Raw genomic sequence first — 72089 nt, 5'->3', positions numbered from 1 at the left:
AGTTGAAAAATTTCTGCGACCAATATTTCATTTTTTTTAAATCAGTTTTGATTAAAAAAATCATAGCTCGCTCAAAGATTTTTTGCACAATCTGGAAATTTCTGAAAAATTGGCATTTAATGTCCTCTAAAATATATCAAAAACTAAAAAAAAATAAAATAGAGTTTTTTTGTAAATCAAGTTTTAGTGACAAAAAGTTAAATAAAAAATCACCAATTTTTTTTTTACCGTGTTTCATTTTTTTAGTGTAGTCCGTATCCATACCTACAACTTTGCCGAAGACACCAAATCGATCAAAAAATTCCTTCAAAAGATACAGTATTTTGAATTTTCATACATCATTTTTGTATGGCCATCTGCCAAATTTGTATGGAAAATTATATGGACAAACTAATGATGCAAAATGGCTTCCTTGGGCATGCCGAATGCACCAAAAAAGTTTATTAAAATTTAAATTTAAAATTGAAGAAAAAATACCGATTTCTTAGAGAATTGCTCAGTAGTTAGAAATCATTTCAAAATTACAATAGTAAAATAATCATATCATTGTTTGGCTAACCATTATGTACATTGTTCCGAAGGTTGGTTGATGTTGGTTGCTGGGGTCCCGAGTTATAATTACAAATGTTTACGGTAGTCTAGCTTATACGTGCGTCAAACGCGTTCTGACCTGAAATTCCTTTGGCCAGTTGCCAACATCAATTTTCAGGGAGTGACAAGATAGCACGACAAGATTGAAACCACTTTCGTATGAAAAGTGACAACAATTTTCGGAGCTTTTTTGGATTTCATTGAATATCGCAGGATTCAAATTGAATTTCGGGGATCTGTGAAGTGCAAAAGATGAGGCATTGTGAGTTGCACAAAATGGCGTTTTCAACTCAATTTGGCCCAAAATGCACGTACGACAAGTTAGCACGACGGCGACGACTTGTTCTACTAATTGTAAATTGCCGAATCTGTTGTTTTGAATGCGATCCATTTTGGAGAAAAAAAATTATAATAAAGATAGCTAAATCGTCGATTTTGTTTTTTTGTGTCAAAGGATTATATTTTGTATCTTGAATTGCTGCATTCTTTTTGAATAACATGCGCTTATTTTAAACAAATTTGAAGGTACGTGACATTGCCGTAAATTTACAATGTTTTTTAATTGGCAAGCCGTAAAATATATTTTGAATAGAAGAGTGCTATCGACTGGTGGATCAATTCTCAAATTTAGTTTTCGGCTTATCAGTCCCAGTAGCAAGTAAAACGAAAATTTTGTTTTTTTATGCCCGACGTTTCGATATATATATAATATCATTTTCAAGGGTTCTACAAACAAGACATAATACATGATTAAATTAAAACATACATGAATTACACAAAGCGAACAAAAAATAGTAATACAGCAAAATCAGTCACATCCTGAGGGACAACTAGCATCAATCGGCTGTAACTAATACAAATTTAGATTAAATATATATTTTTAATTGCCGTGGAAAATCACTATCTCTAATTATTACCCAAATTTCAGTTGAACGTACCAAATCAGTTATGGGTTATCGTATTCTTAGCAATTTTATATGCACAGCTCCCAAGTTTATATGGGGAGTAGGGTGCCCAGAAAAAATAACCCTCTGCTCTACAAGCGAAAAACGAGGTTTTTTGAGTTATTTTAGGCTGGTACAAATTTTATTTAAAGTTTTTGTCAACCCCCCCCCCCCCTCACTTTCAAAAGTTGGCCCGAAAATTAAGGGGGCAAAATATTATTTTTTCAAAAAACTTCAACCCCTCTGCCCCACTCGATCCCGGTCAAAGCCGAGGGACAAAAACTTTGAAAAATATTTGCATCGGCCTTAAGCATCTGTGTAAATTTGGAGCGAAATTGGTTTAGATTAACCCATTGATACCCGAGCCTGAAGTTCTTATTAAAAATCTCTAAAAATTCTTGTGAAAACGGCAAATCAAATCGACTTTACAATATAGCCGGGAGTGTTATTTGCCGGTTCTGAGGCCTGTTGTTGGTTGCGATAATCCTGTCTTAAGTTGCCGGATGCAGTTTCCATCGCTGATTTGCGCGGATGGTTTCGTTTTTGAACTTTATGCCGGTTCCGGGTTTATGGATGACCAGCGGACTTTGCTAGTTCCAACAGGTAGGCGTCTTGGCTATTCGTCATAGCTCAGTGGCGGCCCCAGCACTTGCTTATGCGAGTAACCCTACTTTGAAGGTAAGGCCTGAGGGTGGTCGACCACTAAACTACGGGTTGTAGTCCTTTTACTGATTCATGCTACTTAGTCCGACAAATCAGTGGCAAGGTGGATGCTCTGTGACTGGCCTCTTGGTTCCAACGACGGCAAAGCGATAGCTTTTTTTTATAATCTGCGCTCTACAAATTTAACCGAAAACATGTTTCATGTTTTTGAAGTACTGGGGTTTTGAGAACCGTTTACTAATAAGGCCATTTTATCACACCAGTTTGAGCTTGGACCAACTCTCATCGAGTTCGTTGATTAAAAAGGATGTGGCTGTGTTTAAAACTGTAATTTAAATATAAGCACACGAAATCATAAGCACTGCGTGCTTAACATAAGCACGCGCACTGCTCAGCAATTTGTCATGTGCAGAGCCAAATCAAAGTACACTTAGAAAATTCGTGTGTGTCTATTCATCAACCCTGGTGAAAAGTAATAGAATTGCTCTGCTTGTTTTTTAGCTGTACAAATTTCTTGTTCTATGTGTCAAATCAGAATGGAAAAAGGTCACAAATGAACAAAATACCGTGTGACCATACAAAATCATTCAATATATTAGTAAATGTTGTCAAATTACCATCAATAACAAAGCATCGTGTCTTACATTTAAATTCAACATAAATCCTCATTTTGCCTCGCTACGGTTGAGAGATGTGACACAGGTTCAAAGTGGTTAGTTTGCAACCTGACTTCATTCAAACAGGGTGGGCAAACCTTCTTTGTCACGCACAAACCACGATCCGTCACGCTTCCAATTTTTTGCGGTGTTTTGCATAGGGTTGTTCCGAGAGTAAAATAATGTTTGCAATAATTGCTTGCAATAAATATTCCTCAGAAAAGTTTTTATTTCAAACAGTTGCAAACATGCTTTCAACTTTCTCTACAGAGTAAATGAGATTTAAAGGGAGACCACCCCGTGACTCATGCGTCCGAAAAAAAAACGTCAGGTCGATTATGAAAGACCCTATCTCATTGACGCCCTCTTGGGATTCCTTTACTCCTTTCGGGGTTTGTCTCCACTTAACGTCAAGTTTGACAAAGTGGCGAAATGGGTATGGGTAATACAATGGCATCTTAGTAGGCAACCCGTCTGTAAAATCCATCAAAATCACAATTATTATTTTGAATAATTTTAAGTAAACTGTGAAATTTTTGACGTGTTTTGAATATTGAATAACAATTCTTATCACATTATAACACACGGTATTTCAATGTCAAACAAAATGCCAAACCTTGTCACGTTACGTCCGTTTGGGGTTTGATTAATTGCAGGCCGACTTAAATATACCCAAATCTTTTAGGTAACAAGACAAATTGGACAAACGAGCTTTTTTGACAAAATACCAAAAACTAAATCCATCAAAGAGCTTCTATGTACAGAAAAAAAGTGTGTCACTGGAATATTGCCTAATTTGATTAGAGGCTGTCACTTTGGGTTGAGGATGCTGCTAGATGATGTTGAATGTGATGGTTGGTAGGTGGTAAAGCGAAGTGATTAACTGGGTTTGGTGGACGTGATGCCCTCCGGCTGTGACGATGAGGTGTTTAGGGTGCACTGTTTGGGCTCTCAGCACGTGTTCGATACTTTTCTTTTGTTGATATCTTGTTTCCTCTCTTCTTTATCGTTGACTTTCAAATATTTAAAACATTTAAAGCCGGCAGTGAAATTATGTGGATCGGGTTAGGAATACCTTGATACAGTTTAGAATAATTTATGTTCTTCGAATTCCATACAATCATTACTAGAACTCTTCTAATAATTCTTTCTATTTGCATTGATCAATCGAGTTAAATGTTTTCTTTTTCTTTTTGACATAATATCGCTTCAGAACAACAACAAAATTCAAACTAGTATGAAAATTAAGACGTCAATGAATGAAATTAAAACCACCTTTACGATGCACCTCATTACTCGGAAGTGGCTCTTGCTACCGCATAATGAGGCCTCTTAAACTGCTCAATTTGCAACTTTATGGACGGTCAACAAACGTTAAAAAGTGACACACTTCCAGTTAATTACCGGCTTCACTCTGGTGCTGTACTGCCCAATGATTGTAGATTGTCAGCAAGGTAGAAAGGGGTGCTGCTGGGAATCTCATTAGGAGAGTTATATTTCAAAACCTTGACTTGAGAATGTTAAAAGTTGAGCATTAGAAAAGCACGAGGTTAACGAGAGATCTTGACCAACAGGTTCATATTGTGGATTAAGTTTGGAAGTAGATTAATCTTTGCCGACAGCTGCAAGGTATTGATTAGCCTGAAACAAACACGTTGAACTTTCAACCCCAAAAAAATCATGCTGGGCTTAACTAATTGATACCTTCAAGTTTCAGATCACCTTGGAAACTTTTTTTGTCTTTCTTTCGTCTAAATTTGGATAGGAGAAGGCTTTAAAGGCAACTATCGACCGAAAATTGACGTTGGGTTACGTAAAAAAAACCTAGTTAGACACGCACCAAACCCGCACAAAGCAGCTGGCGTAAAACGCTGTGAAATTTAAGGTGATAACTTGTCAAGTGGGCAGTAATCGGCGAACGTACACGCACCGGTTAAACGCATATTACACGCATGATTGGGTGCGCGCGCGAATAAAGATGTGCGTCGGATGAAAGTGATTTGTGAGAGGGTTGGGCTTTGCAAGGCCTGTAATTTGCATGCTGCAAGATTGTTTGGTGAATTAGCAACATCAGCTGCTTAAAAAAATTAAGGGGCACCATAATTGTATGCTCAATAATTTCAAAACAATATCATTTAAAAACAAGGTTAAATAAGTCAATTTACTAATTTTGACATATTTATGCAGTTTGGTTCTAAATCATCTAAATATTCATAAAATCCAGCATCGTTGTCTCAACTTGAGGCATTTACTTATTCGATATTAGAACAAATCTCCATCAAAACCAGAAATGAAATTCATTTGTACTGATTTAAGGCTTAAACTTTTAGGGTGTCTTCCTCATGACCAAAAAGCCATTTTTCATCATTTGTTTGCACATGTAGATCTCAATATAATTATGTCTGGTATTAATCAGACATTGGTGACAGTTTTTATGTCAAAAAGTGCAATATTACATCAAGAACTTAAATAAGAACTTATCAGTTTCTGATGAATTAGCATCAGTTTCTAATGAATTTTCATCAGGTATACCTTTGTAAACATTTTTTAGGTGAAATTACTCAAAAAAAGAGGTAATATTCAACTAACCAAATTTTCAACTTCCCAACAATCCACTAATTTCTACGCACGAATGCTTATTTCTGATTTTTTTCAGAACTATGAGAAAATTTCGGACCATTAGTTTTTTAGCAATCGGCGGTTGAAAATTTAGTGCTGTTTATTTGATTTTTTTTTACACAGTAAAAGAAGAAAAAAAGTTTAAGTATTACATATTTTATTATCTAATATTACCATAATTTCAGAGGAAAAATTTTATTATTTCGACTTTTTAAAAATCCTTCTTAAATCCATTTATTCAACCAAAAAAACGAAGTTGACTTTACAGCTGTCGGCCACCATTGCATTGCTAGTACCAACCACTAGTGTCTTCCTTTTAACTACAAGGACTTCGCCACCCTGGGCTCCTAAGTGTTTGAGTACGGCACGGAGCGACGGTGCCGGATACCCATACTTACATTTAGAATTTTGATAGTGCCCGCCGCGGGATTCGAACCAGCAACCTCTGGATTGTGGGTCCAGTGCGTGGTCCAATTGATCCACACGGGCGGGACACCATATCATGTAATATTTTCAATGCATTCACTAAGAATATATTTTTTGAAAATGTAGTAGGTTTCAAAAAATAATTATGTATGTACTTAAAATTGTTCACAAAATACCGTTTTTTTCGAAAATTTTCAAATTTTCACAATTTGCACTATTGGTATCAAACAAAGTGAAATTGTGTTTGCTTATTCACTTTATAAGAGTTTTTTTTAAATACTAAAATCTTCACAAATTATCGTATTTTTCGAAAATACTAAAATTTCCAAAATATGCATTTTGGGTATAAAACGAATTGAAATTTTGTTTGCTTTTTCACTTTATAAGAGTCTTTTTTTAATTTTTCAAAATGCCGTATTTTTTAAAAGTACTTAAATTATCAAAATATGCAATATAGGTATCAAACGAGTTGATATTTCGTTTGCTATTTCAATTTATCAGAGTTTCTTTGTTTGGATTTTTTTTTCTCACAAATCACTGTATTTTAAGAAAATACTCAAATTTTCAAAACTATTACATGGGTATCAACCGAAGTAAAGTTTTGCATGCTTCATACATACATTCAAATTGTGCATACTTCATTTACAATTATGCGTCGTTTGATACTCATATTGAAATTTAAAATAATTGAGCACTTTCGAAAAAAAACAATATGTTGAAGCGAGTTAGGTGATAAGTTTGTAATCCCTTTGAACCCTTATTCCCCTTGCCCTAGCTGTACCTTCTCGCATCAGAGATCAGTTCTGATCTCCCGTTATGATTTGCAGAATCCCACTCTGCGAGTGTCGCAGCTCTGCTGGACATCTGGAGAAAGAGTTCTTTGCCGGTCAGCCGCAGTAGTTTTAGTTTAGGACTTCACAGTCGAGAATAAACCGTCACCAAGTGACCCTCGCGTTTTAATAAACGTTGTGTTTTAAGTCCGCGTGAATAAACCGTGTTTTAATGTTTTAAAGTGCGAGTTTTTATGTAGTGTCCGAAAATCGTTAAAATACCAACGCGCGAACACAATATTTTGTTAAAATTTTAGTATTTTCCAAAAAAAAACTCTATTCATGAGATAAAGCAAACAAATTTTTGCTTCATTTGATACCCATGAAAATTTAGTAGTATTTCAGAAAAAAAAATCGTTAATTCGTGAATTTTAAGTGTTTAACAAAAAAAAATTAAAAAGCATCTTTGTTTAGTAATCATATTCCAAATTATCAAAATTTGAGTATTTTCCAAAAAATAGGGTATTTTGTGAACAATTTTAAGTACATATTTTACTATGAAACTTACTAATTTTTCAAAATAAATTAGAAAGCATTGAAAATTCAACAAGATATAGTTGAATTAAGTCGTTTTTAGAAAGAATTTTAAAATGAGTTATAGTCCATTATTGGCGATAAGATTATCGCCGATAGAATTATCGAAATAACGATAATGATGATGATAGAAAACAAAAAGGAAACAAAAAATCAAAATCTGTCATAGTGGATTTACTGCAAACAATGTCACATTTCATAACAGATTTTCCAGCAAGTTCGTATATCATTTTTTTTTCATCTGTTTGTTGTTTGTTGTTTGTTGTTTGTTGTTTGTTGTTTGTAGTTTGTTGTTTGTTGTTTGTTGTTTGTTGTTTGTTGTTTGTTGTTTGTTGTTTGTTGTTTGTTGTTTGTTGTTTGTTGTTTGTTGTTTGTTGTTTGTTGTTTGTTGTTTGTTGTTTGTTGTTTGTTGTTTGTTGTTTGTTGTTTGTTGTTTGTTGTTTGTTGTTTGTTGTTTGTTGTTTGTTGTTTGTTGTTTGTTGTTTGTTGTTTGTTGTTTGTTGTTTGTTGTTTGTTGTTTGTTGTTTGTTGTTTGTTGTTTGTTGTTTGTTGTTTGTTGTTTGTTGTTTGTTGTTTGTTGTTTGTTGTTTGTTGTTTGTTGTTTGTTGTTTGTTGTTTGTTGTTTGTTGTTTGTTGTTTGTTGTTTGTTGTTTGTTGTTTGTTGTTTGTTGTTTGTTGTTTGTTGTTTGTTGTTTGTTGTTTGTTGTTTGTTGTTTGTTGTTTGTTGTTTGTTGTTTGTTGTTTGTTGTTTGTTGTTTGTTGTTTGTTGTTTGTTGTTTGTTGTTTGTTGTTTGTTGTTTGTTGTTTGTTGTTTGTTGTTTGTTGTTTGTTGTTTGTTGTTTGTTGTTTGTTGTTTGTTGTTTGTTGTTTGTTGTTTGTTGTTTGTTGTTTGTTGTTTGTTGTTTGTTGTTTGTTGTTTGTTGTTTGTAGTTTGTTGTTTGTTGTTTGTTGTTTGTTGTTTGTTGTTTGTTGTTTGTTGTTTGTTGTTTGTTGTTTGTTGTTTGTTGTTTGTTGTTTGTTGTTTGTTGTTTGTTGTTTGTTGTTTGTTGTTTGTTGTTTGTTGTTTGTTGTTTGTTGTTTGTTGTTTGTTGTTTGTTGTTTGTTGTTTGTTGTTTGTTGTTTGTTGTTTGTTGTTTGTTGTTTGTTGTTTGTTGTTTGTTGTTTGTTGTTTGTTGTTTGTTGTTTGTTGTTTGTTGTTTGTTGTTTGTTGTTTGTTGTTTGTTGTTTGTTGTTTGTTGTTTGTTGTTTGTTGTTTGTTGTTTGTTGTTTGTTGTTTGTTGTTTGTTGTTTGTTGTTTGTTGTTTGTTGTTTGTTGTTTGTTGTTTGTTGTTTGTTGTTTGTTGTTTGTTGTTTGTTGTTTGTTGTTTGTTGTTTGTTGTTTGTTGTTTGTTGTTTGTTGTTTGTTGTTTGTTGTTTGTTGTTTGTTGTTTGTTGTTTGTTGTTTGTTGTTTGTTGTTTGTTGTTTGTTGTTTGTTGTTTGTTGTTTGTTGTTTGTTGTTTGTTGTTTGTTGTTTGTTGTTTGTTGTTTGTTGTTTGTTGTTTGTTGTTTGTTGTTTGTTGTTTGTTGTTTGTTGTTTGTTGTTTGTTGTTTGTTGTTTGTTGTTTGTTGTTTGTTGTTTGTTGTTTGTTGTTTGTTGTTTGTTGTTTGTTGTTTGTTGTTTGTTGTTTGTTGTTTGTTGTTTGTTGTTTGTTGTTTGTTGTTTGTTGTTTGTTGTTTGTTGTTTGTTGTTTGTTGTTTGTTGTTTGTTGTTTGTTGTTTGTTGTTTGTTGTTTGTTGTTTGTTGTTTGTTGTTTGTTGTTTGTTGTTTGTTGTTTGTTGTTTGTTGTAAAGAATTGCAATTTCACAATTACTCTTCAATTCCTTAAACAAGTGTTTCAGGAAAATATGATAGCATGCCATTATTGGGTTTTAATAAGAATACAAATGCCTTTTCCTTTATTTATTCCCCTTTAGGACTCCCTCAGCGATGTCGTGCACCGCCCCAAGCGAAGATTCAAACCGGAGGAGCTGGCGGCCGCCAACCAGGTGCTAGATTCCCTGTACCTAGGCCAACGCCGGATAGGAGTTCCGGATCCACCGCTAGCACCCTCAACGGAACCACCTCCTCCTCCACCCACCAAAAAGAAGCCAACGCTGCAGCAGAAGAAGATCCAGAAGAAAAGGGGCAAACAGGCTCGACAGGCGAACGACGACGACGACCCGGATCCGGACGAGAACGCAGTCGACGGTGGAGACGGCGAGGATCGTCTTGTCGGTGAGAATGGCAAGGTGACGCTGCAGATTCCGGGCAAGTTGTTCGGGAACGCCACGAATTTGTTCTTGGCTGCGGCCAAGCTTGTTGGAGATTTTATCACGGTGGGTTCCTGTTGAGCTATCGGGACGGAATGGTCGACCATTGATTTGTTTTTTTTTCTTTTCTTTGCAGAACTCCGCCATCCGGTCAGCTCGGTTCCTGCAGCTGTTCCAGCCCGTGTTTGGACGAACGCTGTTCATCCAGATCCCGACGACCACGACTGAATCGAACGATATTTAAACGAGGACGGGATTGTCGACAGTGTTGCCAGTAGTGAAAAACATCGGTTATAATATTTTATTAAATTATATATATTTACATTCTTTTGAATAGTTCTGTACAATTCCTTTGTGGAGGAACGTGTTTTCAATAAGTTATCTTGACACAAAAGTTAGAAACTGACAAAGATTAAAGGTTAACATACTTTAAAGAACATGCACTTTTCTAGGATGGTTTATGTCTTTACAATGTAAAATGAACCAATTGGATTGTTTCTCTACTAAACGAAATTACATTGTGTAGAACTGAGTTCGCGACAGGAACATCAACAAATTCATTTATTCGACATCGCCAAGACACAAACCATCGAAGGCAAGCGCCTTAAGCATTCTTCAAATGTGACAAAATGGCGTTGAGTTTCCAACTCTTACAAAAGGTGTCCTGTATCTCCTAAGTTAATACTATATGTTCGAGGTAATAAAGCGACTTTTCGAGTTCGGAATTTTAGTTTTATCCAAAGTTAGGCTCTCGAATAAAACTAAAATTTCAACTCAGTACACCTGTATCTGCTGCTTCTTATTCGTTGTCCATGGGTTGGCTGCTTCCAAGGGGTTTTCATTTTTCAAATATTCTCCAAATCTTTCGGAATCTGAATCTCTAGGCTGGATCCGAAGAGGGGTTGAAAAAAGCGCATCGTCTTGGCAAGCCGGGCAGCGGATCGCTGTTCAGAAGAAATCAAAATACATTTTAAGAATTTTCCTAAGGTCCAAATAAGTAATGCTTTGTATGATTATTACAAATATTTAAAAAGATTTTCGAAGATCAGAGAACCATTCCATATTGAATATTTTATTATTTTTTTGTCTTTATTCAATCTTTTCTTCTTCGAGAATCTTACAAAATATTGGTTCTATTATTGTAAGAATTAGTTTAGCTTCTATTCTTTGATTTATGCTTTTAATGCTGTTTCTCTTATATCAATAAATCTTAAAAGAGAAAGAAATGATAAAGCTGACGAGGGGGCTGTTTTGTGTCCTAAATGAAATAAGAAAAAAACGACATTAGTATCTTTCACACCAGGGCTGCGGAGTCGGGTTATATTTCAAGCGACTCCGACTCCGGCTTTCTGAGTTAAGCCGACTCCGACTCCGACTCCAGCTCCGGCTCCAGCTTTCCAAAATTTGTTGACTCCGGCTCCGACTCCGACATCTGATCTGTATTTGAAATATTTAAAAAACGCCGTTTGAAAACTTGGAATATTTTATTTTACTACTTTAAATTTACATTCATTTTTTTAACACGCCCAAGGCTCCAAAAAAGTTGACTCGTATATGCAAAGTTGCATATGCGAGGTATAAGAGCGCTGGTTTAACTATATTTCAAATTTAGTTGCAACTTATTTTCAATATTAATTGTCAGCTTGAAATCAAGGGTTTCCAGCAAGGCCTAAGACTGGCAAGTAATTAATAATTACTTTGATGTTAAGCTGGTAATTAGGTAATCCCTTAATTACTTAGTAATTCATGGTTATTAGAGTAATTTAAAGTTATTATTTGGTAATTAAAGTAATTTTGAGTAATTTAAGTAATCTTTTTTATATTGTTCTTCTTCAACGAATCTTTTTGATTTTTTTGATATAATCTATTAGAACAGTATTTCTTTTTCATTTCAAATAAGAGCGTCACACATAAATTATGGTTCTGTATGTAGAAGTCCTTATTCACCATAGTTCTCTCCTAAAATCTATTTTCAACATGTTGTTTAGCGAAGCTGATTAACAACAAAAGGTAACGCCATGATATATTACCCAGTGGAAAATGTTTCATAAATCCAAAATCTATTTATTTTTATTATAAAATTGTAAAAATCCAGAGTTTTATTCTTTAAAGGACCTAAAAGCTATTGTCTTTCATATGTTTACTGGGCTCAATAAAAAAAAGTCGAGAAATATGATTTTTTTGGCAAGAACTACATTAGAGTTGGTTATTTTTTTCTATGTATCTTCTATGTTTTTTCTTCTAATAGACAGCCAAAATTATTTGAAGTTTATATGGATCAAATATTTAAAACCAAAATTTACTTCATTATCATTGATGAAAGCAAAGTTTTCAAGTGAAAGCCATTTAAAAATCAATTAAAATAAAAATAAGTTTTTTTTAAATATATTTTTCAGCTAATTACAGCAGTTGACAGTCCTGTAATATCTCTTTTTTAAGAGCTGAACTATTTTCTTGAAACATTTCCAAATAATTCTGAGACAAATGTTTCATTGTTTAAAATCAAACTTAGTGAAATTAGAATTTTTTTTGGTAACGGATTTTTTTTTAATATACTTGAGCAAAAAAAAAAAACAAACGAAATAATGTCAAACCAATGATCGAAAAACATTTTAAAACATAACGTTATTTTGAAGAATTTCACAGTTTTCATAACGAGCCGATGCAAAGTTTATGTTTGGCTCAAAAATCTGGGGGCCTTTTTTCAAACAACTTTAAACAACAATATTTCAATGGCATTCGACTTGCCAAGTTTCAGCACCCTCTAATGGGAGAAAATTTTCAATGTGTAAACATGAAACTATTGTGAAATATTCTGCTATTTTCAATAAAAAAAATACAAAAAAAAACACAATATCCAGATTGGCACAAAAAAAGCATAATTTAAGACTTTGAACAAAACAATACTATTTGTACTTTGCTTGATATTGAGTGTTTTTATTTTATTTCATTAAATTTATTTTTGAAAGAGCTATCGAATGAGCTATTAATAAATATTCAAGATTAGAACCGTAGAAACAAATACTTAAATCTATTTAATATTAAATTATATATTTTTTCATCATAGTGAAAAGTAATAAAGTAATAAATGTAAATAATTTATTTGAACCAGTAATTTGAGTAATTTATTGGCAGACTGGCAAGTAATAAACGCTTCTGGAAACCCTTGCTTGAAATGTTTTCAGCACGACACTTTGATTTATTTTTATTTACATACATGTACATGTTGCGTTCCAAGAAAAAGATTGATTTAATAGTTGATAATGTTTTAAAAACATAATTATTTTTGTTAAATACTGATAGTGAGCTTTCCAATCACAATAAAAATGCAACGAAAACATCATGGTAGCTGATAAATGTCTTGAACCAAATAATAAATTAAACCAAAAATTGTCAACGCAGTGCACGCAATTCAATAAATAAATTTAAAATATCAAAAAGGGGAATTAACCTGAATTATAACAAATATTGAAAATAAATAAGCTCGTAAATTATATTAAATTTTTTGACAACTCCGACTCCAGCTCCGACTTCGGGTCTATCAGAAATTTACGACTCCGGCTCCGACTCCGACTCCAGCTCATACAATTCATCCGAATCCGACTCCGACTCCGACTCCAGGTCCCCAAAAAGACCCGACTCCACTGACTCCGACTCCGACTCCACAGCCCTGGTTAAATAACTTGCATAAATTGCATGAACATCATTTATAAAAGGGTAATTCTCTACCAACTCACACAGCAGTTGCCCCGACCCCTCTTCGATTTGCGTGGTAACTTTTGTCCCTGATCACGAATCCGAGGTCCGTTTTTTGATATCTCGTGATGGAGGGGCGGTACGACCCCTTTTATTTTTGAGCATGGAAAAAAATAGGTGTTTTTGAATAATTTGCAGTCTGAAACGGCGACGAGATAGAAATTTGGTGTCAAAGGGACTTTTATGTAAAATTAGACGCCCAATTTGATGGCGTACTCAGAATTCCGAAAAAAACGTATTTTTCATCGAAAAAAACATAAAAAATGTTATAAAATTTCTCCCATTTTACGCTACTGGACTGTAAAATTTTTTTGGAACATGTCATTTTATAGGAAATTTAATGTACTTTTCGAATCTATATTGACCCAGAAGGGTCATTTTTTTCATTTAGAACAAAATTTTTCATTTTAAAATTTCGTGTTTTTTTCTAACTTTGCAGGGTTATTTTTTAGAGTGTAACAATGTGCTACAAAGTTGTAGAGCAGACAATTACAAAAATTTTAATATGTAGACATAAGGGGTTTGCTTATAAACATCACGAGTTAATGCGATTTTACCAAAAAAAGTTTTGAAAATGTTGGTCGTCGTTGATCATGGCCGTTCATGGTCACCCGCGACAGACATGGATGACAAAACAAAGAGAAACGAAAAAAGGATTAGAGACAAAAGTTATCTCTTAGGACAAAGTTTCACGCAAATCGAAGCGGGGTCGGGGCAACTTTTCCCGATTTCGTGTGAGTTGGTAGAGAATTACCCATAATTAATTTATGAGCTTTAAACTCAATTAAATATTTGTTACAAAGGCATCTAATTAACTCGTACTACGCGAGTGTTGCCGCTGAAATTGCCGATGTGCTTACGAATTCGAAGATCTTAAAGTAGGGTTAGGAGATTGTGAGCAATGGTATATATCTAGGTGTGAGCGACAGCGAATAAGTAAAGTTAACGCACAAGATTAGTACTCCGAAAGGAGAAATATATATCTAAATCTTCAACAGTGGATTTGCTGCAGAAAATGTTACATTTTATAACAGTTTTTGCAGCAAGATCATTTTTGCCCATGTTTATCATGTCTGGCGCTCTGTCCCTTAAAATCCATCAAGCGTCCATAGGGACGTGGCGTTACATCGTGCTGCCATCTGTTTTTTTTAAGCGCAAGAGTGGAAAAGTGCTGAGTCATATTCTTAAAATAGACGGCTTCCTCTCTCGCCCAGCAAAATGAAGTCGATAAAGTAGTCGGTTTCGTGGAGAAAAGGTGGGAAACGTGGTCTAAAAATAGCGACGCCATCCCCCTATGGTGCCGAGCTTGCGTGTCAGATCATCAACCAAGTTCAATTTTTGGTGGTTCAAGCCTCGTTCTATTAAGTTTTTTTCTGCAATTCTGCAATCAGCCGTCGGTAATGTCAATAATTGTAGGTAACGGGCAAAAACGGCATAGCCCTATACCAAAAAAAAAAAATATATGAGGACAGATTTCATGCAGATTCTGATATACTTTCATGCCGCCATGCATCACAATCATGCGACCGCCGTTTGGGTGTAAGACATCACTATTGCGGACATCAATTTCAACAATTTCGTTATTTCGTGAACACAGTTTCTCATTCACACGAGCCTAACAAACTGACCCTTCACGGGATCAAAACTCGTTAACGACACACTTTCTGCAAACATTTGAAAATTCCACAGCCTCTTCACAGTTTTCTGCTCATCAGGAGACCGGTCCACAAATATCCTGAACAGTAAACAGGACATCAACGCATTGTTTAAGATTGGACCCATAACAGAGTGAACTGAGTGCATTTTAAACAGGCATTTTTAACCGTTTTTGCTAAGAGTACATCTTCGTTTGCTTCGTAATACCAAACAATCTAATTTTAATACTGTTCAATGTTAGTATTGGAATGCAACAACACAAGTCAAGTTTAGGGTATTTTTCTGGCTTTTTTGTTTGTGCCAGGCCCTGTAGCAAAGGTTATATCGTAGCACCTTTTCAAACTTAACGCCTTTAAATAGGCAACTTCTAAATCCACCATAACTTCGCCTTTTTCCCAAAATTCAAACTATCTCACCACACTTATCACAAATAAATCAATTCTCTTTCTCAAAACACTAAAAATCGACCCCAGAAACACGTTTCACGTCCAAGGTCACCATCTCAGAACCATTCTCTTCCCCGTTCCACGCAGAACTACTAACCATAATAAACTCTCCAAACACATCGCGCAGCCGGAGCGTCAAGTTCGCCGAAGCCGCAAACAGCGCGTCCGGAATGTCCAGCGACACTTTGCCCCTGTCCATGGGTTCTTCTTCTTCCGCTTCCGGTTCCTCTTCCGGGGTCGTAACTTCCGGCGAACCATTGCTGCTGACTTGCTCGACCGTGGCGCCAATCGCAAACTCCGTTGAAGTCGTCGATGTTGTGGCTGCTTGTGTTGTTGACGAACTTAGCGACTCCGGTTCAAGCTCACCAGCCGGCCTCGCATCAACAATGTTGTTGGAACAGGCGAACGCCAGGATCAACGTCACAGAGAGGAGGATTCCCGCCGTAACGGGACCGATTCCGCAGGTCATCACGCTCGCGATTCAAAAGTTACGTAACGTTACGCGGGCAGATCCGGTTATCCTTCGTTCAGCTCTGCAGCATGACTCAGGGATTAGAACAACTGCAGAACTTGGGTGCAGTCAGCAAAACTTCAGCAGAACAGTGACAACAACGGCAGGTGAAGTAGTGCAGTGGAGCGCATTTCTTGAACTGTGCGCTTCAATTGCGCGGCAGGAGCCGAGAAAAGCTGGTTTCGCGAAGATCGACGACGGTCGACCGACTGACCGGCCATCGCGGTAACGGCATTGAGTAGAGGCCCCCTGCGCGTGACCTAGGTGAAGCGTTGGTTGGAGATGGAGTTGGAGCCGCTCAGTGAACGACTTTGTGCAAGGAGGAGTTCGATTGGATTGGAGAGAGAGGAGATTGTGGTGTGGTTGCGGTGGAGGTCGTCGTGAGCGCGATTTGTTCTTTCGTGTTTTGTTCTTCAAGGAACTTGATTATTTTTTGGTTTTCTTTTTTGGATGGGTGGAGCACAGTAAGATTCAGTGAGGGAAGAGGCGGGCAAAATTTAATTAAAGCTGTACAGCGCACTGAAAATCCAATCATCCAGGATTTTGATTATTCAAATTGACCTTTACTAGTAAGTGGAATGATTCATAGGTACAAACTAAAAACTAAAAACTAAAAACTAAAAACTAAAAACTAAAAACTAAAAACTAAAAACTAAAAACTAAAAACTAAAAACTAAAAACTAAAAACTAAAAACTAAAAACTAAAAACTAAAAACTAAAAACTAAAAACTAAAAACTAAAAACTAAAATCTAAAAACTAAAAACTAAAACTAAAAACTAAAAACTAAAAACTAAAAACTAAAAACTAAAAACTAAAAACTAAAAACTAAAAACTAAAAACTAAAAACTAAAAACTAAAAACTAAAAACTAAAAACTAAAAACTAAAAACTAAAAACTAAAAACTAAAAACTAAAAACTAAAAACTAAAAACTAAAAACTAAAAACTAAAAACTAAAAACTAAAAACTAAAAACTAAAAACTAAAAACTAAAAACTAAAAACTAAAAACTAAAAACTAAAAACTAAAAACTAAAAACTAAAAACTAAAAACTAAAAACTAAAAACTAAAAACTAAAAACTAAAAACTAAAAACAAAAAACTAAAAACTAAAAACTAAAAACTAAAAACTAAAAACTAAAAACTAAAAACTAAAAACTAAAAACTAAAAACTAAAAACAACTAAAAACTAAAAACTAAAAACTAAAAACTAAAAACTAAAAACTAAAAACTAAAAACTAAAAACTAAAAACTAAAAACTAAAAACTAAAAACTAAAAACTAAAAACTAAAAACTAAAAACTAAAAACTAAAAACTAAAAACTAAAAACTAAAAACTAAAAACTAAAAACTAAAAACTAAAAACTAAAAACTAAAAAACTAAAAACTAAAAACTAAAAACTAAAAACTAAAAACTAAAAACTAAAAACTAAAAACTAAAAACTAAAAACTAAAAACTAAAAACTAAAAACTAAAAACTAAAAAACTAAAAACTAAAAACTAAAAACTAAAAACTAAAAACTAAAAACTAAAAACTAAAAACTAAAAACTAAAAACTAAAAACTAAAAACTAAAAACTAAAAACTAAAAACTAAAAACTAAAAACTAAAAACTAAAAACTAATTTGTTTTTGTTTTTGTTTTTGTTTTTGTTTTTGTTTTTGTTTTTGTTTTTGTTTTTGTTTTTGTTTTTGTTTTTGTTTTTGTTTTTGTTTTTGTTTTTGTTTTTGTTTTTGTTTTTGTTTTTGTTTTTGTTTTTGTTTTTGTTTTTGTTTTTGTTTTTGTTTTTGTTTTTGTTTTTGTTTTTGTTTTTGTTTTTGTTTTTGTTTTTGTTTTTGTTTTTGTTTTTGTTTTTGTTTTTGTTTTTGTTTTTGTTTTTGTTTTTGTTTTTGTTTTTGTTTTTGTTTTTGTTTTTGTTTTTGTTTTTGTTTTTGTTTTTGTTTTTGTTTTTGTTTTTGTTTTTGTTTTGGTTTTTGTTTTTGTTTTTGTTTTTGTTTTTGTTTTTGTTTTTGTTTTTGTTTTTGTTTTTGTTTTTGTTTTTGTTTTTGTTTTTGTTTTTGTTTTTGTTTTTGTTTTTGTTTTTGTTTTTGTTTTTGTTTTTGTTTTTGTTTTTGTTTTTGTTTTTGTTTTTGTTTTTGTTTTTGTTTTTGTTTTTGTTTTTGTTTTTGTTTTTGTTTTTGTTTTTGTTTTTGTTTTTGTTTTTGTTTTTGTTTTTGTTTTTGTTTTTGTTTTTGTTTTTGTTTTTGTTTTTGTTTTTGATAAAAATTAATTATCAATTTTCAAAACAAACACTCCACTGTGCACGATTTTCCTCACATGTGCGGTACGACTCATGATGGCACTCGCTGTTCTTTGAGAGTGCTTATCATAATTGGGCATTTATTCTGCTTCAGGTACGCACGCTCGTGTTGGTTGTTAAGACTTCGGAACATAAGAGTTGACTGATGGAGTGTGATTTCGATAGTTACAATTATGATAAACTGGATCATTTGGCAAAGGTAGCTTGCGCAAGTGACCTTGGATTTCATTTTAGTAGTCGTAATAACTTCATGGTTCAAAAAACTTGACACGACTTGATCTTGATATTGAATTTAAGCTTCTAATTTCAATTGAAATCGGAACTAATCTATTTGTTTACATCGGTTGACTAACATCACAGTTCCTTAACAAATTCGAATGACGTTTTATTCGTTATGTCCAAATTGGCTAATAAACTTCACTTGAATCTCACGCACAAAATAGCAACTTGCAAACTTGTTTGAATAAGCTTGACACAGTAAACGAATAATCCATCTTGTCAGTGGTGTTGAATGGGCAAACCTCAAAATTTTCTATGATTATAGGTTAGAGCCATTCAAATATGATTGCCTTTCATTGCCAGCAAAGAAAAAAATAGCCAGCATAACATTGCAAACCCATCGAGATGAAGCTGTGGGTAAGTGCAACAACCTGTCCGCGCAGCAGCAGCAGCATCAATTTGCCAGACCTCCGTTTGTTGCCACACACACGCACGTGCCCGGTCCATTCAAATTCTGGCAGCCTTTGATGGAAACCGGTACTCTACAGGTATAATTGCGCCCGCGCGTATCCTCTCTCAGCAATGTTGAAAGAAGTGGAGGTGCATTAATGCGAAAGGACAGTTCTTGGTTGTATCATTTTTTTCTCTCCCGCCTTAATTGAAACTCATTTAGATGAATTAATTAACTGTTCAAAAACTACACATCAGGATCATTTTTTTTTACATTTTTTGTAAAATTTTCTAACTAGTTTATCTTTGTTTTGATTCATGGTAAATCTCTCGTTAGTTTGCAATACGTTGTCGCTGTCGTGCTAACTTGTCGCACGTACAACCTAACCCCGCCTTTAGACGGGCTTCGGTCTAAAAAAAATCGCCAAAAACAATTTTCCAACCGATTTTTGCTCTTAAAAAAGCATAGGAAAATTTCAGGGTTGGAAGTCTTCCTGGCCGATCGCTGCATTTCTACCACAGACGTAGCAACGATCAACTGTGGCATTCGTTTCGATGTCTGACGGCCGATTGTAAGTAACAGGACCACTAATTCGAAGAACCTCCCGATAAGGATGGCCCCCGACAGCACCAACGCAGTAGAGTAGATCATAGCAACCTGTCAAACGTCGTTGGCAAGTAAGTGCTGACAGATTTCTTGGTGCGAATCAATCAATCAATAAGTACTTGAAGGGAAACAACAAAATGGTAGAAATAAGCAACTGAATGGTCGCAGTATAACGCCATGGGATTTCCATTCAGTGGCATCCGGCAATGTTGATGAGAATGATTCCCTCAGCGAGGATGGGTAGGCAGAGTTTTAAGCTGAAGGCTAAACAGCACTGGGCACGCTCGTAACTAACTGAGCAAAAAGGCCGTTGAACAGGACTAGATGCAGGACAGTGGAAACGGAAGGCCCGGGAGTTGACAGCAGGAATCCCTAGAATTGCTGACATAGATTGGATTCTAGGGACTTCAAGTTCACGTCCGTGTTTGAGAAGCGCTCTTTTTATTACACCCAAAGTTAAAGAACGAGCGGATAGTCCTCCCGAAAAAAAGAACATGAGGAAAGTACTATTTTGCGAGAGTATAGACCTCTCGCGTGTTCATTGAAACAGTTCATCCATTGAGTGGCTTATATGGACAAATGACCGCCACTTGGTCACCGAACTGTGGTGGCCGATATGGCAAAGGCACGTATCAATATGCCGAATATCTTGAGTTCAAGTCTCGGTACAGGCACTTTTTTTTGAAGGATGAACTTTTTTGGAAAATGAACCCATGAGTAAAGTACTCGCGGCAATTTCGTGATTTATCCTCTCCGTCCGATCACAGTACCATTTTACTACCGAACCGTGCCGATGCCCAGTTCTGGGTGTATAAATGTGTACTTGAAGTTCACAAAGATTTGATTCGGAACATCGCACTAAACATGCAATTTCGAATTTCCTGAACAAAGCTATAAGCGTATGACAACAACTGGCTGGTTTACTTTACATTGTCGTGACAAATCAATACAGGTTTTTTTCCTGCTAAAGTCATTCTTGCAGAATTATCTATTAGGGCTGTCAGTATTTAATAAAACAATCCACTGTGAGTCCTCAAGTTTTTGTCTTCTCTTTTACCATTGTAAATACCGTTATTTAACTATGAACCTAACTTGCAGTGGTGGTAACTTCCATGTTGTAACTATTTAGATCAAATAAATAAAAATATATAAAAAAGCAAAATAATTGCGTGCAATCTCCTACACCTTCAGTACACCATCTGAATTTGTGAGCCTGTCTGAATAAATATCATCGTTTAAGCATAAGGAATCTATTAGGATTTGTGGTATCGTTTCGAAAAGCTCTCTCAAAAGCCCATCACTTGATTTCGTTCGTCGCAACCGCACTGCTGGCCGTAGTCGTAGCCCTCGTCGTCCTCGTCGTGGTTCTCGGCGTGGTGGTCGTTGTCGTCGGCAGATCAATCTTCAGATTGTTCCCCACCAGCGGTTGGAAGATCCACAGAAACTCTCCGGCACGGCGGGCAGAACTCTAAAATTTAGTACAACCGATTAGTACAGCACTGTTTGCTCACAGATGGCGCGCACAGCGCCAAAGCTCGCTCTCTCACGAAAAGCTCGCTCTCTCTCTCACCATGATGAGGTTGCCCACGCGGGTCGAGATGTTGGTCACGAGAGTGAACGAGCTGCCGAACAGCTCGTCCGGCACCTGGAGGGACACCTTCTGGCGGTTAAAGTCCGGCGTGTCGTCCGTCGTCGAGGGGATCGGGGCCTTGGTTGGGTTGATGGCGTCCTTCAGGGCTTGGCTCGATTGCTTGCTGGCCTGGTGGGGTGGGGGGAGGGGGGGAGAGGTAGATGAGAGAGAGGGGGATGAGTTAAGGTATTTAATCACAGGAAATAAATTTTATATGATTTTTTTTTTTAATATGCGAAATTACATTGTGCCATCAAATGAGGATGAGGGTAATATTTTTTACCCACCCAAAAACCTTTACTTTTGAAAATTTTCAAAGTTTAAGTTTCTACAAATTCTTATGAACGAGTATTTGTAGAAACTATGATTTTCACGATTTTCAAATCATTTTTCAAGCATATTAATGAGTAGTGCGTTGAACGCACTAGCGTACACATGCTTCATCATGTTTGTATGGAGTATGGCAAGATTTAACAATTAAATAGGCTTTACTGAAAAAATATCAGAATCGAACATATATTTACGAAACACGTGCAGAAAAGTTTTAGATCTTTCTTTATAATCCAATACGGCGTCATCCATACGTGACAAAGGGGGGGGAGGGGGGGGGGGGTAAATTTTGGCTGATTTTAACGTGACGTACTTTATGGATGAAGCCTAAAATAAAAAAAAATGTTTGTAAACAATTGATTGAATAACAGTTATAATTTGGTTTAGTGAATTTTCACGAACTCGTAAAATTTTAAAACTTTAATGATATTCCAGGAAATTTACATTTTTTCAAACCAATGTTTGAAGAATACAAATTAAATACCTACGGAATGGTATTGAAACACACTGGCCTTAGCAGAGAAGTGCTCAAGTATCTCAAGAAGTAGTTTGCTAAATGTTTTTTTGGAAAGTTAAAAAAAGGTTTTGTTGGAGCGAGTTGTGGCGCTATAACCACGGCAAATAGTGTCCAGGGCATTTATGGAAATACAGTGTCCCATCCCTAGAGAGTCCCGGAGCACCAAAACTTCTTAGCATGGTGGTTCCCAACGATAAATTGCCTAAACAAACAGGAACGTGAGCGGGGGATCCCCACGTTTCTTCCTCCCCTGTAGATTCAGAATTGTATTGCTGTTTGAACATTAGTGTTCAAATTCAATCCAATTCAACGAATCATCTTTGCGGTTGACTTTACGCAGTTGGCCTGGCCGCTTTAACGTTTGTGATGTTTCAAAGCAATTTATTGCATTTAGGCACTGCAATTGTTAATAATGACAAGAGGATGCTAGGCGTTAATCAACCTAAGGCATTTTCCAGGATGCCCTCGAAAGACTGGCTGCGCTAGGGTTAGATTAGATTAGATTAGATTAGATTAGAAAGTTTAAAAAAGGTTTTGTTGTAGTTTTTTATTAAAAACAAAAACTAATATATTATGATCAAAATTGGAACTATTTTAGTTACTTAACCAAACTTTTATATATTAAGAGTTTATAAACTCAGTTAAACAAACATTTAGTTGAGACTTTATAAGATTTACTCAAAGTAACCTTACTAATTTAAATTAATCATTTCAATTTGCACACTTTCAGGCTGAATTCTATCAAAACTTGCTACATTAAATCCTATTTAATTAACTACTCACAGATTTTGAAACCGATAAAAAATTTAAGTTATCATATCAAAATAAATCAGAAGATAAAAACTATATTATGATTAAATAAAGTTTGCTTTTGCAGACTTTTTTTTTAGTATTTGTTCTATTTGTTATATTATTATATTCCCTCGCTCTATTAAAGGTCCCCCTAACTGTTTAAATAATACTCCAAATTGTTTACTTAACAATTCTGTGGTAATAACTATATTGAAATTCAGTTGAATTAAATGTTTGCATAGTTGAGTTTACATATGTTTTATATACAATTTCAAATGTTATATAAACTCTTAAATTAGTTGTTAGTCATCATTATATTCAAACCAAATTCTTTCCTCAATCAATAAAGATTACTTTTTCTGATTTCAAAAGATGTACAAACTTTTTTTGAACGGTTTTTGTGTAACACAATGTTTGGAATGATTTTCTAAAAAATACGTAGTTTTAGGTTTTTGTCCGATTATCAATATTCCGTACATTTCACCGCATAATGTGTATAGTGCTCAAGGGGCTGTAGAATTTTTTTAATACTTTTCATAAAACAACACAAAAGTGAATCGATTTCCAAATTGAGCAATTCCAGATCTAATCAGGATTTTTTTTTGTACTTTTGTACCCGACCCTCTACGATTTCAATAAACCTTTGTAGACGTGTTATCCTAGGCTTATATAAGACATTTTTGTGTATATGGAACCAATTGCACTCGGAAATAACATTTGAGAAGGGCGTAAGTTATTTAAATATTTTTGTACAAATTTATAATTTAAAAATTACTGTATCTCGAAGCCGTTGCATCGTTTGAAAAAGTGGTCAAAGACAAACATGTAGGAAATTTGACCAGCTTTCTGAAAAAAAATACACGCCGCTTGTATGAGATTTTTTGATTTATTTTATTTTATTATTGTGACAATGTCTTGAGCATTTTTTAGAAATGTTATGGTTCAATATTATGATTTTTTCCTGGAAATTAAATATTGAGTTCCCTTTATTTATTTTTTAATTAAATGTTTATAAGTAAATCTAAGAATAAATAAACGTTTATTTTAGCTCTTCACGCTCCGCGAAATATCCGTGAAATTGTGTTTGTTGGAGTTATGGTTTCCGTATAAATTGCATTTTTTCAAACGTGAAAAATCACTAAGCCTAATTTTCTATAAAAGACGCGTTATAACGTTTGACTTGTTATGCTCTCATAATGTTAAAAGTAACTTACCAGAAACCAGACAGACAAATTTCTATGCGCAATAGCGTGGTTCACGTTTCTATGAAAAAGACAAAAGTTGTTATTTTTTCTTGCATCAACCGGAATTTCGTTCTTTTATGTCCCCAGAAGCACTCCTGAAAATTTGAGCCCATTTGGTAAGGTCTAGGAGCTCCAGTTTTAATTTGAAATTTATATGGGATTTTGATTTATTTTCCATGGGAAACTATCTTTTTTTACATTGTATTAGGATTTTTTTTTTATAAATCGATTAAATGACTTGATTCTTATAGTAGGAGATAGGTTTTGAACTGGGGAACAAATTTGTAGAACATACCAACATGCTAGGAAGTGACCCTTTCAAGATACAGATACTTTTAGATGGTGGATTTTGAAGGGGCTTTACTGTGTGGGGTGAAACGGGCTAGCTGGCGTAAGTTCAAGATATCTTTGGTTTTTCATCGATGGTGCTTTGACTTTTTCTAGCCATATTTACAAAGTTATTTTTAGAACGTTTATTTATAGACAAGCATGGGCTACGGTTTTGGCCAGCAGTGTTTTGTGAGTTTTCAACGATAACAAAATCTTTTCCTTGGACAATCTGGCCACCGGTGTTGTTCCAGGTTATCAAATGGATGATGAGACAGTTCGGACACCGGCACTGTTCCGGGTTGGCGGTTTGCTGTTTGTCAAATATGTTTTACAAGAATTGGTGGACAGTTTCGACACCGGCATTGTTCCGGGTTGGCGGTTGGCGGGTTATCACGTGTGGAACATCGTTCGATTGCGTCTCGGACTCTTAAGCAGCACGTGAACGACGCAACGATGACTTCCCAGAAGACGACCGCTCACTCCGGATCGGTAAGAGTTAGTTCCACTATAGCTGCCAAAGTGTACATCCATTACATTACCCGCAGATATCACAGCTCTCTGAGCCGGACCGACCATTAGCGCTCTGTAGAGGTGGACCAGGTGAAGAGCACGAGGCCATACAGAAAAAATCAGCACGTCGCAAATCCCGACAACATCCAACGAGTACTTCGGGAAGGTCAAAGCGGAGAACAACGAGAACCTCGCCCTGTATGAAGCGCCGAGAACGACGTTTCTGAACACCGCCAGCTGGATCGGACGCACGACGTAGGTGAAGGTATTTAGGAACAAGCTGGCAGACAATAATTAAGACCCAGTCTCAGGTGAGCAAGAGCGTTCAGACGCACACGGAGACACACCGGCTATGCACCCTAGGACGACTCCGATCTAGATCGGACGCGCGAGAGTGGAGACGGCAGGAGAGACGAATCGCACGCCAGAAATCAACCGTAAGCGAGTCAGCAGCAAATGACGCCTATCTCTGACCAAGTTTTCCTCATTCTCAAAAGTTAAAGGTCACCACCGCAAACACGGGTACAAGTGAAGCACGGCCCATTATCAAGGTCAAGCAGACATGGAAACAAGATGTATGTTCGCTGAACCACGCGGAGTCTCACCGATACCAATAAATTGCCCAACTCAGACAACAAGAGCGGTACTCGAAGCACACGGATAACTACAGGAGTAACTGAAGCTAGAAAAAACGCCCCATGGACCGAACGGGGTAAGATCAAACTAAGTTCGAGTGAGAACATTGAGAGCTAACTACATCTGTTTCCGTAGGTTTGGTGTTCCTGTCCCTGAGCGCGAGGACGGATCAATCGTGCACAGGTTGAGCTGATTGGCTGGTGGATTCGACTAAAGCGCTTCATTCGCTCCAAGCATCTGGTAGAGCAGGGCCATGCGCGCTGATGGAGTGCTCGAAAATCGGGCGCATCACGTGGACGCAGAGCGGAGTGCGTGCCAACACCGTACGCGCAACAATATCCTACGCGTCGGGCGGACGCAAAGCTTCGTGCGCGGCAACACCGTACATCAGAGACATGCGAGGTTGAAGTAGGAGTTTTGAATCTATTTTCAACCTTATCATCAGCTGTTAAAATGAGTTATTGCGTTGATTGTTTTAATTATTTGTTATAAAAAACTGAAATACACAAACAATCGAAACAGTGTTGTTTACTTTAGGTTCTGTCCCGAAATGCAATTCCCAATCTGAAACTAACCCCTGATTAAATCGACTCCCAAACAGGGATGCCACCTGATTTTTTAAAATGTCTGTGAAAAAGTCTGTGTATGTCTGTGTCTTTGTCTAAAATTTAAATAAATCAATTTACAGTCAAAGAAATCTATCAAAAATTGTGTTTTTAAGCATTTGAAGACTAACGAAATAAGTTTCGATTGATATTTTAACAAAATAACAATTTAATGAAGTTTTTAAAAAGTCTGTGTACCTCAAAAAATGTCTGACACGAGCTCAAATGTCTGTGAAACACAGACAAATCTGTGTATCTGGCATCTCTGCTCCCAAACTATATCCTTCAATCCCGACCAATTTCGTAAGCGTGACCAGCCCCTCCCCGTCCTCCCATCTTTTCAAACTTCTTAACTGATAGAAAGACAACTGTGTCGATCCCCTAACAAGAACAGTCTTTGATAACCCGCCAACCGCCAACCCGGAACAATGCCGGTGTCGAAACTGTCCACCAATTCTTGTAAAACATATTTGACAAACAGCAAACCGCCAACCCGGAACAGTGCCGGTGTCCGAACTGTCTCATCATCCATTTGATAACCTGGAACAACACCGGTGGCCAGATTGTCCAAGGAAAAGATTTTGCTATCGTTGAAAACTCACAAAACACTGCTGGCCAAAACCGTAGCCCATGCTTGTCTATAAATAAACGTTCTAAAAATAACTTTGTAAATATGGCTAGAAAAAGTCAAAGCACCATCGATGAAAAACCAAAGATATCTTGAACTTACGCCAGCTAGCCCGTTTCACCCCACACAGTAAAGCCCCTTCAAAATCCACCATCTAAAAGTATCTGTATCTTTAAAGGGTCACTTCCTAGCATGTTGGTATGTTCTACAAATTTGTTCCCCAGTTCAAAACCTATCTCCTACTATAAGAATCAAGTCATTTCATCGATTTATAAAAAAAATCCTAATACAATGTAAAAAAAGATAGTTTCCCATGGAAAATAAATCAAAATCCCATATAAATTTCAAATTAAAACTGGAGCTCCTAGTCCTTACCAAATGGGCTCAAATTTTCAGGAGTGCTTCTGGGGACATAAAAGAACGAAATTCCGGTTGATGCAAGAAAAAATAACAACTTTTGTCTTTTTCATAGAAACGTGAACCACGCTAATGCGCAACCAGAACAACCACAAAACAATAGACTTGGTTAATCGATTCCAACAACAACAAAAAACGAACAACGAACCCGCACAGACCAGGAGGGAAAAGGAGTTGGCAAGCATTTTCCCACCACGAACGGGAAGTATGTACAACCGAGTTTCCACACACGCACACAAACAGCCACGCTTCGGGAACCTCCGACCGCCGCAAAACAGCAACACAACGAACGAACAGGGATATTAGTATTGGTAAGAGAAGGAAGGAAAAATAAACATTCAAAACACAGTGTGGGTTAATTCCATTTGTTACAAGTTTTTATTTTATCTCTTTCGACCATTTGTGTGTTGATAACTTTTTTTTTGTTTCGTTATTTATGTACAAGTTTTTTTTCGCTTTTCTCTTATTTTATTAACAAAATTTCCTTACACAAAAAATCGCTTTTATAATTCTTTTTTTTTATTCTCAAAAACCCCCTAGCTATGTGACTCTTGCTTTGTTCCCTAACTAGAATATTATTTTTTTGTTTTATGATTTTTCATTTTTTCATTTCGTTGAGGATTTACAGTTTTTCTTTCACTTTACGTATAAATGAGCGCTGAATGGGGTGTAGATGGTAGTTGATATTCTGACGCTGATTCTTTTTTTTATTGTCTGTCGCGAGTGCGCCCACCTATAAGTGATACTTTAGCGCTTGGAACTAGATTTGAATAATATACACTTGGACCCCAGGCTGGATTTAGGAAAGCTTTAGTGAGAACGTTTGAAGCGTTGGAAGTGATTACAGTAAATAGGGGGAAGCATTGGATGGTGTAAAATGAACAGGATTCCCATGTTGACAAGTATCGTTTGTTTGATTTTATTGTTTCAGAATTGTAAAAAAAATCATTTCAAGTGGATTTTGAAAACAAAATACATAAAGTTGTGGCTAACAAAACATGTCAATGCTATTAATATATGGTTAATGGTAAAGTTCTAGGTAGTAACAGTTTTCAAATGAAAAATAGAGTACCAGAATAAGAGCTTTTATTCATTAGAAAAAAAAAAAACAGAAAGAAAACAAATACCTGATTAATTTTTAACAATTGATAAAATACATTTTAACAATAAAAATTACACATAAAACTAAATCCATTAAGACTGCAAAACTAAGAGTTTAGCATTTTGTTGAAGAGTTACAGAATATAGAATAAATTCAACAACTTTACTTGTAAAAAATGTATGAAATTTTGAACACAAGAAAAGATACAATACATTTTTAATTTGAAATTTTTATATTAAAAATCAATAAATACAACATTACAAGCAATCTTTAAGTTACAAATTTTGAATTTCATACCTGGAGAACAATCCATTCAAATTTGAAAATATTAAATAAAATGAATTTAGGTGGTTTGAAATAATAATTGTTTCAGAACAAACAAGACAAGAAATCACACAAGAATCGAACCCATCACCTTCCGCTTACAAGGCGAAACCCGTAACCTCACGGCCACGGAAGCTCGGCTCGGGTTGAAATATCCCTTAAAAAATTTCTTGTATTGTTTCGTTATGTATTTCAAAACATTATAAAACGCTGTGTGCCTCTGACTGAAAAAAGGCATAGTCAACACTGGCATAATACGTCAAAATGAAGTTTTCTATCAGAATTGAATTACATTTATTTTATGACAGAAGCATTTCAGTAGCCAGAGTGTGGTAAAATGCATCTTAGTAAAGATAAAGCGTGTACATAACTGGTATAATATGCTAAAATCAAGTTTTATACCAGTTTCAAACTAGCATGTTTTCTGTCATTTTTTGTCACCTAGGTTGAGGAAAGAAAATATCTGACTAAAGATACAGCGTGTTCATAACTGGTATAATAGATCAAAATCAAGTTTTATACCAGTTTACAACTAACTTTATTTTTGTCAGATGTATTTCAGCACTAAAGATGCAACAAAAGAACATCTGATTTAAGGTACAACGTATTCATAACTGGTATAATAAGCTTAAATCGAGTTTTATACCAGTTTCATTTAATTTTTATTTTTGCCAGATGCATTTCGGCACTCTTTGAAAAATTAAAGGAAATCTAAGATTTTTCTGTCTTTTTGTTTTAATAAAATTCAATGAAAAAAAGGTTTTTATGCAAAAAGTATGTTTCCTTTACAAATTCTGTACAGGCTTGAGTAACCCAACTATATATGAAAAATAATATCATAGACTGTTGAGAATTTAAAATATCAAAAATAATTATTTTATAACCGTAGAATGTATTACTCAAATTATTTCAACATGCATTTCATCATAGGATTTATGCGAGAATATTTATTGTATAAAAGAGTACTGAAGAAAATTAAAATTGTTTTTTTAGGAAATAAAATTTAATATCATCAGTAAAAATTACAACAGCTTTAAACGACTTGAAAAAGAAAGAATGCTTACCAGATTGAAAAAAAAACTGATTTGGAAAAAAATGTGGTTTGTTAAGTCAACGTTACTTAATTAAAAGAAAAAAAAGATAATTTTCAAGTTCAGTGAAACTTTAGAAGGAAAACTTGTATGATCATTTCTCGCTTACTTTTTCAAAAGGTCATATGTGCATAAGAAATCCATGGTGCATTGGTGGTTTTGAAAAAGTGATCTAGATTTAATGTAAAAAAAACAAAGAGTATATGCGTCGAAGACCATTCAGAATTAATCAGATATTTTAAAATTCCCTTCACAATATGGAAGGTATTAAACTGTACAAAAGTCACCAATCCAATTACGCTCCCCTTTTGATGCATCACTGCCCAGCCTCTTCGCTTTAAAAAAGTTAAGTAGTAATAACCAACAAATAAATTGAAAGATGATAGCTTGTTTATAAAAAGTAGCAAAATAGGCAACAAAATTGATCTAACAGTTCAAGAAAAAGTAGAAAAAAAACAACAAGCGTTGCGATGCGATGTTTCGTACGGCACTTTTAAAAGAAGATCGAACGCTTTCCAGAGTACTTTTTCAAAACGTCCCATCACGAACCTTTCAAAACGGTACTCTAGCCCTCATTCTAGCTCGCCCCCACTCTCTACTCATCATCATCGTCGTTATCGCCCAGCGACACCGAGTTGGAGCCGCCGCCGTTGCCGCCGCCGGACGATCCGGACAGGATCGGCCCGGACAGCTTCAACAGCGAGGACACAACTCCGCCGAGGCCGGGCGCCGCCGGACTTCCGTTGCCGTGGTCATCGCCGTTTCCGCCACTTCCGCCCGACGATCCACCCAGCAGACCGCCGCTCAGCGAGCCGATCTTGGACGTGATGAACTGCACCTTGGGCGTGATCACCGACGACACCAGCGACTGGAAGCTGGTGATGGGCTTGGGCGATTCGATGTGGTGCTGGCGGTTCTTCTCGATGTTGGCCTGGTCCAGCTTGTCGACGAGGCGCGTCTTGGCGTCGATCAGGGAGTTGATTTTCTGTGTGTGTGTGGCATTTCGCGTCAGTTTTCTGAGACCTTCTTGGGTGTTTTGTTTCCGAGTGCAGTGATTTTCTGGATTTTTTTCTGTTTAGTTAGTATTAAGGGGTACTAAGGGGTGCTATTACAATACTAGAACCTAGACTACAACCATCACCAGGGTTTGAAAAGGAACGTTGATCACTAGAATTTCAGATACTAACAACTTGAAGTTTCTTTTTTTGCCATCAGATGTCGTTGCTTCCGTCAAATCCTCGTCACACGTTAAACTATTTCTCTAAGGAGACTTATGGAACAATTATGTAACAGATTGCTACTCGAAACGGCTTCATCAACTTAATTTGAAATTTTAAGCTGATGCTACCACACAAAATTAACAAAATATCAATAAATTATGGAAAAAATCCATAACTTTAATTTCTTTTTTCGAACTGTGGTTCGGAAATTCAACACAAGCTAGTCTTAAAGAGACAAATTTGATGAAAAAAATCAAAAAATAAACGTTAAAAAAGTCTATTGAATAGTTAATGATCAGTTCTACAGTTATTTTAAACTGAAAATTTAATTTTCAGCTATATTATTGTACCCCTTGATTTTCTTGAGAATTTTTGGCCTTGTAGCACGATGTGGAAATTCCTCCACATTTTCTCAACTTTTTGGCACGAATTGATTTGAAAATTTACAAAATAAATTAATGACAGAACCTATCTTGATTTAATTCGTATCAACCTACTTTTCATATTGAACTAATCAACTCGTCCGTAAATTTCATCTCAAGCTTTCTTTCATATAATAGTTATTACTGAAGCATTCACAATTTAGAATATATCTAGCTTATTTGTTGAGCAAGAAAAATTACTTCATTATGGAACGGAAATAAACTATTTAATTTTTAGTAACTTTTTTAAACGAAAATTGTTGTTATATTATTTGAAAATAAGATAGTAACCCCTTCCGAACAAAATCAAAATTAAGATTTTTAAACGTTTTTGGATGAACATTAAATCGTTATCATTTTTTTTTTTCAAAGATGGCTGTGCAAGAAGTATTTGTTTAATAGTATTCGGGAAATTAAGGACGTAAGAGGGTTAAATATGAAAAATATGTAACGTTCAATTTAAAACACTTTTTAACCATGCAAATATTTTAAGGCTAAACCATTTATTACCATGTAACAAAAACCATACCATAAAATGAAACCAAAAAAAATCACAAAAACTCGCTTCAAATATTGGAAAACTTAGAGTTGGAAACTTCATGCATAAGTGTTTGTAGTTAAAAAGCACGAGAAGTCAGATTGTTAGGTAAATGCAATGATTATATATTCATCCATTAGCTGAAAACATAAGACTTGTTCTGGAAAAAGTTGTTTTCCATAAAAAAACATAATTTCTGCATGACTTTTCAAATTTATCTATCAATTTTATTATAAGAAAAACATATTCTTTCGAATTGGTCTCTTGGACAATTTTAAAGCAATTTTATGGTTGTGAAGCATTTATTTTCATCACTGTCCATATACTTTAATTTGAAAAATAATAGGAATGATAATTTTTTATTTGATACGTTTTGAAAGACAGCATTTAAATTAGATAATTTATGGATTTTCTTAAAGTTATATTATTTTTTACAAGCAATCAAGCCATTTATTGATGCTCACACTCATTTCGACAATTATATTAGCTGTTCTATATATTTTTTGCTGCCAAATATTAATCAAGATCAGACCCGTTTTCGATAAATTTCAATTTTCTCGGGAAATTTGTTGAAAGTTTTCAGTTTTTCGGGAATTTTGCAATCCCGAGAAATTCGAAGCTCTACTCTAGAATAACTTTGTTTCAGGAAGCAACTCGAAGCGATTTAATCATGCATAGTTATAAACAGTAGAAGAATAGTCTGTTCAGCATATGCCGAGAATGCGCTCTTTAACCTTAAACGTATTGCTTATTTAAGAGTTCCTAACACTTGAACTATGACTAACGATTTCCATTTGTCCTGCGATCTTCGGAAAATTTCTTTTGGAGAAGTAACAAATATTTTGTAGTCATAAGATGAGAAAAATATAAACTAAAGTAGAACAATTCTAACTTCTCCGTCACTTCTTCTGAATCCTGACTTTGAGCAATAATTTTCCAAGCTTTGAAAAAGAAATTGTTTAAAATATTATAAGACAATATTTATTATTTAATTATTAAGGATTATTGTGATTTTTAAAGTTTAAATTAAAATTCCTATGGGTTCATCAAAGTAATCCGCAATCATATTATTTTAGCAAAATGCCGTTTTTTATTTTTAAAATTACTTTTTGTCGCTAAAAATTGGTTTCCAAAAAACTATTTTTATGTTTAAGGGAACAGAAAATGCACAAAATTATTAAAAGAAAAAATAAACCGACCATGCATTTTTTTAATTATTATTTTTGTTTCTTATAAGACCATTGCAAATAATTTTCAAAGTTTATGTCGTCACCGTCATCCCCTCCAAAGTTGACCCGAAAAATAATATTTTTTTTTTAAACCAGTTAGGCTGGTACAAATATTTTTAAAAGTTTTTGTTGAAACCCCCCCCCCCTTCAAAATTGGCCCGAAAAATCAGGGGGTAAAATTTTTTTTTTACAATTAACTTCAAAATTTCAATGAAAATTCAAGTGCAACCAGCTGAAATCAAATTAAAATACATTCTCCTGCGTTTGAAATCATTTTTAGCATGTTTGGGTTTATTAAAAAATCTTAAGATTTTTTGAAAATTTTCGATGCAAAATCCTTTTTTTCGATACAATTTTTGTTTTTGTCAGATCTTAGATTTTTTGAAAATTGATGATTGCAAAACAACTGAACTAGTGTAAAATGCATTTTAAAACACTTTTTTCATTTAAATGTGAAGACTATGGCTTGTTATTTAAATTTTTATATTTTTTTATTTTTTTGCCCCCCCCCCCCCTTGACCTCGGCTAGGGCCGAGGGACAAAAACTTTTTTAAATATTTGCATCGGCCTTATGGAAAATTGAAGTTTAATCAACTGAAAACCTGTTGAAATGCATTTCCCTGCGTTTATAATCATATTTAGCATGTTTGAACTCTTTTAAAAACATAAAGCTTTTTTTTTGCGAAAAAACACATCAATATTTTGAAAAGTTATGATTGGAAAACAGCTTGATGAGTGTTAACTACTATTTAAGACACTTTTTTATTCAAATTTTGAAACACTAAAACTCCTAAAAATCCTATTTTCAATGTTATTCAATGGAAAATTTGTGAAATTTTCTGCCCTTATCAATTTTATGATGAATTTTCCAAAATTAGTGTTTTAAACCCTATCAAAAAGATACTCTTGATAATACAATTCTTAAATAGTTTTTATTGAAAAAAGTATAAAACTTCGCACGCTTTAATTTTTGTAGCAATGAAAATCGGACCATTAGTTTCCGACAAATCGGTGATCAACAAACGAGGACTAATTGGGCAGCACTGAGACAATCTCCTTTTTTCTTTTTTAATCCAAAGGCGCTAGAGTACTTTTTTTTATCGAAAATTGAATTTTACATTTGAATAAGAAGTCCAAAAAATATTTTGACCTTTTAAAGATTTTTTGAGCAACTATACTTAAAAAAAAAATTCTAGAATTGTCTGTTCTCTAAAAGGTATCCAAAAATAAAAATAAAAGCCTTTCTATTTTTTTTAAGTTAAAAATAAACAAATCACAAAAAAAACAACCTGTATCATTCGTTCATTCGTTGTAGTCCTCAAACATATTTACAACTTTGTCAAAGATACCAAATCTGACAAAACATTCTTTCAAAAAATTTTTTTACAGATGACAAACTTGGAAGGCAAACAAAATGGACAAACTGATGATGCAAAACGGCTTCTTTGGGCATACCTAAGGCTACCAACTGTACGGATTTTTTCCTTACCATACGGATTTTCGAACCTCTTCGCGGATTTTTAACAGGCCGGAATTTTTGTAGGGAATTTTACGCATAATACGGATTTGTACGGAATGTTAACAACTTTTTAATCATTGAATTGCTTTTTTATTTGGTCGAAGCTTTTGTTAACTAGACATTTTTATTTTTCTGTGAGTTTGATTTAAAAAGGTAGAGTTTTCCACGGTTTCCTCAATTCAAACTTGATTATCAATAATTCTAGAGTTTTTTAACTATTGTCTTTCATATGTTGATAGGACCTTTTAAAAAAACTCTAGAATTGTTCTTTTAGAAATTCCTTACTAAACATATTTATCAATTTCCAAAAGGCTTCCGAAGACTTGTGAAAACATTTGAACATTTGAATTAACAAATCTAGAGTTTTTTTTAAAGGTCCTATAAACTGTTGTGGTTCACATGTTATAGGACCTTTTCAATAAAAAAAAACTCTGGAAAAGTGTTCGTGAAACCACTATAACGATATTAAAAGCAAACTTGACGTATCGTAAACTTTAAAAAGTTTAGCAAAAAAAATGAAGAACATAATGATTTGATTCAAATCACGGTTTATTTTTGGAATACTTTTAAACGTGCAAGTCATAAGCACTCTGATAGCATTTTGTGAAATTTGTTAGCTGTAAAAACGACACAGTTTTATATTTTAAATTCTCAAATTTATTAAATTTAATTTATTAAATTTAATTTATCTAAATAATTCATTATCAGTTTTTGTTGGTGTCATATCGGCAAAGTGTACGGATTTTTGCTCAGCAAGAGTTGGTAGCCTTAGGCATACCAAATGCAACCAAAAATTTTTAGGCAGATTAAAAAAACAACAAAAAATGGATGGCCAAAATCTCAGATAATTACTCTCCTAAGCTATTCTTATCTAAATTGACCGATTTCTTAAAATTATCATTTTTTTTGTGTTGATTTGTTCAAATAGTGTCATGTGATCATTTCTGAAAGAATTAATTTTTTAGGTGGCTGGGTAATTTATCTTTAATTTTCATTTCTTGACTTTGGAATGCGGATAAATAGCATTGCAAAGAATTTAAATTTATTTTTGTTTCTATTTAAATCTTAACCTTCAGCCGGAAAATGTTTTGCAATTGATATTTGGAAAACTTCGTAAAGTTTCAGCGAAATAAAAAAAACAAATTCATTTCATGAAGAATTGCACTTTTTTAATATTTTGTTTTATTTTTTATAAAAATTTCCAGATCAAAGTATTCAATTAAAAAAATATCAAAAGTTTTATAAATTGAATAATTTTTGAAAAACAAAAGAATTAAGGCCATCTAAAAAAAGGTAAATATATAAAATTCAGTAAACGAAAAAGATACGATCGCATGTAAAAAAAAAACAAATTTATTAATTCAAAATAGTTTGATAAGTTGATAGTCTCCCTTAAATTGTATGGATTCTTGTTTGAAAAAAACTAACGATTAAAAATGACTTCATGACTACAGAAAATGCACGGGAAATGTTAATTTGATAAAAAAAAATCTTAATTAAAAACTTCTCAAAAATGGAAATTTTTAGAGAATTACGAAGTTTAAACATGTACTGCCGTGGACCGTGGTGTAGGGGTAAGCGTGGTTGCCTCTCACCCAGTCGGCCTGGGTTTGATCCCAGAAGGTCCCGGTAGCAAATTTTGAGACGAGATTTGTCTGATCACGCCTTCCGTCGGACAAGGAAGTAAATGTTGGCCCCGGTCTAACCTAGAGGTTAGGTCGTTAGCTCAGTCCAGGTGTAGGAGTCGTCTCCCTGGGTCCTGCCTCGGTGGAGTCGCTGGTAGGCAGTTGGACTCTCAATCCAATGGTCGTCAGTTCGAATCCCGGGGTGGATGGAAGCTTAGGTGTAAAAAGAGGTTTGCAATTGCCTCAACAATCAAGCCTTCGGACACCTAGTTTCGAGTAGGAATCTCGCAATCGAGAACGCCAAGGCAATGCTGTAGAGCGAATAATTTGATTTGATTTTTGAAACATGTACTGGAATTTTATTATATTGGAGAAAGTTAGTTTAAAATGTAAATTTTTGGTACGCGTATTTTTCGAATGACCGCTTGATCTACTATGTTTGACGAAGTTGTTTCACAATTCTCATGAGTGTCATGAATTTTAAGCTGTAAATATTTGCTGAATATCTGATGGCAAAAAACGAAACTGTGATATTTTTTACTAAATTTGACCGATATTTCAATATTTCATACAGTTCTAGTGATCAACTTCTTCCAATTCCAAACCCTCACCAAACCACTCCAAAGCTTTTTGTGTTCGTTCGTTCGTTCGTTCGTTTCTGTTGGTGCAGAGGCGGGGGCTGTCCAAGCAGTGTGCAGTGCGTTCAAGTCTTAAGATCAACCTGATCCTAGTAGATCTGCGGCGTTGGTGAACGTTCTCACTCTGGTAGCGAAGTCGCAGTAAGGGGTGGTAGTAGTCGGAAAACACTTCAAAGTTGGTGCAGAGTGAAAAACCTGTTTCCTTCCACAGTGCTGTCGTTAGTCACTCAGAAATTTAGTACCACATACACGCACACAAGTATGAGAAGTTAGACGGAAGAGGGTTGCAGGAGCCATTCTCCAGGCTGAAACTCGTTTGTCGAGCAGCGTTGGTAATACAGATCACACAGTCTCAGTTTTCTCGAAAAACCAAACGACCTTAACCGAATAAGGGTGAGCTGAACTCCGAGTTCTCTCTACAGTCTCTCTGTGATAGTGGCAGAGCGTTTGAAGCACTCGGACTGTTGTCGGCGTCTGTCAGGGACGATCGATTCGTTGGTCGCGTCGAAAGGTGATAATTGAGTTGGACAATTTGCATTTGGGAGCGCGTTAGGACTCGCATGATCGGGCATCAAGGTTTTGAAATAAAAGTTTTTCAAGTTGAACTTTTGTATGGCAGGGTAATTAGAATTTTGACTGTATTTACTAAAATTTAAAAAGCAAATCATACAACTTCAAACATGAATCAATTAACCCAATTCCCACCGAAAAATCCCCAAATCCACTTCGGTTCAATACGACAACTCAGTCAAGTTCGATCGGTCACGGTCAAACCTTACAAAACCAGTCATTTTAGGTGGTTGTTCGAAGTCCCAACACCAGTAATCTAATCACCAGTCAGGCGGCAGTGGTGGTGGCGCGGCAAGCTCTCCAAATAAATTATCATATCATTAAATGCGATTGTTAGTCTTCGCGGCAAACCCACGTGGTAGTCACGTGCGTGGCATTTAAAAAAAAAAGCATTATCACAACGAAGCGCCACTTTTAGGCGGAGGCTAGAAGGGGTTAGTCCACTTGTCAACGAATCGATCGACCTTGGGTTTGAACCTCCTTGATGGGTTGTTTTGTTTTGCTTCTTTTTTGGCTTAAATACTCACTCCAAACACGAATCCAAGGATGGCATTTTTCGCCTCGTACTTTGGGTCGGGAATTTTTCGCTTGTCGCGGTCAAGGTCGTTACTGAAGGCGATGTCCTACACGAGAGATGGGAAGAAAAAATTTGGTTATAGTACAAAAAAAAGTTTATGCGATCATCTGAAATTTAATTGATTTTGTTTGATCACAATCGACATATTCAGGCAAATACAATTTAAGCAAAAAAGAATTTTCCAGATTCACGATTAAGAATTTGTTGTTTTTTTTTTAGTCGTCGATATCAGAAGGTGCACGAAGTGTGTTATCCTGGTTGAACTCGAAAGTCCCAATGTGTAAAAGCAAACTGAAAACTGTGTAATGCCGATTCTCATCGTCCGTGTTTGATCGACCAAAAGAAAAAAGCAAAAAAAAAGATAAACAGAAAAATCACTTTTTCCGATATGAAGTCAATACATATTAGAATGGCGTCTCCAACAATATGATAGAATTTGAAATCAGTAACACAATTCACGTTTTTTTCCCCCGGAATTTATCGTTTAAATTGCGAAAATTTAAAAATCATAATCCCAAAAATTGGTTTGTTATGGTCTACCATTTGTGGGTTTTTATATGACAATCGTGCTAATGTCGGCTGCTGTCAGTTGGCTTTGGTCGGAATAGGGTTTCCATCCCCCCGATAGCATGCCAAGTGCATCTGTTCTGTCGATCCTAGTATTTTAGGACCTTTCTAGGCACATTCTTTTGCAATTTCCCTAATAAATGTAGTTATTGCTTAAAACAAAAAAAAATAATAATTTCGAGACAATTTTATTAAGAGCAGCAAACACTGCCTCCAAATTGCCTGTTTTATATTTATGGTATGTTATTGTGCCTCCTACAATTGAGCAACTCTCTACGAAATCGGCCGATTTCGACCATTTTTATTTTTTGTATTTTTTTATTTGGCTCAAACTTTGTGGGGGCCTTCCCTATGACCAAAAAAGCTATTTTGCGTCATTGGTTCACCCATACAAGTCTCCATACAATTTTGGCAGCTGTCCATACAAAAATGGTACGTAAATATTCGGATATCTGTAACTTTTGAGTGAATTTTCTGATCAATTTGGTGTCTTCAGCATAGTTGTAGCTATTGTTGACGATTTTTGAGAAAAAATGGTACACGGAAAAAAAATTTGCAGATTTTTTAATCAACTTTTTTTTTACAAAACTCAATTTCCCAAAATACGTATTTTTTTGGTATTCGAGATTTTTGATATGTTTTAGGGGACAAAAATCCGCAACTTTGGAGCCATAGAGAAACATGGTCAAAAAATCTGCCGCCGAGTTATGAATTTTTGAAAACATAGTGATTTTTGGAAAAAATCGAAGTTTCATGCAAAAACAAGTTTGACATTATTTTTTAATGCAAAATTGAATTTGCAATCGAAAAGTCCTTCACAGATTTTTTGATAAAGGGCTCCGTTTTCACCGTTGAATATTACTTCCATTTTAAATGCTAGTCTTGATTTAAAAATGTTCAGAATATTTCTTTCGAAAAGATCGAAAAATTTCACGAATGTTTCATGTTATAACATTGTAAATCGAACCATTAATTGCTGAAATACCGTCATTAAAAAATGGTGGGTTGTTTTGATGAGACTTAGAAAACTTAAATTTTCGTGTTTCTTTTTCTTAAAGTGGCTCTATCTCAGCAACCCGAGGTCCAATCTTCAATGTCTCTTAGACTAATTTATAGCAAATTTTCTGAACTTTTCAAAAAAATATTCATAGAAATGGTCACTCATGGTCACTATTTTTGAAAATCGAAAAACTGCAAATATTTCGCTAAAATCAAACTTTCGGTGGCTATATCTTGAAAACGGAGCCCTTTATCAAAAAATCTTTTCGATTGCAAATTCAATTTTGCATTGAAAAATAATGTCAAATTTGTCTTTATATAAAACTTCGATTTATCCAAAAATCACTATTTTTTTCAAAAATTCATAACTCGGCGGCAGACTTTTTGACCATGTTTCTCTATGGCTCAAAAGTTGCGGATTGTTGTCCCCTAAAACATATCAAAAAATCTCGAAAATCAAAAAATACGTATTTTGGGAAATTGAGTTTTAGTAAAAAAAAAAGTTGATAAAAAAATCTTCAAATTTTTTTTTCCGTGAACCTATTTTTTTTCTCAAAAGTCCTCAACAATACCTACAACTTTGACAAAGACAGCAAATTGATCAGAAAATTCACTCAAAAGTTACAGATATTCGAATATTTACATACCATTTTTGTATGGACAGCTGCCAAAATTGTATGGAGACTTGTATGGGTGAACCAATGACACAAAATAGCTTCTTTGGTCATAGGGAAGGCCCCCACAAAGTTTGAGCCAAATAAAAAAATACAAATAAAATCCATTTCCGGTTTTGGTAGAGAATTTCTCAATTGTGGAACTCCTGAATTTAAGGGGTTACATACATGTAAATCGGCAAAAACGTCAGAGGTTGATTGAGCACACATTTGAACTTTTTTTTAAATATGTTTTCAGGGAATTAAACTACACATTTTCTTCTACTAACAAAACAAATTCGATGCCATTTGGTTGTACCGTTGCCGAGTTATAGCTATTTGAAGTTAGCAGTTTCAAAAAACGGGTGCCACGATATCTCAACACTGCTCTGACCAAATCGGCTCAAAATTTTGGAGAAGACTCGTCAAACTATTTCCGTGTGCATGACGAAGACCGAATTTCAAAAAGTTTATTAAAAAAAAAGATAAAATACTATTATGCTTTTCATATAAAAAATCATCAGTATTTGATTTTTGTGTTTTTTAAAAAAAGCAAAATTTAAAAATCGGGCTTCGTCATGCACACAGGATATGTCCTGGGAGTCTTCACCTCAAATTTCGGAAAATTTGGTTCATCCCATCTCAAGATATCGTGGCACCGGTAAATCTACTCGGTGTTTTGAGAAAAACGCTCACAAAGTTTGACAGTCCGCTTTGCGCATGGCAAAATTTTGATCTTAAATCGTCTCTTACTCAGTTTAATCATGTAATATCTTCATAAAACTTTCAGGAGTGATTGAAAATCATCTTTTTAGTCGATTGAAAAAATTTCTGTAACATGAAATTTGGTGATTTTCTACATGTATGTAACCCCTTAACTGATATTTCAACAAAAAAGTTATCAGTCCATTCATAAAACATGAAAATTTAAATTAGATTTTTTGGAAAATTTTGAAAAACTTGGAATACAATTTGCAATGGCCTTTTATTATTGAACAAATCTTGATTTTTTGTATAGAGCTTCAAAGTTGAAGACTTCTACTAACTGGAGCAAATCGGGACACATGGGGCGAATTGGGAAAGGGGTTTTGGCTATTTTTGGCACAATATTTTGATATAAACAATAAAACAAGTACATCGGTTTTAATTTTAAGCTCTAAAAACTGCTAATCTTAAATAAACTGTAGTCCCGATTCACCCCAGTTGACGTTACTTTTTTGCATTTTCCAGTTCATTTTTTGCTGCCAAATTATTTGGTATGTTTGAAGCAAAATTGCAAACAGTCTATGAATGATTTTGAGTTTCCACAACTTTATTCCATTCTGTCCAATTGCAATTGCAGTCCAGACTTATTGTCCGTAGTCTCGATTCTCCAAAGTTTGATTATTCGTAGCTTAAATCAAACGCGAATTTCAACTTGATTCGATTTTGAAATAAAAGTTTTGTGACGACTCCGTATAGTCGAGTCTGAACTGTATCAATTAATATTTATTTTATGCTGGATATTCCTTTAAATCCATCGATGAGCACAACAAGAATAAACATGAATCAGTTTGTAGGCATTTCCTGCCTTCTCAAAAATCATTCAACTCCAAGCGAAACTTATTTGAGGATATCGTGGAGATTTTCCTTTATTCTCTTAAAAAAGTGGAGCATCAACGCTTCCCGACTTTCCAATCCCTTTCCTTTTCATGGTGTTGAGAATCTGGTTCAGGTGGAGTTGGTTCTATTCTTTATTATCACATCAAACGGTGAAACCTAGTCTGCATTTAGCTAAAAACGCCGCCTCCAAGTGAAGCGAATTCCGTTAGAATTTGCATCCTTTCTTAAAAGGTTCGAGAAATCCTTTGAAGAAAAAGATGACACTATTGGCAACCAAGAATCTTGACATACTTTGTTTTCCTAATTTTCTAAAATTTAAGCATTTTAATTTAGAGAAAAAAAGCGTTCATGACACCGCATAATTTCAACTGGTTAAGTAATTTAAATTTATGTGAGGGATTCCACTATCTTTGTTTTCTAAGCTAAATTTTAATCAATTTTCTTTGAAAAAGTAGGGCAAGACAGTAACAAAATTATCTATTAAGCTTACTTATTCAAAAGTAAAACAACAGTCTTCACAGTAACCGATTATGCATTTGCAAAAAAAAAAAAAAGAAAAACAAAAATACACCGACCAAAATGCTTACGGAGTCAACTCAAACGTACAGTTTAACGAGGAATACACCCCGGACTGGCCAGCAGTCGAGCAGTCGAGGGTTCAATCTTACGCGACTTGGCCCGGCTTGCTGCTTAAAGTCATCACCGTCGCCGAGTGTTGCATAATTTGGTTAAAAGGCTCATAAACTGGGATGCCTCCAACTGGGGTGAAGTTTTTTGTTTGTTGTGGGCCTCGAAGACTGTATGGAAAATGCTCAAAGAAATTATTAAAGTTAAAAATTTGCACGATTTTTATTGGCTGACGAGGCGGGGATCGCGGCCAAATTGATCCAATTTGCGCTTTTCTCACATTCAATCAAGTTGAACAAATCGATTGGAATTCAAATAATTAAATAATTTCTGGTCGGCCAACTCAGAAATTGGCGTTTCAACAGAAAATCCACACAGATGAAGCTACTGCTGTTTGCTCATCTATTACCATCATTGGCAGATCTTTCCCCACAACAAACTCTGCACAAGTCTGAAGAGCAGACATCAAAACTGGCGAGCAAGATTGCAGCTTTGTTGGAGCTTTTCGTCGTCCATGTTATGAAAGCGATACCCAAACAAAATAGTTTCGGCTTGAAGAAGCACGACATTGAGTAATTTGCTACTGAAATGGCAGAGTCAGCGCTGGGTGGATGAGGATTAAACAGCAGAAAATTTGACGACCTTGGAGTAAGCTGATGATGTCCCGGTACAGTTTGAATTGGATAACAATGTAGCAGGTCGTATTTTTTTTTGTTTTGATTTTTCCTGTTTTATTTTGGCAAAGCTATAACCCTGCTTTTAAATGATTTTTTTACAAATTTGGAAATTTGATTCGCTTTTAGGGCCCATTCGAATATATTGATTTTTATGAAGTTTCGATAAGTAGTTCAAAAATTATGTATTAAAATGTGTTTTTGCATCTATCCGGATGTACAATAAGTGACCAAAAGTCGTCTCAACAACTATCATGTTTTACATCTTTGGATAGGCAATTGAAAGACCTTCCCAAATATACAAAAAATTGAACCCTGTTTCAAGTTAAAACCACTTAAGTAATAATTATGTTATATGACTTTGAAGCCACATCTTAATTGAACTAAGTTATTCCCATATCACCGAGTTTGCTGTGAACTTGGTGTTTAAAAAAAATTACAAAAGAATATTATTGATCTTAAGTGTAATCATTTTTTTTAGTAGCGAGGAAGGCACAAGCCACGTAGGTAAATTATTGTTTTTTTTTTAAACAGTTTTATATGACCTGGATTTTAAAATAAATTTTAAATCGTATGATCAAATCATGTTAAGTTATTTTTTGAAATTTTAGACATTTTTTTGTACCACATCATCACAACATGATTTTATGGAATTATTTTATTTATCAAGTAAACTATTCTGGTAATAAACAAGTCTGAACTAAAACCACTTACAATTGGGGTCAGTATTTGAGTCAAAGTTTGCAAAAATTATAGTCTAGATTTTTTTTTATCAAAGTGCGTTTGTTTTCAAAATTTTTGATTGCGTGAAAATTAATTATATTTATTATTTATAAATTCCGATGAAAACTTTTTTTTCAATGGAAATATATAAAACAAACTAAATTATTTAACTAGAAATTCTGGCACACCATGAGTTTTCTAAACTTTTGATAGCAGGTGCGATTTCCATAAAGCTGTGTTTCGATTGTCATATAAAACTACCTGTTTATCAAATACACCATATTTATGAATAAATTCCTTCGTGTTTCTTAAATTCATAAAAACAATTCACGATTTCAGGAATTGTTTTTTTCTGTAAAGTCTGATTTTTTTCTCAATACTTTTAATAATTATATGGCTGCAGATTTTATCTCAATCCGTATTTGAAATCTTTTGGAACAGCAATCAAATTATAACAAATTGTTTTCTATCGATTAAAGATCAAATTACTGGAAGACAAAAAATTAAAAAAAAAACATCGACTGGGTACAATTTGGGATGGGACTGTGAAAAAAAAGTTTTGCACTATTTGAATAATTGACTTTTAAGGAGCTTATTAAAGTTTTGTTAGCCCTGAAAGCGTAATTCTATAAATATTAAATTATCAAGCGTTTTGTGTAATTTTTTTACTTCTATCCACAAAAATCCAACTCATTGACACACAAATTCTAGATTGAAAGACTTATTTGATAAAAAATATTATAATTTTCACTTGGTGGGATGAAAAATACATGTTATTAAATTTTGAATATTTAGTCTGATTTCATTCAATCAGATAAGACAAAAAAATTCCCGTATATGCTTTCAAGACATCAGAATCATTAAATTTAAGTTCAAACAAGTGGTGTTTCTTCTTTTTTGAAAAGGTTTCCCTGAATTTTAGTTTATTTTTTTTTTCATAAAAATATGTTGAAATTGGGAACAACTCCAAATAGACTTACTACAAAAACTTTTTTTTTTACAAATTATTGTTTCTTTTCTTGTCTTGTTATAATAACTAACTAAAATAAAAAAAATACACTTAAAACGCTGTTAAGAGTTCTTATAAACATAATGATAAGGGTTTCATTTAGCAATCCTAAAAAATACACAGTCGCTTTAAAGCTGGGTAATTCTCTACCAACTCACACGAAATCGGGAAAAGTTGCCCCGACCAGTCTTCGATTTGCGTGAAATTTTGTCCTGAGGGGTAGCTTTTGTCCCTGATCACGAATCCGAGGTCCGTTTTTTGATATCTCGTGACGGAGGGGCGATACGACCCCTTTCGTTTTTGAGCATGCGAAAAAAGATGTGTTTTTCATTAATGTGCAGCCTGAAACGGTAATGAGATAGAAATTTGGTGTCGAAGGGACTTTTATGTAAAATTAAACGCCCGATTTGATGGCATATCCAGAATTTCGAAAAAAACGTTTTTTTTTATTGAAAAAACATTAAAAAAGTTTTTAAAATTCTCCCATTTTCCGTTACTCGACTGTAAAATTTTTTGGAACGTATCATTTTAAGGGAAAATTAATGTTCTTTTTCGAATCTACATTGACCCAGAAGGGTTATTTTTTCATTTAGAACAAAAAAATTAATTTTAAAATTTCGTGTTTTTTTCTAACTTTACAGGGTTAATTTTTAGAGTTTCATAATGTTCTACAAAGTTGTAGAGCAGACATTTAAAAAATTTTGACTTGTAGACATAACGGGTGAGCTTAGTGCGTCCATCCCGGGAATTCCCGAGTCCCGGGATTTTTCATATTTTGTCCCGGAAATACCCGAAATTGAAAACATATCAAATTTTGGTGTAGAAATTCCGATTTGGTTGTGGAAATTAGTAATCGATAAGCATTTTAAAGCATTAAAATTTGTATTCGGCACATAACAGCATTAATTTGGCAGGAAATTTTTTTCAAATTTGTGTTTACAGATTCATATTCACGTATATATATATATATATATGACTTTAAACTTGCCCGTGGGAGTCGCTCAACCTGCATTCCTGTCACACATGAGGTCTGCACAGCTGATTCCACGTAGATTTTTCCAACCAGTAATAACAGGAAACGCTGACAAACGGAATATATGCCAAAATCATAAGTGGTTTTTAACATATGAAGGGAAATCATCGTGAACTGGAACTGCCGGTCGTTAGCCCGGGTAAAGTGGCTTAATGGTTACAGCTTCTGTCTCCCAAGCAAAAGGTACAGGGATCAAATCCCGGTCGGTACCTTTGAAATTTAGAATCAGGAATTTGAATATGAATAAAAACTCAAATGAATCAGGTGAGATTCGAACTCTCACCTTTGGATTGGTGGTGGTCTGGGACGCTAAGCAGTCGGCCATCAGAAGGTTTACACTCTAGCAGTGAATTGATTCTTAGTGTTGAAACATATTATCTCTTCTTCTCATATCATTAAATAAATACGCGCTGATCCCTGATTTGCCTGAGGGGATTGGAAGTCTAAATATAGATCAAGTTTCCTTCAGATGCTTGCTTCTATGTTTAGGCGGGGCCGAACAATGCCCAGCGACCTCGGAATTGGACCGCAAGGAGCTCTGTCATTCTGAAATGGGTCGTTGGAAGCAGCGCGAGGGCTATCACCACCTAATACCCAGGACTGAGATAAGCTGTATCAGCATTCGGCATGTACACAGTCTGATACAAATTATACTTTCCCATAATTTCGCTACCGGTTAGCGGGTATTGGATTGGACCACACACACACACACACATATATATATATATATATGACTTTAAACTTGAAAAAAGGATAAAATTTTAAAAATTATTTAACTTTCCATCATAAACCGGCATCTGGAGCAAATCAGGACAAAAGTAACGAATTAAGACAGCTGTTTAAGCTAATTGGTTTTTGAATAATATTCTGATTGTTTTGATTGATTTCGATTACAACAGGAACAGATCAAAACAATTAGTACACCGATTTCCAAATTTATTGCTCTAAAATCTCCTGTACCTATTAAGAATGCAGTCCCGGCTATCCCCAGTTGGTAGTTGGTTGGTAGTAACTTAAAGATAATTTTTAAAATATGTTTTTAAATATAAAACAAAAAATTCTAAACTGATCCAAAGTGTTACATTGTCTGGTATAATTTTATTTCTTGTTGTTTTAGACACTATCAATGAAATTTTATAAGCTTTTGTATAATATAAATGTTATATTATATAAATAAAAATAAAAGAAATATATTCCAAATTCTGGTTCAATTAAATTCCAAAGCACATCAAAGAACACATTTTTTTAATATGTTTTAAACTATCTAAAGACTGCTGTTCTTGTTCAGTTTGAAGTGTAGCTTTGAGCTAATTCTATGATTTAAGCTAGAAAAACGTAACAAATATAATGAAAACCTAGATTTTATGACTGCTGCAAAAATTTCCCTGGATCCCGGGAATTCCCGGGATTCAAAAAATATTTTTCCCATTTCCCGGGAAATTCAAAACCCGGGAAAATTGGGCGCCCTAGGCTTGCTCAGAAACATCAGGAGTTATCGCGATTTTACGAAAGAAAAGTGTTGAAAAAGTGGTCGTCGTCGATCATGGCCGTTCATCGTCACCCGCGACAGACACGGACGACGAAACAAAGAGAAACGCAAAAAGTAACTTTTTCAAAACTTTTTTTTTCGTAAAATCGCGATAACTCGTGACAAACCCCTTATGTCTATATATCATTTTTTTTAAATCCTCTGCTCTTCAACTTTGTAGAATATTATTACACTCTTAAAAATAACCCTGCAAATTTAGAAAAAAAAGGAAATTCCAAAATGAAAAATTGTGTTCTAAATGAAAAATTGATCCTTCTGGGTCAATGTAGATTCGAAAAGTACATTAAATTTCCCTTAAAATGATTTGTTCCAAAAAAATTTACAGTCAAGTAACGGAAAATGGCAGAGTTTTAAAAACTTTTTAAGTGCTTTTCTTGATAAAAAATACGTTTTTTTCGGAATTCTGAGTACGCCATCAAATTGGGCGTTAATTTTACATAAAGGCTGCACATTATTGAAAAACATCTCTTTTTTCGCATGCTCAAAAATAAAAGGGGTCGTACAGCCCCACTGTCACGAGATATCAAAAAACGGATTCGTGATCAGGGACAGAAGTTACCCTTTAAGACAAAGTTTCACGCAAATTGAAGAGGGGTCGGGGCAATTTCTGTGTGAGTTGGCGGAGAATTACCCACCTACGATTTTCACAATTTTTAAACCAAAGTTTTTTTTCCAAAACACATTCGTATCGGTTGTTGACAAAATGACAATATTTCTTTTTTAACCCTTAGGATGAATTTGCGTCCAAATAAGTAATGGCAAGTTTACAAATTGTTGCATTTTTTTTACAAACCATGAGAAAAATCTCCAATTTTGTTTGGTGAAACTAATTTGCTGAATTTCTCCAGAAATTGTGGTCTAGTTTTATATTCATTTTCAACTACTTCTCGAATAAGAGGATCCAAACATGTTTTTTTTTTCTTATCATATTTGAGCATTTTTTTTGTTGTCAAACCAAAGTTTGCAACAATCAACCGTTAGCCTTGCAACGATGATGGATTTCTATCTGGCAGAATGTTGATCGATTTTATGGACCTGTTGATTGCCAATTAAATAGAAATCACCAATCTCCTAGATCGATCACGGTCACATCCGTTGGTCACTTTTCATTCTGCCAAACTTATAAATCTTTAAAATGTTGTCAAGTTTCACGATCTCCACGTTTCTGAGATTGACACTGGAAAGCCGTTAGTTTTGGTCGCCAAACTGTCAAGGATAATCACTTTTTGCCGAAGTTTTTTTTTTTAACTTTTACGAGCCTTGTAGAATGTTAGCAAAAGTTGTGAAATACTAAGCCAATTTTGACGCAATTTAGAAAAAATGCACATCAATGTCACCATCAAAAGAAACAACACCGTCGCAACTTAATAGCTCCTTAACCACCCTAATGTCATTGGGTGGCTACCTCTGCCGGGTGCTTTAATCGAAGGGTGTTACCAATAGCACTGTACCGACAGTTTGAAGCTAATGGAAAGACATCAACGATGCGGTAGCAGGCAACAATATACGTTTGTCCGCAAAGAAGTGCCCAAGTTGCAACAAGCTTTGATTGATAGGGTGGCTCGATAATTTTATAAGCTTTCTAGTTTATATTTCTTAATTTTCATATTTTAAAAATTTCCAGGATTTTGAAAAAAAAAGTCGAATAAGACGTGTTTACTAAAAATAAAGAATGTTAAAATCTGAAAAATAAATAGAGAAGATTGATACCACCCTAGTGCAGCGACCTGGCTAGTTAGTTGGTGCCAAAAGGGGGCGGGAGAGGGTGGATGGTGTTCGATGCAGGTGCTTGTTTCGAAGGCAAAAGTGGTAATAATATGTACATGTTTGCCGTGTGCCACGTGGTGGTGGGAGGGTGTGTGTGTGTGCGCGCATTAGACATGTGTTATTTTGAGTAGCTTTTTTTTCCTTCCTTAGTGTGCGCGGTGAAACATGCTAAAAAATTGCCAACATTAAATCAAAGCGGATTTTTCCGTTTGTAAAAGGTGTGTTCCTTGAACAGGGGTAGAAATCGGTGTTTGGTGGTTTTGGTGGTTTAAATTGGTTATTTTTAAACTTTAGAGTGCATTTTCGTGCTTAATGTGCCTATTTGTGGTCTATTTTTTGTTCGAGATCAGCCAACATGATTGAGTTTTAAGCCTTTCGGAAAAGGTCGATTGGCCGTTGTGGTCGTACTTGAGAGTGATCTGGAAGTATACCGAAAGGATTAGACAGATAGACAGACCTATGGCGCTCTGTCTGAGTGTGTGTGTGTGAAAAGGTGATTTGAACGCAAATATCACAACCGGTACGTACTTGTTGGTTAGGTTGGTTGGTTGGACTTGCTGCAGGATTGGTTTCGCAGACCATTAGTGACAAGGGTAAACGTGAATAAGGCACACACACAAACACATTTGGAACACGTGCCGATGACAGATTCACTTTCAAGAGAGTTGATCTAACCTAACACTTTTGATTAGTTCTTTAGTGAATAAACCTAACCTCACAAAACTAGAAAACGTATTTTTAGATCACTGGTGGCAATGACTTTTAACATCACTTTGATTTCAATTTTCTTACACAATAAAACTAAATGTTCTACCGTAAAGAAGTGTTGAAACTTTCTATGAAAATAAACTAGACTTAAACGATAAGCGGCTAAATCCCAATGTAAGCAAATTTCAGATTTTTTAAGCAGAAAAATTCTCATCCATTTGGTAGGTTAAGAATTATGTTCCATTTCTGTCCAGTTTTTTATTTATTTTCTTACTATTTAAAAAAAATATTTTGCAAAATATTTTATAGAGAATTTGAATGCCCATTTAGAACTGAGCTATTTATTGCTAGATTTCAGTTGAAAACGGCTTTTGAAAGCTAAATTAAACGGCAAAAGGCTTCATTAGGTGCACTATGAAATAACAGTTTTAAATTCGATAATTAAATTTAAAAATACTAACACTGGCCAACAAATTTTATACAAACTGTAGTTGATTCCAGGCACCTTTGCAATGTAAATATAAAGATTTCATAATATTTTTCCCCTCGTTTTTCAGAACTGTTTAAAAGGAGATAAGTACTTAGTAAGGCCATATTATCATTAGAAGCAAACAAATTTAAGCCTTTTTGTTTTATATTGTTAAATTAGAAATAATACATAAAAATTTACGTATAAATTTTTTTAAGATTCATTTTATAATTTTATTTATTTTGCGAGAGATGCAATATTTTTAAGAAAATAAATTACTCTACAAAACATTTTTTTATCAAACGAAGAATTGAAGTTAAAACTTTTGTTTTGATTTATGAAGTTTAAACATTTGCATCAATACATATAAAGCAGTAAAGCGGGACGTTAAGTCATAAATTATTCGTGAGCCAACATACTTAATTGATAGCATTGTATTGTAAAATGTGTCTGGATAAATTCCACACTACAGCGATTAATTCTCAAAAATATGAAGAAATTAATTTTTATTGGAAAAATAATACAGTATTTTATGGAGATCCTTTCATTTACAGATAATCTAATATCATTGGCTGTCTTTTATTTGATCTCCATCTTGTTAAGATTTTTTGAATAAAAAGCAGAAAAATGAACAATTAAATTTAGTTTTCAATAAATCTAGATTTCAGTCCATTATGTTCAAATTGACAACACTCCAAATAACGAATTAACCTTTTTGTTGTTAATATAATAACAATAACAAACAATTTTATCAGCTCGCGTCCCCAAATAAATCCCAAACTAACTTCAAATTTCGGTCACTCCAAATTAATATTTATGAAGTGTATCAAAAGCACAAACAAAATCTCAAATGAAACCAAAAGTGTAGTCATATTCAGCGCTGAATTTCAATGTGAGACTTTTTTCGACTGACATAACACCACAACAACATTAGAGAGCTAGGAGCAGATATCAAAGCTGGCGGCGGTGCGACGATGCACAACCGTTGACGTCGACCAGATGACACACATTTCTGTCTTCTAACGAACGAGCGCCAAGAGTGCAAGGTCGGTGACCATCGTCTCACACAGACACGCTGATGACATGTCGCGTGCGTTGCTGCATCGCATCAAAATGTTGGTTTGTGTATTTATGGTGAAGATTGGATGATGCTATCTCGTGAGAGAAGCTGAGAATTGCTCAATCTTATCAGATTTGATGGGATTTAAGATTCAAGCTAATTTGATACGCGCTGAGTGATTTTTTTTCTTAACTGTTATAAAAGTTTACAAATATTCTGATGTGTGCTACCTTGTGACAACGACCATTTAGTACTTTTCGAGAAAATCGATTTTAAAAGATAAATATTTCCAATACTATGTAATACAACGTTTGAACTAATTTGGCAGCACAAGTTAAAAGATAAAGTTTTACAGACAAAATCAGTAGTTTTAAAAAAACAAAAGATGGAATTGTCTTTAAAAGATGTGATTTATCAGGAATTTGTGTTTTCACAAAAATGTACATGATACCATTATCATCGCGATATAAGGAAAACGGAAGCGAATTTACAATATCGGTTTGAAACGTCACAAGATAGCAACAGACGATACATTTTGGTTAGCAAAAAATGGACAATCATCATTAAAAAAATGCCTCACATTAAATTATTAAAAAAAACAACATTTTTTTATATGAAACCTCTAGGAGACTTACAAATGTCCTTTTGAGATGAGCTAGGATTTATTCATCTAGATATTTTATTAATAAAAAAATATTCGTTTCATGATAATAATAAAAATAATTTGTTTAAAAATACCAGTGTATCATAACAGCAACTCTTTCGGCATATGAAACCTTTTTACACGTGTGCAATTAATGTTTAAAATTTCCGCTTATTGATGACAATGCACAGTGAGAAAGAAAGAAGATCCGGATTTTCAGAATTAGTATCACATTTATCCAATTATGAACTGATTTGCATTCTTCTACTATGAAAAGTCATGCAAAACAATTTTAGAATAATATTACATAACGTCATGATTCGAAATCCGGACACTTAGTAGCATATCATTTTTGTTATAGCTTTCAAAAAATCATGTAATAAGTTGGAAATGTAGAAATATCATCAGGACGTAGTATTAACAGTCAATTTCAAGAAAATGCATGCAAAATAGGTCTTTTCTAACAATTTTTCATCAGAATTTTAAAATTAAAATGACTTGTTGTGCTTCGAATCCCGGACACTGATAAAAACTGATTCGAAATCCGGACACTTTTGCTTCGAATTCCGGACACTCGATTTTACTTATGAATCGCACAAATTTGGACTGAAATGTTAGTGAATGGCATTCTTTAGGTCTCAAATAAGCTGTTAACATTAAAACAATCGATAGTTTATATGAAAATTTGCTAGAATTTAAGGAAATCGAAAACATAAATTTCTGTTTTGCCTTCCCGGTGCTTCGAACGCCTATGAAATATTTCAAGTGAAATGTTTCGCATTTTTGGTAAACTTATAATTTTATTGTATTTAATTGTTTTGGCATTAACTACAGCGTTCTAGCAAACTTTAATTGAAAGTTGATGTTGGACTTCATTAAATAACACAGTTTTGACATTCATAATGCGAACTTATATCCAAATAATTGATAAAACAAGATAAAGTGTCCGGGTTTCGAAGCGTCCGGGAATTCGAATCATGACGTTACAATGGGACCCATTGGAACCGATTCCACCGATCGCCGGTGGCCTCATCCGGAACCTCATTATAAAGCAGCGTAAACTAGTCATGCGATGTATCAAACTTCTTGATTTTGGGTGGAGAACTAAGTTTTACACTCCTCTTTAAAAAAACATGAAGTTTGATATGTTGCAAGAGTGGTTTCAGGAGTTTTCCAGATATGAACGTCGGATGTGGCTACCGTAGAACCTGGAAACTGGACCTCTCCATTCAAAATCAAGAAGTTTGATACCCCCGGATGTGGCTACCGGAGATCTGTGGATCCGGTTCCAATAGGTTCTATGGTATTTAATATTATTCTAGGATTGTTTTGCATGACTTTTCATGGTAGAAGAATGTAAACCAGTTCATAATTGGATAAATCTGATACTAATTCCAAAAATCCGGATCTTCCGGTGGCCTGTACTCCGGACATCGGTCCGTGCAGTGCAATTTTTCATCATATTATTGTTCCTGGTACAAAAACGAAGCTTTTGATGCATAGCAATTGATGGTTTGCACGAAACCATGTTGCGGTATTTTTTTGGGCCCTTTTTTCCCACTGTGCAATGTTGGACGTGTTTATGATGCTAACAAAGAAATTATTTTAGACTTCTTTAAGAAAAAAAAATAAACAAATTAAGCTTGAACTCAATGTCCTGTTAATAATTGTAAGATATTTGTTGCTGAATAGTTTAGTACCTGAATAGTTTAGTACCTTTAATATTCAAGCTCTCAACTGTAATCTTTTCACAGTTTCCAAAAGCAGAAGACAATTAGGGCATATTTATTCCCCAAAAGTTGGGCCAAAACTGTTTACAATAATGCATATACGTTCCTTCCATTTCATCTCACACCTTTTGTAAACTGTAATTGGAGTGAAAGGAATACACTCTTGTTTACAAAAGTTATGTGCCCTTTTGAAATGGTAGGCTCCATATTTTCTAAAAAACAATGTTTTCTGAATGAATTCATGAAAAAACTATTATTACAATATAAATATAAACTTTTTTACAGATTATTGAGTATTATATCAAATTTTATTCTTACCGTTCTGTGTTTTTTATATTATCAGTACCACAAAATAATCAGGAAAATTTTATCATAGATAACTGTCCAGTAGGGTGCCCAGAATGAGGGAAAATATTTCAAAATCTTGTTCTACAACTTAGCCAATTGACTGAAGGTCTGCGACTTGATTCTGACTATCTATTAGCGATACAATACAACAAGGACTCAAAAAAAACTTTTGCAACCGAGCAGGGACAGACCCTACTCTCCAAAGACTTGAAAATAATTATAATAACTTAGGGATCATTATCATCCTGACGAATTATTCGTCATGACTATAATAAAATGTTTGTAATTTTTTAACCTAGCAAATTTTGAGGAATTTTACAAAGATTTTAATCAGCACAAAAATGAATCCATCGAATGATGGATACATTTTATCTAGTTCTTTTGATAGATCTTCAATCTACTTTTTTTAAACAAGTTTGACTTGGTTGCACATATTCTCAGCTGATAAAAGTTTAGTTTTGAATGTTTGTTAATTTGATAGTTGAGTACTCCAAGGAATCGAATAATTTGATCATTTTCTGTCATAAACACAATTTGACAGTTATTGAACTGAAAAATTAAATTAAGATTTGAAATAGTCTTTGCCTGATTTGTGTACACCTACGTCAAACACACGATTTTTTTTTATTTTCTAACTCTTTGGTTTGAAAGATTTGGTTTGACAGCTCTATCGTGGATATTCGACAGCTGCCAGCTCACTTCTGAGATATTCCTTGTAATTTTACTTAAGATACTGTGTAAAAAGTGAAATTCAACAGACACATATGCAAATTTTATCAGTACCTGATGTAAAATTACACATTTTTAAGATAGATTTGTGGTAAAAAAAGACTCAGTTACAAATGAAATTCGCATCAGTCAATTATTACACATTATTTAATGTAAAATGCCGTCATCAGGGGTGACAATGGGTCTGGGGGTGCGATTAAGTCGTATAAAATGCAAAAATTTGATTACTTAATCTTACCCCATCCCCAATTTCAATCTTGCTTGGTGGTAACAAAAAAGAGGCCATCAACATGTTAACCTTTTAAAATTAATCTTCTTTTACTGTGTTCAACAGATAATGTAATTTATTGAAATTGCTATGTTTTCAACTTATTTCTCATAACAAATCGTCAATCTTTTATTGCACAACTTCTCAGTGGGATGTTTATTTTAAACTGATGACGTGTTTGAGAATTGTGTACAGCTTCAGAACTCTTGAATTCAGAACCATCATTGACAGTCATTGCCCCAAAGTGAAAGACTCCTTCTACCACCTTAAGGCAAAACGAAGACTTTAAGAGAACAGAGAAATCATTGAAATGTTTGCTAAATTGTCAAAATTTTCCGATTTTGGAAACGATTTTGAAAACATTTTTAACATTAAATGCGAAATCGAAAAAATGTTGGCGATTAAGAAAGCATTTAAGTGATTACAAAATCAACATCTGTGCAAAATCAACTTTGATTAATGTTTCATAGATTAAGTAAAATAACCCAAGATTATCAAAGTTTACTTAACATACTTGCATTTCTTTGAATTGATGGTTAGCTAATGAAATCTACGAATTGTTTTCTCAGAAGTTTACAATTTATTGGTAGACTTCATTTATGTAACTGATTTGATTCATTAGCTTAAAATGAAATCTTCAATCGGTTATTGAACAATCATAAAGATTCTTCAAGCGGATAGTTTCCTATTGATAAAATAACTTTTTTTTATCTTCTCAATATTTCGAACAATGCTGTGATACTTCGGCGAGCACTCCCCTTCTCATTCAAGTTTGCTCGAGTGATCTTGATCAATGAATTCTTATCATACCGCACCACACAAGCACTGATGTTGCTGGTTGATTGTTCATCAATGCAAATTACCTCCCAACTGAACTTGAAATCAGATCGCCGCTCATTTGCGGGCAACGCATAAGCTGTGTAATTATCATATTCTCCAACCCGATCACGTGCTTCACTTCATAAAACAATAGAGTTCAGCTTCTCACGATCGCACACTCACACACACACACCTACACCGTTTACGCACATGGTCATTACTCGTACACACTTTCATACGTAACCTCAACGGTTATCACCCACTCACACACTCACGCACGCACTCGACCTTGAATCCCTCAGGCTGGTGCGACCTTTCACTCACGTCTCACACAATCTCTCACTAGGTCACGCCACTTGCTCTTTTTCCGTTCGCTTTTTGGACTAACCTCGGATGCGACCGGGTTCACCAGCTCCGCAACGTCCTCCTCCCGCTTGACCCGGGTGCTTCCGGGCGCGGCCAGTGCGGCCCCGACGCAGAACACTAGCGCCACCACGGCCACGGCGGAAGATCTCCTACTGAACGGCTTCATGGTCGATTCGGAATGGAACGCTGGCTGGTCCCTGGCGGAAGTTCTCCTGAAGCTTCTCCTCTGAAGTTTGACAGCTGAATTCCTGCGGGGAAAACGAGAAAAACAAAAAGGAAACGGAAGTTAGTGCCAATCGTGGTCGTGATCGTTTTCAGAGCATGAAGCGAGCGCGCGCAAGAAACGAACAATTTGGATGTGCAGCTTTTCGTCAACCTGTCACTCCGAGCTTCAACGCCGAGGTGTTCCTCAAACCAATCCAAACGGCTTAATGATCACTGGGTCCAACCTGGGGTTGCCTTTTGCCACCGTTGCCGCAGTCCAAGCCCAAGAGCCCCAGAAGAGAATCGTCGTCGATCGAGCGCGGCAGGTGAGCTTTTGCGAAAGCTCACGAGCCCCCGCTAGCTTTTCCGAACGAAAGTGAGAGTGATCGGCACGATTGCGCCCGGATCGGGAAAACTCCCTCCACCCACTTGACGATCGGCAAACTCACTCTCTCGCGAGCGAGAAAGGATGGGTGCGGAAAGCTTGCGCTCTCGCTGAAACGATCGGAGCTTTCGGGGAGAGCTTTCTCTCCCTTCGCGTAAGCGGTGAGAGCGATGAGCGGGCTCTCTTGTGGTGAGAATAAAAAAGAGATTGATTTTCACCAAATGATTGGAGTGTTCTTGGCGCGTGCAGCGGCACAGACTAGTGTTTTTTGATCGATTACGAATCGGCATCTACAAACTCAGTCAAAATCAAGCCTTTTAAGTAAAAACCGTATCTTCCTGAATACAAGATTTTGATGATTTATCCAAATAAATATTATTTCAATTAAAGCTAATTTCTGCAAAACTGACATTTGTCCAAAATCATTTTTGGCGAGGGATTAAAAGATTAAGAAGCATGATACTTTGTTACCAACAGCACGGATCAATATACGATTATCAATTTAACTAATTTCAGAATTATTTGCACTTAAACTCTACCAAAACAGAACCTCTTAAGAATGAGATGGGCAGCGAATGACCAAGGAAGTTAAAGCCGCCTCAAATAAATGAATTAACAACAATAGAAAAGACTGAGTTTTGCCTGATTTCTCTAATGTTTGTCAAAGGCGTCATCCATAAAGTATGTCACGCTAAAATCGGCCAAAATTCACGGTCAAACGTCACGGTCTCACGGACCCCCCCCCCTCCCCCCCTTGTCACACTTTGTCACGCTTGCAACCACCCCCCCCCCCTCCCCCCTAGAGCGTAACGTACTTTATGGATGACGCCAAAGATTCTTTCGCAGTTAAAAAAATCTATCTGAAAATGTGTGAAAAAAGATAAAAAAGATAAAGCTTATAAGTGATAAATTTTTAGTGCAAACATCTCAAAGATAAGTTTATTTGAATCTTCTATTTTATTTAGTACTAAACAGTAATTTACTAACCGATGCCTCTCTTATGCTAGCTAGATAGGAGTCCCAACAAGCTTAGTACAAGAGAGCACAGAGGCAACACAATGATATTCATAGCTGTACAAGTAAGAGGGCAATCTTCACCAACGGAGCGAATTTTTTTGTAGGATTTTTGAGAATTTTTAGACAAAAAAAGCACAGCACAGAAAGAAGGCTTGGAAAGTTATCGTTAATCTTTTTTTTTATACTTGAAGATGTATTGAAAAAAAGCAATCATGAAAAATTCACAAAGGAAAATTTATGTTATCTAATTTGATTATAATGTATGTAAAATTTACTTACATGGAGAAAAAAGTGTTCCTAAAATCGTGAACAAGCATTCATGAAAATGAGAATCATAAACAAAGTGTTCAAATCACATGATACGTTTTTGAAAATCGTACCATGGTATTTGAACACTTTGTTCGTGGTTCCCATTTTCATAAACGCTTTTTCACGATGTTGGGAATTCTTTTTTCTCCGTGTAGCTTTTTCTTACGATGTGAAATTTCAATATTAATTTCCAAAAAAAAAAAACAGTTTGAAGAAAAGAAAATAGTACAGAAACCTCTCAGAGCTGACAAAAAATATTGAAGGAAGAAAACCAAGAGCTGAACAAAACTCATCATTAATTTTAAAAAGTTGTGTGTCGAATAAAGCCCATTTTGTTAACAAGAAGCAGAAATAGTTACACCAAAAAAAAGTTTTCTCGATGATTTGATTTCACCTGTTATCACTAAATCGTCACTTGTGTGCTTTCTTGTGACACGCCTGCTGCGAAAAGATAGGACAAGTCAAGCAAAACATTGTAAAAGGGCCGAAGCCGAAGTGTAAACAAATAGTTTATCGTGCTCACGTCAGTTGTTGTTTACATTAGGAACGAATAGGATAGACTCTTTGTTTACACTTCGGCTTCGGCCCTTTTACATTGTTTTGCTAGAAGTGACATGTGAGCAATTCTCTACCAAAACCGGAAATGGATTTTATTTGTATTTTTTGATTTGGCTCAAACTTTGTGGGGGCCTTCCCTATGACCAAATATGCTATTTTGTGTCATTGGTTCACCCATACAAGTCTCCATACAATTTTGGCAGCTGTCCATACAAAAATGGTTTGTAAATATTCAAACAGCTGTAACTTTTGAGTGAATTTTCTGATCAATTTGGTGTCTTCGGCAAAGTTGTAGGTATTGTTGAGGACTTTTGAGAAAAAAAATAGATACACGGAAAAAAAAATTGGAGATTTTTTTATCAACTTTTTTTTCACTAAAACTCAATTTCCCAAAATAGGTATTTTTTGATTTTCGAGATTTTTTGATATGTTTTAGGGGACAAAAATCCGCAACTTTTGAGCCATAGAGAAACGTGGGCATTTTTGGAAAAAATCGAAGTTTTATGCAAAAACAAGTTTGACATTACTTTTTAATGCAAAATTGAATTTGCAATCGAAAAGTACTTTACAGATTTTTTGATAAAGGGCTCCGTTTTCAAGATATAGCCACCGAAAGTTTGATTTTAGCGAAATATTTGCAGTTTTTCAATTTTTAAAAATATTTTTTTTGAAAAGTTCAGAAAATTTGCTATAAAATTGTCTAAGAGACATTGAAGATTGGACCTCTGGTTGCTGAAATACAGCGGCTTAAAGAAAAAGAAACACGAAAATTGAAGTTTTCTAAGTCTCACCCAATCAGCCCACCATTTTGCAATGACGTTATATCAGCAATTAATGGTCCGATTTTCAATGTTAATACATGAAACATTCGTGAAATTTTCCGATCTTTTCGAAAAAAATATTTTGAAGATTTTTAAATCAAGACTAGCATTTTAAATGGGCGTAATATTTCAATATTTTTTTTCCGGGTACCTATTTTTTTCTCAAAAGTCCTCAACAATACCTACAACTTTGCCCAAGACACCAAATTGATCAGAAAATTCACTCAAAAGTTACAGCTGTTTGAATATTTACATACCATTTTTGTATGGACAGCAGCCAAAATTGTATGGAGACTTGTATGGGTGAACCAATGACGCAAAATAGCTTATTTGATCATAGGGAAGGCCCCCACAAAGTTTGAGTCAAATAAAAAAATACAAAAAATAAAAATGTTCGAAATCGGCCGATTTCGTAGAGAGTTTCTCATGTGATGAAACGTCAAAAACGATTTTGAGCTTGAGTACAGGATGGTGTAAAATGTTGTAACGGATTTTTGAAAAAGAGTTGATCCTTAGAAAAAAAAGAACACAACCAGTTTAACATTTTCAATTTTGATTTTAAATTTTACAATCAAAAATTACTTTCATTTTATGAAGGAAAAGCAGGAGTTACTTGATCGAATCTTCCTTTCCCACGCCTTGTCTTTTAACATCAATCCCTTCCCAACTAACCCCGAGTAGGCCGCGGGTAATCGCCTCCCCTCCCACTAACATTTACACACAAGATCCTCTGTAATTATTAAGTCAAATGTAATTACAAAAGCCGACTTGGTCCTAACCAGGTCCCAGTACCGAAAAGGACCTTAGAAAAATAATTTTATGAAAAAAAAAAAATACTTGATTGAATCGAAACTACTTGCTTTTCCTGTCACTCTTGAACGACGAAATAGCCTACTTTTATGTACCAAAAATAACTGAATCGAATAGCAACACTTTTCAAAATAAATGCTGAAAAGTTCAACTTTTCAGCACTAAAATGGATGTTGAAAAGTTGAACTTTTCAGCTCTTGTTTCGAAAAGTAACACTTTTCAACATTTTTATGATTTAAACGATTTATTGACAAAATACATGAAAATTTGACTTCCAATTTCACTTAATGGGTGTTTTTCGGAATTGCAAAAAATGTTGTATGGAACTCGTTGCAAAACAAAATTTTTTCAGCAGTAAGTACGACTCGTGCTGAAAAAATCATCTTTTTGCAACTTGTTGCATAATAGTAGTTTATGCAACAAGTTGCAAAAAGAAGATTTTTTCAGCACGAGTTGTACATTTATCCAACGAGGTTTACCGAGTTGGATAAATACGACGAGTGCTGAAAAATCAAGTTTTGCAACGAGTTGCTTACAACATTTTTTGCAATTTCGAAAAACGCGGAATTATATGTCAAACATTCATGTGTTGATTAAATTCATCGTTCAAAACAAAAAAATATTGAAAAATGTTACTTTTCAATACTAGTGTTGAAAAGTTCAACTTTTCAGCACCCATTTCAGTGCTGAAAAGTAGAACTTTTCAGCACTGTTATTGAAAGGTATTAATTTTCCATTCTGTTATTTTTGGTAGGGAAAAGTAGGCCGTTTCGGTTTTCCAGAAGGACAGGAAAAGTTGACAGTTTCACAGTGGAATTGCAAAAACTACTATTTTGCAATTCCGTCTTGAAACTTCCTACTTTTCCTGCCATTCTCGCGTGACGAAACAGCCTACTTTTATCTACTAAAAATAACAGAATCGAATAGAAACACAATTCAAAACAAATGCTGAAAAGTTCTACTTTTCAGCACTGAAATGGATGCTGACAAGTTGAACTTTTCAGCACTAGTTTTGAAAAGTAATACTTTTCAATTTTTTTTTATTTAAACGATTTATTGACAAAATACATGGATATTCGACTTAAAATTTCACTCAATGGGTGTTTTTCAGAAATGCAAAAAATGTTGTGAAATCGGTGAACCTCGTTGGATAAATGTACGACACGTGCTGAAAAAATCTTCTTTTTGCAACTTGTTGCATAAACTACTATTTTGCAATTCCGCTGTTAAACTGTCAACTTTTCCTGTCCTTCTGGGGAAACGAAACGGCCTACTTTTCCTTACCAAAAGTATTAGTATGGAAAATTAATACCTTTCAAAAAAAAACTTTTAAACACTCTTATCGAAAAGTAACATTTTTCAATATTTTTTGTTTAGAACGGTGAATTTACTTAACATATGGATGAGAGACATAAAATTCCATCCAAAAAGCGTTTCTCGTTTTGTTGTAAGCAACTCGTTGCAAAACACGATTTTTTCAGCACTCGTCGTATTTATCCAACTCGGTAAACCTCGTGTTTTGTTCTCGTACTCGTGCTGAAAAAATCGGCTTTTTGCAACTAGTTGCATAAAGGGACCATCCACAAACCACGTGGACATTTTTTTGAAAATTTCAACATTTTTGGCTGATCACCAGAGTAACACAGTAAAAAAAATCTGTTTAAAATCGCATTCAAAAGCATGCACATCACCTTTGTGAGAATAAGCATGTAATATTATATGAGAAAACGTGTACACGAAAAGCATGTATGAAAGAAAAAAAAATATTTGGAATACTCCAAAAATAACAACAATCTGGATATAGTTTGTTCCAGATTACCAATTCCGGGCCCTATCCCTCACGGCTATCTCGCCACTATGAGATAGTCTGGCTGGATCAGTACCGATGTACCTGTAAGTTTTCCGTACATAGTATACATTTACTACAGTATACGACGTAGGGCAAAGCTACTGATACATTGGCATTAAAACCCAGCAATCCCAAGATGGTGAAATAGCCAAGAAGGTTGGGGCACGGACTTGGTAATCTGGAAATGACTGGAATTGAAAATCGAGTTCAAAACTTCTATTTTTAGTTGAAAGTGAGAAGTGGTAAAGGCTACTGAGATAAACTTTTTTTTCGATAATTTTTTAAACCTTTTACGCTATATCTCAGCAATCATCAGTAGAATCAACTAAATTTAAAATGAAAAAATGTGGGAAATCTCCTCCGCTTTTTAAAAATATTTTTGCATTGACCCCCCCCCCTTCCTCCCTCCCTCCTTCGTCGTTACAAAGTTGAAACAAGCGGCTAAATGTTGCCAACACAAAATTTTCACGCGAGTGTTCTAACTATGTTGTGATAGCACATTTTGGGTGTAACGAAATAGTTGCATTTAAGGATCCGCAACAAAAAAGTTACTTGGGATAAGTTGTCCACATGGCTTAAAGATGGTCTCTTTGCACAAAACCACAATATAATAACAAAAACCATGCCTCAAACTGATTTTTACTGAAAGTTTAAAAAATCTAGTCTGATATTTAAAAAAGGCGTACGAAAACATGATTTGTCGTTTTGAAGGTTTCGGGGCCAAAGAACCTATGTTTGAAAGTATATTTTAGGATTCCTCGGAAAATTTGACATAACATTCAGAAATGGATTGTGAGGTACTGTAATTTTTTTCGAGATATCCGATGAAATTATTGTAGAATAGATGAGGTATAATGGTCTGAATAGAAAATATGACCAAATTTACATGGGACAACTAACTATTTTGTTAAAAATGTAAGTGTGTTTCACACAAAGACGTGCGAATTCCAATCAAAAGTTAACTTAAACCATTCTGAGTTTTGGCATTTATTTAAATACTGAATTGTGATAATTGGTACAGTGTAATAATAACCATAATAGAGACACATGGGGCAAATTGCGAGAGTTGTTGTTGCTTTATTTTTGCTTCAAATTTAGATTTAAAATCAAGATTAAAAATCCATATTCGCAATTCGCAATTCGCAATTTTCAGTGTAAGAACGGGCCTTGACCGATCTTATGCACTAGGTTCCCGACGAACACGCACTGCCCTTACACCTACATCTCACCCTTGCTCTGAGTCAGTACGAGCAGCACGCTAGAACACGCTTTGAGTGTTCGTGCCAGGCATGCACACCTTCTTTTCCGGTTACGCATTTTAACTCGGCCGGGGGTGGTACATTACGTAGGGTTTGATGTAAGTATAAGCGCCTAACCTTTTATAGTGTGCCTATCAACTTTCATTAAAGCAAAAACTGTTTTATTTTTAGTTTGAATTCAAATACTAATTGTTATTTTACTGTGTATTGTTTTCTCCTGAAATCTTTCCTAGTGTTGAGTCGTGTTTATATGTTGCTATTTCTTTTGTCGCGGTGTTTTGTTACAATTTTTGGTCCTAAGCATGTTATAAAAGTTTACCAAAAATACAATAGCAATATTTGTGTTAATCCTTTAACCATTCCATAAATTGAGTAAGGGCTCAAACCTCACTTGTTTGAAAAAAGGGTGAAGATTGAAAACAATAGACAGTAAAAGAAAATTTATTTTATAAAAATCAAGTATCAATAGTAAGAGAATGATGAGCGTATTTTGAAGAATAATAATGAAAAGCTAGATGTATAAGATGTAAAATTGGGCAATAGTTAATAAATAGAGATAAAAAAACAAGCTTAGATTATAGTAATTATAATTTATAGGACAGATAAAGAATTATTCAAATAAATAAATTCGCAATAAAATCAAAAAAGATTAGGCGAATTTTAAATAGACTTGATATTACTAGTACATTAAGGAAAAGTATATTTTTAAGGGAAAAAAAAAACAAAACAAAGTTTGTTATAGCAGTATCAATTGATAGAAAAGAGTGGAAAAGCTTTGAGAGATAAGAGAATCAAAAGTTAGTAAAATTAAAATCAAATGTTGGATATTAAATAGAAGAATCAGTGAAGAATTGGGAATCAGAAGAGCAAAATAAAAATAGGAGATAGGTGGTAGCTGAGAATGAAGAGAAGAGAAACCCCGTTGTGCGATGTTTCAGGTACATCCACAGCAGTTGACTCAACATACTGCGAATCAAAACAATACCGTCTACAATCACAAATTACTTTCCTTTCCCACATTGTCGCGCCCCTTTCTTTTAGCCGTCTCGACTTTGACCCGCGGTGGTCAAAGGTTTACGATCCGTTTCCACAGGCCACCAGCTAGGTCATCATGAAAACCAAGCCAACGTGGAGGTAAGAAAATAGGACACTCGCAAGGAACCAGAGCTATACTGTTCTGATCAAGATAATTCGGATGATCTAACAGAACTACGGATGTAGTTAGTTGCGCTCCTTCCAGGATGTTCCTTACGTGGACGTCAACCGAAGAGCACGCAACAAGGTCAGTGCCATTGCATGCTCTTAGGTATCAATCCTTGGCCTGCATTAAAAATCCATATTAAGACCATAATTTAATTCCATTCTGGTTGACGATCAATATTCTTAAAAAAAAACAATATTATTGTGGAAAATGATTTATGATTTGAAGAGGTTTTTGATTTTAAGAATAAATTTCCATAAATAAATTATAATAGTTTATGAAGTTTACAAAACATTATGGTCAAATTAATTACAAAAAATATCATTATCGTTATTGATTTTCAGTAAAAATGCCTCTTGAAAATCGACAAAACTGATAACATTCCTGATAATTATTTTTTTCATAATTTACATTTTTCAGCTTCAACAGATTTAAAAAAATAATTTAAAAAATCAATTTATTTACATTTTTCATCCACTGGAATCCAGATCTCAAAAAGCTACTTTTGTTCTGAAATATGTTAAGAATGAATAGATTTTAATGAAAATACTTTAATATCATCAATGTTTTGAAAAAATATTGATACAAATATTTAAATAATTGAGAACATTTCAATAATTTTTAAAATCTCAAACCAATGTTTACGATTTTGCCGACAGTCTCTCTCTGTAGCCGGTTTGGCTTCTGGAAGGAAAACAAGTTTTTCAAGACAGATAAAAAGCTCACCTCACCTCACCTCCAGTTGACTCCTCCAAAGTTGGTCACAACACCACGCGAGAGATGAAAAAAAAAAGTTCAAGTTAGAGTTAGAGGGACACACTAAGCTAAGCCTAAGCGCACGCGTTTGCTGGTAGCTGGTTCGTCGATGCTTACTAGTAAAATGAATAGTTTAATAACGTTGCACTGGGTATTTCTAGTGGTTGTAGTGTGTGGGGTTTGGCAACTGGGTCAGAAGCTGCGGCGGCCGGATTTGTTGGAGACTTCGCGTTCCTCCGGAGCTTTGGAAAAAGCTAATTTGCAATGGCTGCGACGACGACGACGACGACGACGGCCGGCTTGAGCTTGAGCGGCTCCGTTGGTCATGGTCCGGTTGGAGACCCACGAGCGCGTTAGAACGAAACCGCGCGAAGCTTTTGGCCGAGGGCCGAGATTTGCCCGATCAGCTGTAGAAGGACACTCGCAAAGACAGCTTGGCAAGATTCACGATGACGGGGTGTTGTTGTCGTTTTTTTTTTGAGAAACTGGTTCAACCTTAACCAGCGTCAGCCGTAACTTCCTTAATATCAAATTTATTATGATGGCGCATTTTTCTTGCTCAATGTCGTCCGGCGAAGTGGACAAATTGGTGTGGTTTCAGTTTGTGTGACGTTATTTATGGGGTTTTGTGAGATTTCGGAGGATATCAAATGGGGAGCCTCTGAGGACGTTGTCGACATGGGAGATTGTTGACCTGAAGATAGTTTCTTTGATGGTGACACTTTATTGTTTCTGTTGCATTTTTTTATTTGCTTTTTGTGTACTAAATGTTCAAAACTCTCCGCTTCCAACATTGTAGCATGTCAACGCGATTCCCTCTAACAAGTAACACTGTTGGATGACTTACATCATTTTACTTTTATTTGATCCAACGTCAACCCCAATAATTGGGTCAATTTTCAAACCATTGGCATTTAAGGTATACGGATAGAAATCCTGTAAGCAAATCCGGTAACTCAATGAAACAACAATGTTATCAATATTGAAAACATTTGCAGCGAAATCGAAAAAAAATGGACGATTCAGGAAACATTAAATGGAAATTTCCCATGTTCTCGAATTCGACAACATAGATCCGTGTGGAGTTCGTCAAAATTCCACATTATTTTGGTAAAACGTTGATAATCTATCTAAGAAAAATCCGTTGAAACTTTTTCGATATGATTTCTTCTGTTATTTAGAAATTGCGAGAGGCGTATCGTGTTTTGACCCACTGCACAGTGGTCCAGATCGCAAAATTTATTGGAAAATGGATTTCCCGGAAATCCATGTAAGGTTTTGGAGCTTTGGTGTCTTCAGATGAGTTGATTCAAATGGAAAGGGGCAACTTTTGGTTTGGTTGAAAATTAGGGTGGTTCGCGATCAGGGTGATTTTGAAAATCTAACTTTTCAGCAATATTATTTTGGATTTTTGTAGTCTTCTAGAAAGTTGTTGAGGTTGCTAATCCAAGCAACTTTGTCTAAGACACCAACATTTTATCCCGCAATCTACGGCCAGAGAGAAAGCGTCTGAGCAAACCTTAATATTTTTTAAGGTAGCAATTCAAGGTTAACTTTAAGAGAGCTCGAACATTTTTTTTACATGTCAATTTGAACTTAAGGTTCAAATTTAGAACTAGAATAAATCGACAAGGCACAGGCCAAATTTTAAGCGCCAGGTTTCATTCGACATGGGAGATCTAGCACTACAAACGCTGAAAAAATCTAAGGAGTGTTTTTCTTTAAATTCGAGATATCTTTAATAGAAAATGTCTAATTTTTAAGGAAAGTGGATGGGACCACCCTAACGAAATTTGAAAATCGTCAAACTATATTTTTGCCTTCCTCACCTTACTGAGGAACGGCTTTAAAATCTCTCGAAAAATGATCTTCTCAATTAGACCTCCCAGACCCACCTTCACGTATTCTGAGAAAATGTCTGTGTGGATGTGTGTAGGTGGGTGGACAAAAAAATGTCACTCGATTATCTCCGGATTCATCAGGATCAGCATTTTTTCATACATTTCGAAAGTTATAACATTTTCTTTAAATACTCAAAATTTTCACAAAACCACGAATTTTCGAAAAATCTAATCCAATCAGACCGTAGCGCAGCCAATCTTTCGAAGGGATCCTGGAGAGTGCCTTAGGTTAGATGACGCCTAGCACTCTTCTTGTCATTTATCAACACATTTGTAGTATGCCATTGCATTAGAATGCATTGAAACATCACAAGCGTTAAAACAGCCAGGCCTACTGCGTAAAACCGTATCGCAGAGACATGATTCGTTTGAAGTGGGTTGAGTTTGAGCACAGAGTGTTCGAACAACAACACAATTCTGAATCGACAGGGGAGGAAGAAGCGTGGAGACACATCACCGTACGCTCCGAGATTTTGTTGAATTCGTTGGGACCACCATGCTAAGGAGGTACTCCGGGACCCTCTGGGATGGGACATTGTATTTTCACGAATGCCCTGGACACTATTTGCCGTGGTTATAGCGCCACAACTCGCTATCTGTAACAGTATTCCTAATTCCAGTCCAAGTTCACCAAGTCGTCATGGCCAAGTGGTTAGCATTTTTGCTTACCAATCCAAAGGACGGGGGATCGAACCCCGCCTCGAGCGACTTTGATTTTTCGTTCATATTCATCATTTCAAATTTCAGTGTTCTTAACTTTCTCGTTGGGAGCAGATGGGAATCGAAACATAAACCATTCGCTTACAAAGCGAACACCGTAACCAGTTAGCCACGGCCGCTCCTCCAAAACTACGTATTTTCGAAAAAATACTTAAAATTTAAGTTTTTTACAACATGGGTGAGCAATTCCATGCCAAATAGGGAATCGGTTGTACCCGACCCTCTCCGATTTCAATGAAACTTTGTAGACATGTTATCCTTTGCTTCTATAAGCCATTTTTGTGTATATGGAGCCAGTTCCACTCGATAATGACATTTGAGAAGGGCGTAAGTGTTTTAAATATTTTTGTAATTCGGAATTTAAATATTTCTGTATTTCGAAGCCGTTGCATCGTATCAAAAAGTGGTCAAAGACAAACTTGTAGGAAATTTGACGGGCTTTTCGATAAAAATACACTGAAAGAAAAAAACACCCAACTTTAATGAGATTTTTTGATTTTTAAGTTTAAAAGTCAAATTTAAGGGGGAGCCCACGATTTTTTTTCGTTCAAAATTTTTGTGCAGATAGCCTAAAATGTTACAAAAAGACTCACGAAAAATGCAGGATGGAGCAACTCACATAAAAAAATACAAAAATCATTTACTGAAACTGTTTTTTTTAAAAGTGCTCTAAACGTCAAAATTTTCAAAAGCCGAATACGGGAATTGATTCTCCAGACAATTTTACATAAAAGTCTTCATATTGACCATTGTCCTAAGTCCAATCCTTGTAAAGTTACAGCGGTTTTAAAAATAAAAATGTAGAAAAAATAGGTTTTTTGATGGTTTTTGGCAATTTCTATATGACAGACTTGATTTTTCAGTCTCGTAAATATTTTTACCGGAAAGCTCGTCCAATTTCCCATAAGTTGGTCTTTGACCACATTTCAATTGGATGTATGGGCTTACAGATATAAGCTAATTTACTATCCAGGTTACTATACTACACTGAAAAAATATGATGTTTTCAATTATGAGCAATGTAATTAGCTTATATCTGCAAGCTCATACATCCAATTTAAATGTTGTCAAAGACAAACTTATGGGAAATTTGACGAGCTTTCCGGTAAAAATATTTACGAGACTGAAAAATCAAGTCGGTCATATAGAAATTGCCAAAAACCATCAAAAAACCTATTTTTTCAACATTTTTATTTTTAAAACCGCTGTAACTTTACAAGGATTGGACTTAGGACAATGGTCAATATGGAGACTTTTATGTAAAATTGTCTGGAGAATCGATTTCCGTATTCGGTTTTTTAAATTTTGACGTTTAGAGCACTTTTCAAAAAAACAGTTTCAGTAAATGATTTTTGTATTTTTTTAGGTGAGTTGCTCCATCCTGCATTTTAGTGAGTCTTTTTGTAACATCTTAGGCTATCTTCACAAAAATTTTGAACGAAAAAAAAATCGTGGGCTCCCCCTCAAATTTGACTTTTAAGCTTAAAAATCAAAAAATCTCATAAAAGTTGGGTGTTTTTTTCTTTCAGTGTATTTTTATCGAAAAGCCCGTCAAATTTCCTACAAGTTTGTCTTTGACCACTTTTTGATACGATGCAACGGCTTCGAGATACAGAAATATTTAAATTCCGAATTACAAAAATATTTAAAACACGTACGCCCTTCTCAAATGTCATTATCGAGTGGAACTGGCTCCATATACACAAAAATGGCTTATATAAGGAAGGATAACATGTCTACAAAGTTTCATTGAAATCGGAGAGGGTCGAGAAAAAAGTACCTGAAAAATTCCTGTTTTGGGCTGGAATTGCTCGGGTATGAAATGATCGGATTTTTTTCATACGTTTAGAAAAAAATCAGTTTTTAACAATATGTGTATCAAATTATCAGTATTTTTCAGATATACCAATGCTTCTCTGATCTTCTTATTCAAAAAGTTAAAAATTTAACTTGTCAAAAATACTAATAACTATAATTGAGAGAAGCCAAAAAATTAATAAATTGGACCCCAAAATTTATCTTGAAGCATACTTAGCTGTTACACCCCAGAAATGAAATCTAAAGTTTTTTTTTTAATTATATTTATTAATTAATTCTAAGAGGTCAATAAGTCATTTTGTGTTTCATGTCAACCTCAATATTCAATTATATTTTAGAAAAACAATTGTTAACATTCGGGGTTTCCTGATAACTGTAAATATTTCTTCAATTTATATTTACAGTTAACCTTCAAAAGGAAAAAAAGTTTAAATTGTTGTTTTTAATCCGTTGTTTTTTATATTCAAATATCCCGATACTGGGAAATTATATATTAGCTATTTGTTTTTACTTCACAAAAATCATGCGACAAGCTTGTGAAACTTTTTAAAAAGCACTCAGTGCGAATAAAGATTCGTTGACATTGAAACGATCTTGTATTTGCAGATTCAGAAAAAAAATCAAAGGGTAGATATAGTTCCTCAGATAAAGAGGATACTGAAGTTACCGTTTCTTAGAATGAGTATGAATTAAATGTAACTTAATAGATTGAAAAAAAAACAATATTATTACATTGTCTTTTAAATTATTGCCACTGTTGGCATAGAAAAAAAAAACTCCCGGGGTCCCGGGAATTCCCGGAAATGGCTAAATTCAACTCTCGATTCCCGGGAAATTGAAAATCTCGAGATTCGTCACCCTCTAGTGGCTATGTAATTACATTGAGTATTTAAAAAATATAACTTTCGAAATGCACGAAAAATCCTAATTATTTGACACGCGTATTGAAAAAAAAAAAACTGAAATTTTTAGTATTTTTTTCAAAAATACGAAGTTTTGTGAAAATGTGGAGTGTTTTCAGAAACTTGTATTTTTACTTTCGAAATGTTTGAAAAAAATCCAAATTGAAATTTTGAGTAATTTTTCAAATATACGTAGTGTTGTGAAATTTTGAGTAATTTCGAAAACTTGTGTAATTACTTTCGAAATTTATGAAACGATCCCAATCATTTGATACCCGTATTGTAAAAAACAGTAATTTGAGTATTTTTTCGAAAATGCGTAGTTTTGTGAAAATAATGAGTATTTTCAAAACCTTGTGTTATCACTTTCGAAATGTATTTTAAAATCCCGATCATTTGATACCCATATTTTTGTAAAAGTTAAGTAAATTAAAACCTTGTAAATATAATTCCAATGGATAGCTGGCATCATCCCGATTCCAAAACACTATAATTTTATAAAGTTTGTATGATTTTACATAGCATTACAGCCAAACTCCCATAAGCTCTGTGCCTCAGTTATGCAAGCTTCGATTTTGTCCATATGCGGTGCTAAACTGACGCATGACTGTACTTCATTTTAAAAAAGAGAATCATGTGATTTTTTTTCAGATTCTTAAATATGAGCATTTTGTGAGAACATGCAGATTTTTGAAGAACATCCTTGAGTTTGAGATTGTCTGATCATGCGCCGTTCTTTTTTTTTTTCAAGAAATTGTTTTTTTTTCACTGAGGTCGTTGCAAATACTTTTTTGAAGTTTTTGTCCCTCGACTGTGAACAAAGTCATGGAGGATGGGGCAAAAAATAAAATAAAAGTATAACAATTGAAATTAGGTACGAGCCATAGTTTCAATAAATTATTGAAAAAAGTGTTCTGAAATGTATTATACATCTGTCCAGATGTTTTTTAATCATTAGTTTTAAAATTTTCTAAGTACTGATGGAACAATCGCTCGTACGGCCGTAATTTTTACAATTTTTATTATTTCCAGCATGAGAAATTGTTGCTAGCAATGCAATTAGCTGATTCTACTACCACATAACCGCTAAAATGACGTAAACGCCACGGGGCATAAGATTAAACGAAGTTTTTTTTTAAACCTTTGTTTTCTTAAATAATTGGAGAGTACAAAATAAGGCTTAGGGTTTGTTTTAAGGCTCATTTTATCAAAATGCTATTTGTGTACCATATGGATTTTTAGTATGGAAA

General features: G+C 34.6%; 3 protein-coding genes across 3 annotated transcripts in view; 1 reads left to right on the top strand and 2 right to left on the bottom strand.

The window, feature by feature from the left end:
* LOC120427343 (uncharacterized) overlaps positions 1 to 10341 on the top strand; it is a 15605-nt gene extending 5264 nt beyond the window's left edge. The window contains exons 2-3 of the mRNA XM_039592228.2: positions 9218 to 9619; positions 9690 to 10341. Coding sequence (XP_039448162.1) covers positions 9218 to 9619; positions 9690 to 9797 — 510 coding nt within the window. The 3' untranslated portion in view covers positions 9798 to 10341. The remainder of the gene's footprint in view (positions 1 to 9217; positions 9620 to 9689) is intronic.
* Positions 10342 to 10358: 17 nt separating this feature from the next.
* LOC120427427 (uncharacterized) lies at positions 10359 to 16208 on the bottom strand. The gene is made up of 2 exons (XM_039592320.2): positions 15509 to 16208; positions 10359 to 10497 (listed from the first exon to the last, which is right to left on the bottom strand). Exons 1-2 carry the CDS (start codon positions 15878 to 15880, stop codon positions 10399 to 10401), a joined length of 471 nt encoding a protein of 156 aa, XP_039448254.1. The 5' UTR covers positions 15881 to 16208; the 3' UTR covers positions 10359 to 10398.
* Positions 16209 to 20516: 4308 nt separating this feature from the next.
* LOC120413559 (uncharacterized) lies at positions 20517 to 56833 on the bottom strand. Its single transcript, XM_052711676.1, has 7 exons — positions 56679 to 56833; positions 56352 to 56577; positions 37937 to 38032; positions 30248 to 30633; positions 23976 to 24024; positions 21063 to 21251; positions 20517 to 20960 (listed from the first exon to the last, which is right to left on the bottom strand). Exons 2-7 carry the CDS (start codon positions 56493 to 56495, stop codon positions 20790 to 20792), a joined length of 1035 nt encoding a protein of 344 aa, XP_052567636.1. The 5' UTR covers positions 56496 to 56577; positions 56679 to 56833; the 3' UTR covers positions 20517 to 20789.
* Between the last annotated feature and the right edge of the window lie 15256 nt (positions 56834 to 72089).

The sequence above is a fragment of the Culex pipiens genome, chromosome 1 (assembly GCF_016801865.2).
Source record: "Culex pipiens pallens isolate TS chromosome 1, TS_CPP_V2, whole genome shotgun sequence".
Lineage (NCBI taxonomy): Eukaryota > Metazoa > Arthropoda > Insecta > Diptera > Culicidae > Culex > Culex pipiens.
Note: the sequence above shows the minus strand (reverse complement) of the source record. Positions and strands in the feature narration are given on the sequence as shown.

Excerpts from the sequence above, each read along its gene's own strand:
- LOC120427427 (XM_039592320.2), bottom strand. The coding sequence starts at position 15,880 with ATGACCTGCGGAATCGGTCCCGTTACGGCGGGAATCCTCCTCTCTGTG. Across the intron at positions 10,498-15,508 it reads TGTTTGGAGAGTTTATTATG|CGATCCGCTGCCCGGCTTGC; the intron begins GTTAGTAGTTCT and ends TCTTCTGAACAG.
- LOC120413559 (XM_052711676.1), bottom strand. The coding sequence starts at position 56,495 with ATGAAGCCGTTCAGTAGGAGATCTTCCGCCGTGGCCGTGGTGGCGCTA. Across the intron at positions 30,634-37,936 it reads TCCTTGGATTCGTGTTTGGA|AAAATCAACTCCCTGATCGA; the intron begins GTGAGTATTTAA and ends ACACACACACAG. Across the intron at positions 21,252-23,975 it reads ATTTGTCTGTCTGGTTTCTG|GCCAGCAAGCAATCGAGCCA; the intron begins GTAAGTTACTTT and ends CCACCCCACCAG.